General features: G+C 42.0%; 5 protein-coding genes across 5 annotated transcripts; 2 read left to right on the forward strand and 3 right to left on the reverse strand.

The window, feature by feature from the left end:
- Positions 1–3,957: 3,957 nt before the first annotated feature.
- On the reverse strand, positions 3,958–5,930 carry LOC133905785 (transcription factor JAMYB-like). The gene is made up of 3 exons (XM_062347546.1): positions 5,604–5,930; positions 5,375–5,504; positions 3,958–4,900 (listed from the first exon to the last, which is right to left on the reverse strand). The coding sequence occupies exons 1-3, from the start codon at positions 5,827–5,829 to the stop codon at positions 4,354–4,356; spliced, it is 903 nt and encodes a 300-aa protein (XP_062203530.1). The 5' UTR covers positions 5,830–5,930; the 3' UTR covers positions 3,958–4,353.
- A 13,469-nt stretch (positions 5,931–19,399) lies between these two features.
- LOC133906048 (psbP domain-containing protein 1, chloroplastic-like) lies at positions 19,400–20,946 on the forward strand. Its single transcript, XM_062347841.1, has 3 exons — positions 19,400–19,534; positions 20,363–20,575; positions 20,728–20,946. Exons 1-3 carry the CDS (start codon positions 19,400–19,402, stop codon positions 20,944–20,946), a joined length of 567 nt encoding a protein of 188 aa, XP_062203825.1.
- A 132-nt stretch (positions 20,947–21,078) lies between these two features.
- On the reverse strand, positions 21,079–34,944 carry LOC133905782 (uncharacterized). Its single transcript, XM_062347543.1, has 14 exons — positions 34,641–34,944; positions 33,769–33,881; positions 33,577–33,673; positions 33,348–33,472; positions 32,554–33,154; positions 32,172–32,357; positions 31,741–32,034; positions 31,096–31,248; positions 30,612–30,766; positions 30,331–30,436; positions 29,247–30,233; positions 29,066–29,147; positions 21,754–22,110; positions 21,079–21,622 (listed from the first exon to the last, which is right to left on the reverse strand). Exons 1-14 carry the CDS (start codon positions 34,743–34,745, stop codon positions 21,429–21,431), a joined length of 3,555 nt encoding a protein of 1,184 aa, XP_062203527.1. The 5' UTR covers positions 34,746–34,944; the 3' UTR covers positions 21,079–21,428.
- A 5,900-nt stretch (positions 34,945–40,844) lies between these two features.
- LOC133906662 (protein NPG1-like) lies at positions 40,845–45,894 on the forward strand. Its single transcript, XM_062348626.1, has 5 exons — positions 40,845–41,250; positions 43,035–43,290; positions 43,366–44,576; positions 44,906–45,050; positions 45,348–45,894. Exons 1-5 carry the CDS (start codon positions 41,026–41,028, stop codon positions 45,662–45,664), a joined length of 2,154 nt encoding a protein of 717 aa, XP_062204610.1. The 5' UTR covers positions 40,845–41,025; the 3' UTR covers positions 45,665–45,894.
- A 134-nt stretch (positions 45,895–46,028) lies between these two features.
- Positions 46,029–48,391, reverse strand: LOC133906050 (classical arabinogalactan protein 9-like). The gene is made up of 3 exons (XM_062347842.1): positions 48,239–48,391; positions 46,924–46,989; positions 46,029–46,595 (listed from the first exon to the last, which is right to left on the reverse strand). Exons 1-3 carry the CDS (start codon positions 48,389–48,391, stop codon positions 46,029–46,031), a joined length of 786 nt encoding a protein of 261 aa, XP_062203826.1.
- Positions 48,392–71,514: the final 23,123 nt, after the last annotated feature.

Genomic DNA, 71,514 nt, shown 5'->3' on the forward strand with positions numbered 1-71,514 from the left:
GGACTGAAGAAATTTTGCCTTGGATTTTTTCCACTCTAAAGATTGGGCTTGTAGATTTGCTATGCCAAAGATTTGTTTCGCAAAATTGCCATTCAAAATATTGCCTTTTTATTTCCTTGTCATTATATCAATATTTTAAAACTGTATAATGGCAAGAAAATAAAAAAGAGAACGTTTTGAGTAGCAATTCTACTAAGCCAATTTTAGAGGTAAAATTGCGAAGCCTATTCTTTAGAGTGGTAAAATCTAAATTTATGACCAAGACTATGCTGACAACGCTGGTTTTATCTTATGATTTTTCGCATCACGGTGTGTGATGATGGCGGTCTAGTGCTGCATTCAATCATTTCCTCCCTTCCAAAATTCTGTATGTGTACCTTTTAATTAGCATACCTTTTAGAATACTTGGCCATCTATATGACATCCCCGGTCTTGATCTAGCATGCAATACATCACAATCCGGGAAGTATTTTTGCCTTCAGTACCCGTGCACAAAGAGACTCCGGACAGGTGAGCAATCTCCATCCCTGACGTGCCAACATGACCTTAATCCTCCCTTCTTCTTTGAGCGCGAAAGCTTCTCCCATCCAATCCAGTGTAATTTATGCTCGTCATTTTGTTGGCTCCACCAATACCGGCATATTAGAGTGCTAATTTGATCACAAAAAGTATTTGTCAAATGGTTAGAATATTATGGGTAGAGAACTAGCTAGAAGCTGCAATTGGAGGGGGTCCGAAATTGTTGAGTATTTTTACCCCCATTGCAGGATCACGAAAGCAATGAAAAGAAAACCAGGCCGGCCGATAATTTACAGATTGTGAGCCTAAAATTAAAGGCCCACTAAGAGTGTGCAACCTAAATGATGCCACGGATATTGCCTCTGTTGAATTCCATACTATGGGCAACCATTTTTCTTCTTTTTAAGCTCCTTTGGAAGGCAGTAATTTCGTAGGAATCTGTTCAATTTCATAGAAAAAATACAAGATTTAGGAAAAAATTCCGCGTTCGAAAGGAGACCTTCGTTTTTTATTTACCCTGTCTTCTATTGCAGCTATCGATGAAGCGATCAGCTGTGTTTGGCTGATCTTTTTGTCAGGATTTTTTAAGATGATTTTTATCTTTCTAAGATGTTTAGTTGAATTGTTGTCCTCCTGATGAGAAAGTGTTTACCCCAGAATAAGTACAACCGAACCATTTAAATTTGAGCAGCAACATCTTCTTTTGCAAAGCTAGCAACAATCTCTCGGTGACAATTCAATTGGCAGCACACAAATAGGTACCATTATACTAGCCCTCGAAATACAGACCGTGCCGTTTCTAACAACGGAAGGTAATCGCGTGGCACGTTCCAAACACTCTGACAGTCGTTGCACAAGTAGCAATGCAAGGTAGCAGCACTAGTTACTCTGTAAATACAAAATTGTATGGGTTTATACATATGGTTTATCTCAAGTCATCCATCCTTTCTATCTGAGACTCATTTATATTTTTATTCTTCTCATTTACTTCATAAAAAATAATGACATACTTCTATTATACTAATCTCAACACAAATGAACAGTCATTATAAGCTATATGTGCGCATGCATGTGTTAAAATTTCCGTAAGTACTCTAGTCGCAGAGCTTTCACAAGAAGCATATTAAGGCCTGTTTGGTAGAGTATCTTTGATCTAAATTAGCGAGGGGAAATGATTTTCTAGAAAAAAATAATTTTATAGTTAAAAGTGATTATCTAAGATAAACTCTACGAAGGAAATGATTCTGTTGTGAAGTGAATCAGATAAAACTGATTTTTTTAGTTCTCAACTATTTTATTTCAGATAATCACTCCCACAAAAACACTCTAAAAACTATAAATTATTAGAAACGGATCTAGACCGGGCTGGAGGTGCTACAGCACGAGCCTAGCCCAATGAACTAAAGGTAAACATGTGTAATAGTAGGCCCAAAAGACTAGAATTCAGTTAAATTTTTATTGGCTCAGCACTTGCCTATTGGGCCTGCATCTGTCCATGGGCCATCCTGGCTCCGTCACTGTAAACTATAAACTAATATTTTATAAAACTCTCATTAATCCCATTCTAAAAATGATATGAGAGGCCTGCCAAATAGGCCACTGTTCGCAAAGCTTTCACAAGAGGCACAGATCGACCGCCCAGCTCAGATATCCCCGTCAATTAAGCCCTAGTCATGCGATTAGCTAATGATTACCACTTGTAAGTATAGAACTCCCCTAATAATTATAAACGACAGGTATAGAACTGTCTTTGACCGTTGACCACGGACAAGCCTGACGTGGCAGCAGGCGCGGGTGGGCCCCGGTCCAGCCCGTGATGTGCGGCTCGGCTCTGCTGACGTGGCCCCGCGACGGCGACGCCCCGATGGCAAATTGACCGCCCTGCCCCTCCTCCTCTGCTCTGCTGCATGCTGAGACCTGAGGAGCTGCCACGTAAGAAGGGTGGATCCTGGGGCTTTACTGCTCTGTAGCCGATGAAGATCTCCTGAATCATTTTCTCGTAGCCAATGAAAGTCTCTCTGAATAACTTTTTTTATCATAGATGAGAAAGAAGAAGAAAAAAAGGAAAAAGAAAAGACAAAAGAGGGAGTTAGATGAGCCCTTACCTAATCCCCTTCCTCTGTCACTGACGTAAGAGATATAAAACTGTAGGTGTTTTGTGCTCTCTATTATATGTGCATGTGGCTTGAAGATATTACATCGACATTTGATCCGTTAATGTGATGGTTTGATCGATCGTGTCAAACTTATACATGTAGGGTCATTATTGGCAATGCATCGCTGCAAGTAATATTCATGTATAAGTCATGGAAGAGTCTTCCATGTTGGGCTTTGGATATTTTCTTACTAAAGTCAGGGAAAACTTTCGGGGTAGTGCATCATGTCAGAGTTTAGATGAGCTGAGGCGGCTAGCGTTGTATTAATTTGCGCCTTAGTTTCCCATGTTTTTTTTCTTTTTCGTTTATTTGTTTTCGTTTTCTTTTGCGCCTTAGTTTCTCATGTTAATTTGCGCCTTAGTTTCTTTTTCGTTTTCTAATTTAATATGCATATATGTCTTATTTTCCTCCTTTAATGTGAAAACATGCGAAGCTTCTGTGTATTCTTCAAAAAAAGGATTTTAGATGACCCAGAAGAGGGAGGTTGAGGAGAGGACAGGTGCATGACATCTATGCATGTGCCTAATCGATTATATTGCTTGTCAAGGTCAAGCAAGTGCATATGCATGCATCCTCCAAGTTTAGGTTTTTTTTTGCTCAAGCATATTCAAGGAGCCCATAAAAGTGAGCTTTATCCCTTCCAAATTTGTTAGCTATAGCTTGATGACTTAGTTGACGTACATATGATATCAAAGATGAAATCTTATTCTTGCTGCTTCCTTGTTAGTTGCAGCAGTACATGCTCAGTACCTTGTAAAGATTGAGGAAATTATTCTAACCTTTTTAGACCAAATTTAAAAAGCTACTGCTGGGGAATTCCCACGTGGTTTGGAGAATTCTAGTGGAGGTTGGACAGATAATGATCATCTTGGAGAATCTTTAGCTAGATATCTTGGAGCTGCAAGCCACGCATGCATATGTGCAATGCTTGTGTAATGCAAAGGCAAAAGTCATGTGTGCCTTATCTTTCTTCTCGTAGCTTCTGTCCTTTCTTCGAAATTGTGACCAAGCAGGCACATATGAGTGGAGTTAATTCTTCAAGTAGTATATGATACTACTAAATTTTTTTTTTCATTTCTTTTTGAGAATATTGAGCAAGATAAAGTTTGATGGGTTACAGAACTCTCCATATATGCATGCATCTTAAAATTCATAACTAATCCAAATTATATTAATTAGGTCTTCTGAGCAGTTGGAATATTCTTCCATCAATTGAAACTAATGTAAGAGAAAGTGAGAGAGTGATGAGACTTGCTGAGAAGACATTTTGGACACATGAATATATAATTGCCCAAAAGTTTGAATATCAATCATCTATAGATATATCCTTGTACATTGTACAACAATGTTTCAATATAGATAAATGCTTTCCTTTTAAACCTCTAGAGAAGAGTGAACCTTAAGAGGCAAAAAACTAACAGCCCCACACAAATATATATTCTAACTTCAAAAGTTACTATAAGAAAGTATCTAAACACCCCCTTATAGATATATATAAGGGGGTGTGTAGAAACTTTCTTATATATATATAAAAGGGGGTGTGTAGAAACTTTCTTATAGTAACTTTTGAAGTTAGAATATATGTACTAACTAGTAACTATACATGACTTCTCTCTCGTAAGTTATCTATCAACACCATTAATCGTGTACTTTTAACCCTTTGATAACATAAAATTGTTCATTGCATCTTCCAAATGTCCTCCAATGCCCAAAAGTTCTCAGTGATGCCCTCGGAGAAGCCTTGCACCCATCCACTGAGCTCCGTGTCCTGAAACTGGCCACCGTTGGCATGTGCCGACTGATGGTGATCGTCTGACCACATCCACCCTTGATTCGTCTCCTGCGTCCAATCCCCACCGTCCACCGGCATCTCCCCCGCGCGCACCTTTGCGAAGAGGCCCCCGTCGTACGACTGGTCCGACGTCGCGAACGAGTCCGACGACGAGGTCATCACCATGCCGGACAACTGGGCGTGGACGTCGACGTCGGAGGCGATGTAGCCACCGTGGTCACCGGCGGACTGCTGCTGGGCGCGGAGGAGGCGGCGGAGGTGGTCGTCGACGTCGACGAGGCGCGGCGTCCACAGGTACCTCATGGCGTCCTTGAATCGCTGGCTGTTGGCGTCGCAGTTGAGCTGCTTGGCGTGTTTTTGCACCCGGGTCCTCCAGTAGTTCTTGATCTCGTTGTCGGTCCTCCCGGGTAGATGCTGCGCGATCTTCGACCACCTGCGCAAATCAAACATGGATGAGGGGGCAAAACATAATTAGAAGTAAAGAAGCAAAAGCTTGTAGAATCGCTAGCACGTGGAGAGAGAAAGTAGAGGCGTGCAGCTTTAAAACTCGTGAAACTTTCATGCAGAGTGTCGAGTGAAAGTGTAAGGCATGCATCCACTTTGAAAAGACTTGTACGATCAAAATTGTGCCGTGTGTTTGATTTGTCCTAACATATCTAGATAAATGTAATTAACTAAACATTCTTTTTTCATTAAATAATACTTCGACACGTGTTGGGTCACGAGCTAGCGTTCAAGCGTGCGTCCACACGAGTCTAAATAATACTTGGGCACTCGAGGTGCGCGCGTGCCGGCCGCCGCCGCCGCACTGGCCACGACGATCGTGGCCGGCAGCCGGAACAGTGACGTGACACTGACAAGAAGCTGATGGTTGAGTGTTTGATTGGTTGATTGATTGATTGATTACCGGTTGCCCCAGCGGGAGTGGAGGTCGAGGATGAGCAGCTGCTCGTCGGCAGTGAAGTTGCCGCGCTTCACGTCCGGCCGGAGGTAGTTCAGCCACCGCAGCCGGCAGCTCTTGCCCGTCCGCCTCAGCCCTGCGCCACACGCGTACGTTTCAGAACGGCAGATCATGCATGCGTGCTAGTAAGAGAGAGCTGGGCGTGGCCCGCCGGACGGCTGGCGTGCGTGCGTACCGGCGGCGCGGGCGAGGGAGTTCCAGCGGCCCTCCCCGTGGTCGGCGATGTAGTTGACGAGGGTGAGGTCCTCATCGACGGTCCACGGGCCGCGCCGGAGCTCCAGCTGCTCCTCCTCCTGTGCTTCCCCGTCGTGGTGGCTGTGGTCGTCGTCGAGCACTACGGGGACGGGAGAGCATGCCATGGCCACGGCGTTGCTGCTCCTGCTCCTCTGTGGTGTGGCCATTTTGCTGATTAATAACTAGTTGTAAGGAGAGAGAAAGGAGGAGAGGGAGTAGAGAGAGATAGAGTAGCGGATTAATTGAAAAGTTGGGGGAGAGAGAAAGAGAAGTTGGATTAGTTGGAGAGGGATGGCAAGTCCTTTTATAGCCTTGATGTGTGTGAGGAGAGATAGTGATAGAGATAAAGAGGGAGTAAAGCACGTGTGTGTGTTCAAGAGGAGAGAGGGAGGGGAATGGTTGTCATATGGGAGTGGTTACACAGCAAATTAATCATGAGTTCTTTTTACATGAATTTGTTTAGAGAGTTCATTAAAGTCTCCAAGTTAACTTTGTACTAATTAAACAAATTGCTTTGGCAATGAAAAAAGATTAGTCCCATGGCTGGTTGTGCATGTGAGCTCTGCTCAAACTATTTTGGAAAGATCTTCATGACCACATAAACTTTGCACAACCACAAAAAGGAGACCAGTTATGTGTCAACTCTTGCCCATGTGAGCAACCCAACCCAAACCGCTTACATCTCTCTCTCTCTCTCTCTCTCTCTCTCTCTCTCTCTCTCTCTCTCTCTCTCTCTCTCTCTCTCTCTCTCATCCCTTGCCATGTGTCCAAAACGTACATAATGCAGCAATGTGCATCACTTCATCTCATGTCACCATGTTGATGCATGCATGTTCTCTTCATTCTAAGCTTGTTCGAGCACATCGGCGGCACCACGTGAACAACGCGACCGGCCCCTCTCTATCTCTTCTGGTGATACGAATGACGCAGCTCTCCTCCTCCGATCGGTTAGACGGTCGCGTGAAATATATGATGATGCATGCATCGACGTTCGATCAGCTCCCCGGCCGTTCCTTGCAGATGCAAGAGAGAAGTCGATGGCGGCAGTGGCGGACCCAGAACAAAAATAACCGGGTGTCCCGCTTATTAGTCTATAGGTTCGGGTGTTCCATTTGTTAAGCTAGAGGGTGTCCTATAGACCTGATACATACGATGGATCACTGAAAAACGAAAAATCACCCGATGTCCTATGCACCCCTGAACCTTAACCTCGGTCCGCCCCTGGATGGCGGCCGGCCGGCCGGCCGCTTCGTCTTGCCCGGAGCAGGATAGAGGGTCGAATCGACACCACCACAAGGCAAGGAAAGTTAGGTTGTAGACATGCTAAATATACATATATGTAAGTGACAAGTTAGGGTTGTAGGAATGGCGACTCGACGCAGTGATGATTGATGGCGCAAAGGCCAGCTAGACGTGTAGAGAAAGTAACCGCCACATGCACATCAAGAACAGCTTGTTGCAACAACAGAAAGAACTGATTTTGTGTGGTCATGCATATGTATAGGGTGTAGCTAGATTTCTTGCGAATGGGCATGCATATATTTATACCCTCTTGGTTGTGTTTTCTTTTCTAATCTTTTACTTCAGAAAAGATGGTAGCTAGGAGAGCTCAAATGAAATGCAATCGTTTTTTGCGCGCCACACAACTAAGGTGCATATAATTATTTTAACATACAGTTGTATTTTCTATACAATTTTAATATATACCGTACTTATGGTTGAAAATGTAGTTACCTTTGTCACGCAGCCGTAACAGCTCAAATTAATCTACACCGTTATTTAGTATCAGAAACTATACCAAAATATGTGCGATACCATATATATCGTTAACTTCTTCTCTCTCGATTAACAAGATAATCCATAGGTTTGTCTTTCTTCATATTTAAGGAAAACTGTGGTGTGGAGAAAGCCAAAACCCCACAAACAAAAACTACTATATATATACAAGATGTTTATATACAATTTCCATGTCACGTCACATAGAGTACATAATGCTCTCAACTTTTGAGTTATGGGAAGGCACGTGAGATTGCTTCAGCCCACCATCCACTGATCCGATCAAGGTTTGCATGCCCTGTACTTTCTTTGACGTAGCAAAATGTTTTCCATAAGAGACACATACATTAAACAATGTATATACAAGTCGAGTATCAACCAATATGCATGTATATATGTAGCCACCAATATTTAGCTGGCAGCCTGGCACAGGCTATGATTTCCATGAATTGATGACTAGGAGATAGATCTATCTCATACAATTATGGAGTGTGAACTTGCAACCAACAAATAAGCATTATTGTACAAGTCCGTCAGCTCCTACTGTCCTAGGATCAACGAAACTGAATTGTGGTATTATTGTCATTATTTCCTCTTTTGTCGAACTTAATGTCACATATGTTACTAGCTGTGGTACTCCATTTACTTATGGATTACGACATAAAAAGGTTTACTGTGCATAACTTTGATGATTTTTCTTATTATATATTCGCAACTATTAATGCAACTATGATTATATAGAAGTATTTTGGTGATGAATCTCTTAGGACAACTCCAAAAAAATCCATGTCCACTAGCTATAAGGACCTCTGTCATATTTTTGTTTATATGGAGGAGAGTTAATGAGAGGAGAGGGATCTACTAATGTGTACTTAGTCTATAGAGCATTCAAAGACATATACAGACATTTAATATCCTATTACATGTAGACCTATATATTAAATCAAAAGGAAATCAATACCTCAGAATGGGTTATTACAGATGGATTTTAAACCCTATCACAAACGATTATAGTCGTCTCTATAAAAGTGTCTGTGATATCGATATTGTTATAGACGGTTTCAGAACCATCTACCATAGAGTAACATACAGACAGATTTCCTGTAAAATTATCTATGCATAATAAGAATCACAGACTAACAAAACCCGTGTGTGTTTTGTCATATTGTCATAACATCGATCACACATTATTCAGAACACAAAATACAGTTGTTGACATATCATAAAGGTTAAGAATATCAAACATATACGCATCATACATTATTCAGAACACATAAACCTAGCTAGCTAAACACAATCCCTAAGTATACATCATTGGTCGATCGACGCTGTCTTCCAAACAAATGAAATGATTAACATCATTGTGACGCTATCTTCCAGAAAGACGAAAAGTGATCGATAAAATTGGGTCGATCGACACCGTCTTTCAAAAACATGAGATGATAGACACCATATTAGCCTCTTGCATTTCAGCACAATGTCAACACAAGTATCATCTTCAATGAGCAGCTCACAGTCATTTGGATCTAGCCGCACCTTGACTATCTCACGCATGAGTCGGAACCAGACTGCATTCTTGCCAAACCATCAGTCTTGGTTCAGCAAGAAATGTCCATTCAAGCCTGTCTTGCAACTGGTAAAAAAATTTCCATTGTGACGAACAACAATGGACAATTTTCATCCGAAAGCATAGAATGAATAACGCGGTTGACAACATACACATGGTCGACGGAGGGGGCCTTCATAGCAGCGAAGAAGACGAAGTCCACCTGGCCAAAGTCGATGCTAAGCATCTGCACCATCGAAGCCGCCATAGGGACAACCCCATCATGCCACCTCCTAATTATCGTGACATGTGCATTACAAATCTACAACGGAAACCAAGCTCTATCATCAGTTACATAGATCGAAGCAATGAAAACCTAACAAACTCTAACTAAACTGCGATGGGAACTACATGATACTCACCTTGGTGCAGTGAAAAGGATTCACTCCCCGCTGAGATCTCGCTTTTCTAACGCTAATGGCGAGTGAGGATGACACTCCTCAGTGCAGTGAAACACTAGGATATGACAAATGAGGAAGAAGAACACTCCTTGTCACTTTATATTGAGGGGAAATGAGCAGGTCGTGTGTGAGAGAATCCAAAAGAGGCTGGAAGACGAGCAAGTTATGTGTGTGCGAAGCCAAAAGAGCTAGGAGAGACGAGCAGTCAAATTTGAAATAATTCACGGATCTTTAAATACAGATGGTTTTCATAAAATCTATTTGTGTCTATCATACAAACAGACGGATCTTAAAAAAAACCATTAATGACAATATCATAGAAAGTTTTTTTAATGTCATATGTGTCTGTATAATACAAACAGAAGGATTTATGAAATCCGTCTGTGAGTTCAATCACAACAAGACAATTGTCTTAGAATATTTTGTCAGTGGTGGATCCTAAGAAACTGTTTATGACACGTCTCTACTTTCAATGATTCTGTGGTAGTGAATGCTTTAGCTAGTTCATTGGAAGAGTTGTCTATTGTATTATCTATAGATGATATTGATATTTTTTTTATAGCTAGTGGTTGACTATATTGTTAGAGACACTCTTAATATCATTTGTATTCAACAGATAATGTACTTTGATGTATTTAGCTGGCTAAAGTTATAAAAGCTCGACTGCATGTATTCTAAGTATATCCTATTATACTCTCTTTTATTATCATTTTTTTGGACACTACGGCATCTTGGGCCAGTATTTTTAAAAATTATGTGGAAGAAACATTACTAAATTAAGGAACTAACTCCAGAATGACAGAGCAGGGGCAGTGCTCAGTGCTTGAAAGAATACAGGTAAACATATTTTAGTTTACTTTCTTAACTAAGACAAATCTTACAAGAAAATGCTTCGAGTAGGTGATAATATTTTAAGTGGTAGTAGAAAAGGAAATGTGAGCAAAATTCAGAAAACCTCACTACTTTTGTCAAAACTTTCACAAAACCACATTTTGAAGCAACGGTTTCAGAGAACTGTACTTTTAAGCAACACTTTTAAACAACCATATACCTCCATTAATGTGTATAGCATTTCGCAAAACTAATTTTTAAGCATTTCTGTCATTTCACCTTCGTGAGAATGTCAGGTGAGCACTCTTTTTGGATTAATTTGATGTCAATACTTAAAAGTATAGTGTTTTGAAATGGTGTCTGCAAATATATAGTGTAATTTAACATGAAAATGTTGGTCAGCCACGCTTGAAGCCGAGTTTGACGTATATAGCACGCTGGCAATTACTACGTAATTCACTGCTTGTGCTTTCAGTAACTTGCTAGTACCTTTGCTCTTTTATATTACTTGATTTTTTTTACTCTTTACTGTTTTCGAGATGTGACTTTACCATCACTTTTTATAACATTGCATTACGATAAAGTAATAACATGAAGTATTAATAACAAACCTAAAGTTACAATTTTCATATAACAGATCTATGTAGTTTCAAACATATATAAGTTATAGAAAGTTTGCCGGCACGGACTAGGACACGTCAAGTACAATACAACTATTTATTTCGATAGATACCTTTCCTCCTCGTATAATCCATGTCTATAATTTTGTTGTAATACAAAGAGAGCAACTGTAATTTTCTTGGTATACACCAACTTTGTACACAGAACATTTGACCCTCTGGTTTGAAATCAAATGGGCTAAGATTCATTTTGGTGTCCTGCCAATAATTAATTATAACGTCAGGTCCCACTAATACTGTAGCTAATAGTGTCCTAACCAAACCTGTCCTTACATACATATATATATATATATATATATATATATATATATATATATATATATATATATTCTTCTCTAAAATTGATCATGATATTCTTCTTCTTCACGTATATTTTCGTACCGTTTTTTATGTACATATTGAATAGCATTAAAAAAATACCACTGTTGGTACCCAAGCCCAATTATTGACACCAAAACGTCATCTCCTGTCTACTTCGAGCACAACCAAATTGGACTACATTGAGGTAATGTACAACCGGATGTTTTGACCCTATTCCATGAGGCAAAAACTTTTTAAGATAATCTCTAACATGTATTTTAAATTTTTATTTTTATAATATTCTCTAATAATATTATAACATTATCTATTTTTTTTATCTCTAATAGCTACTCTATTTCTTACTTTCTGTTTTACTCCTTTCGAGCGTACATATTAATCTCTGTGAACTGATAGAATGCTCAAATTTAAGAAACCTCTCTCCTGCCCCTCTCATCGGCAAATGGAGCTACAGAGATGATAGCATAGTACTTAAAGGGTCTCGCTAAAGATGGCCTAAGAATTCTCTCTCTTCTTTTTTTTTCTTTTTTGTTTTTGAGAGAGAGGATCGATTCTTTCAGGTGAGGCGTCATCATGCATGACTCTTGAATCATTCTTTCAGGTGAGCCGTCATCATGCATGACTCTTGAATCATTTCCAAATCATAAGTTCGAACCAAACTTTGACAAAAGCAAGCCCTAGCAACAGAGTAGAAAATTGCGACATGTTTACATATAATATGCGTGCATATATGGCGCCCGCACAAGATGAGGCAATCCATCCACCTATCACGGCCACCATTTCTATCACCAATGCATGCATGCTTTGCGCACGCACCTTGACACGGAAAGGTAAGCTGACTATATATTATGACAGTTTTAATTATTAGAGCTAGCCGTTACCTTTAACTATTAAAACATACTTTTTAAAACTTATATAGATCTCGTTATTCATAATTATCTATATTTTATAAGGAGAAATATATTAAGATGAAATTTGTTTTGTGCTTCGAGCTATCTTTTGAATTGGAGCTGCCCTTAGTCATGAGGTGTTGCCCTCTCTCTCTCTAACACACGCATCAGGACGTACGGCAGGTTTGAACTTTGTTGGTTTATTAACTGTGGAGACATAGGAAAGGGAGGGCGGCAGGGAAGAAAGGAGGCATGCTTCCAATTGAAATTGTACTCTACGTATGACTTGTGTTCAACATAAAATATTCACATCTAACACCTTTTTTCTAAACCTTTCGCTTTCTTCTGCCGATCCTCAGTTTGACCGATCGACTCGACCTTAAACGACGACGTACGCGGTGGTACTTGATATACATAGTCGTACATGTTCAAATTGTCAAAAATAGAGCATCGTTTAGGATTCAATTAATATTTCCATGCATGTCATGGGAGATGTCTCCATGCTCGGCGCCGGAAGCCCTAGACGGGTTCTGAAGATGTCGTTGCCCGGACCTGACGTAGCACTCCTTCCTGCGCAATGCTGCGGCCACGCCGGAGATGTAGAAGATCAGAGTATCATCCACAACATATATTTTAATGATTATTTTAATAGTATTTTGAATTTTAAGAGTAATAAAACGTAATGTTTTTTATTTTTAACATTTCATATTTATTTTTTTAAGATGTTGCCCCTTGAAATAGTGATATATTTATTTTTTTAATGTGTTATCTTTTTAACAGGTGATAGTAATCTATTTTTACATTTTTTTCCAAAATTACACCTAGTTTTACAAATTCTTTATTTTTTAAATAAAAAAATACAGACGGAGGTTATCTTCCTGCCGCTGAATTTTTTTAATATTACACTGTTGTACGGATATTACAGAAATAATATAAAAATGAGAAAATTTCAAATATAATACATGTTCGCTCAACGATTTGGCGAAAACATATTTCCGTCCTATAGTACGATGAAAACACTATTTTCACCATACGGTATGGCAAAAATAGGTGACGTGGCGCCGGCGGCAAGTTAGGGGTGCACGGCTGCAGCATCGAGGCAATTTTTACCATACGGTTTAGCGAAAATAAATTTACGCCAAACCGTATCACGAAAATAAATTTTGCCAAACTGTTGAACGGAAAATCCCGTAGCATGAACCGTACCTCTTGTGTGGGCCTGTGAACCCTGTCTCATGCGTCGTAATGGTGAAAGGATTGAATGGCCCAAGAGGGGGGTGAATTGGGCGCTAATTAAAACTTCTACTGCTTTCTAAAATAAATAACAACCTTAGTCTAGATAAAGGAGAATGCAACTACGTGATTTAAACTAGGACAAGGCAACTAAACAAGCAAGATAACTAAGAAACAGAACGGTAAAAAAAAAAGACTTGCAAGAACCAAGATACTCAAAGTAAAATGTAGGAATGTAAATAGTTGGAGAAGAGAACACCATTTTTTTCCCGATGTTTCGAGAAGTTGGCACTTCCCCCTAGTCCTCGTTGGAGCATCCACCAAGGATGTAGCTCCCCCTTGAGTCACCAAGACTCAAGTGCTCCCTCTTGATTGCCCCTTCTCCATCTCTGAATTAGCGGGCATCAAACCAAGTACATCATCTCTTCTCGGGGCTCCCACAAGTCCTCCAAGAGCTCACCGAGAACACCTTCGATCACCAAGACCGTCTAAGTGTTGCCAACCACCAAGAGTAACAAGCTTCAAGCTTCACTTGACAAAGACAAAGCCTAGACAACAGCTAGATGCACACTTGTTACTCTCCAAGCACTAAAGATATCCTTAATCTTCAACTAAGAACTTGAAATTAAACACGAGTGCTCTCTCTTGCTTCTAAATGATACACCAAGTGTATGAGCTGCTACAGGGTCGCAAGAGCAGTTTTTGAGACCAAATGAGTGGGTATTTATAAGCTAAGGATCAAGAATTAGCTGTTGCCTAACAACCCAGAATTTTTTTCTTAACGCCGGAAGGTCCGGTGTGAACAACTCTCTCCATATCGGAATATCCGGTGCTAATACCCCTGACAGAATAGCCGTTAACTGTTTCATTAGCCGTTAAAGCTCCGGCGTTTCATCCGGACTAACGCCGGATCATCCGGCGCATTAAAACGGGCCAGATGATAGTTTGCAATCTCTCTGTATAAAATCATCTGACGATTACTCTTCTCTACGCCGGACCATCCGTCGTGTAGAATCAAGCCGAGACTGCACTGCAAATATTTCTCCGGTGATCTCACCACTCGTACGCCGGACCATCCGACGTGGACTTCAACAATTTTACAACTCAGAATTCTTAGGAAATTGCTCCAGTGAGTACACTCTTCATACAGAGGATCATCCGGTGAGTTGAATTTTCGCTGAATTTATCTAATCCAAACAATCTTGAGTTCTAACTTCTTGGACACTGAACCAAAAGCTTGTATGACCAACCTAGCTTTAGAAATTCACAAGTGTGCATCAACTATGTCTAGACTCACCTAGGTCAAGCTACAACTCTTAACCCCCTTTATAGTACGGTCAAAAGACTAAAAAGAAATAGAACCTATACTACTCTAAGTGTCCTTCATCTCCTTGTGACACTTAGAACTAGAAGATCCTTAATCTTCATATACCGGTCCTTTGATCGTCCATATAAGCGCTTAAAGGGCCAAGAGTATCAAGGCATCATTGTGAACTAAGTTTTTCTTTTTCTTTGATACTGTTCAAAACGCATTCGTTAGTCACAATGATACGGTTGTCATTAATCACCGAAACTCTTACCTCTTACCTAGAGGCCTAGATGCTACAAATGGTCGAAAAATTTTCTTCTATCGACAAAATATTGTATCGCTTTTTTATTTTGCGATTGAACTTATTTCTGAAACGGAATGGAAAGATGTAAAATAAATCGTAGAATCGCTTGTCCGACAATGGGAGGTAGCTGGTAGATATTACATGTTAGGCTACAAGTAGAACCCGATAAAGAGGTTACATAAGCTGATGAACAGTACATGTGACATGGGGTTTTTCATCGTAGCGGGAATAGACCCTAACCATAAAGAGGTACCAACAACAAATATTGACATGTACGGTACGCCTAAAGAATAACCTAACAGCGTATCGCTGCTAAACCAAACATGCCTTAGGAAATATAAATAGGTCGGGGTACAATAGATGCTCTCTACTGAGTGCACCTAGGATATTTTCCCTTTCTTTGGGCATCAGGTCCCGTCGCCTTAGCGCGACGGACCCTCTCTTGCTTCCTTTCCCTCTCTGCTTCACTTGCTTGAGCCGTGGCACGCTCCTTCACGATGTTCCTGATGCGCTCCTCCTCCTGCCGTTTCATCCGTAGTTCCTCCTGATATCGCTCGTACTCTCAGCGTTAGTAAGCTTCCCTCCTCCACCACATCTCCATGCCCACCCACTGCTTCTGGTCCTCATTTTGCTCCATATCGAGCCATTACCTGAAATCGCAGAGAGGTGGAGGAGACTGGACAAAAGAAACAAGAGAGATTAGTAAGAGAGTGCATGAAATCATATGGAAAGATCCACATGAGTGATCTATATCGCTATACCGTTGGGTACTCGTATGGTCCATATCAAGGCTTGTCGTACTCGTAGTTGGCACTCATGAAGAAGCGCAGGCCATAGGTGTAGGATATGTTATGGGACTCGCGAAGCCTACAAGGGTCGTCACAGAATCACATCGGTGGTTCGACTCCCTGGGGGATGAAAATCTCCTAATATTTCTTTGATGGGTTTGATGGAGCTAAGGAAGACATTTCGATTGAGGGAGCTGAGGAATGAGTGGTCTATCCCTGAATGATGGTGGGGTTATTTATAATGGATGAGTGCTGATGCATAGACTGAGTGCACGGGCTTGGCTGAGGGGTGGAGCATATGATGCCCTGTGAAAGCTGAAAAAGTTATAGCATTGATGCATGACAGATATTTTCTTTGTTAGCTCTTGCTTGGTGTGATCATTTCATTCTGTAAAAATTGAAATTCACTGTATACAAAGGTAAAATCCACCATACCAATATAGTAGAATACGATAGCAGAATAAGGTAGTAGCATCATAAGATAGTAGCATGAGAATAACTAAACTACTCCGTAAACTTGTAGTCTGAACTAATAAAATAGAAAGCTGAACAAATGACAATTATTAATCGTAAAAGCAACACAGACTACTCCTGACCCCTACCCCAACCCCTTCCATGCGCCCTGCCTCTGGCACGCTTGCGCCTACGTGCTGATGCTGGAACATCGGTCTCCTCCCCCTCCCGAGGATGCTCGTAGGCAGAAGATGTGTACCAATCTGGCGTGTTGCGCTCATGTATGGACAACTGGGGACCATAGCTGCCTTCTGCCTCATGCTACGTAGTCTGAGTGGGCAGTGATGCACCGTACAACTGTGATGAGTCCAACACTTTCGAGGCTCCTACATAGTCAAAGAATGGGTTTCCGCTAGACTGCAGCGTACCCCAGAAACTTATGTAGTTGTATCGATGCGAATCAAACCTGCATTTATATTGTGCACAAACAACTGAGTATTGACGGAGAATGCATAATAAATCAAACATTATGAAGAAAAAAGAGCCATGGCATACATGACGTGAGAATACACACCGGCGTGGTAAAATCAGGGCCTCCTACATGCAGCCGTGCACCCCTAACCTGCCGCTTGCGTCAGGTTTTCACCGTACGGTTTAGCGACAACTAATTTTCACCAAATCGTACGGTGAAAATTGTCTCGAAACTGCAGTCGTGCACCCCTAACCTATCGCCTGCGCCACGTCAACTATTTTTGCCAAACCGTTGGACGAACAGGTATTATTTTTAAAATTTTCTCATTTTTAGTATTATTTCTGTAATATTCATAAAAAAATATAATATTAGAAAGAAAAAAATATCTTCTGCCGCCCACGCGGCGCGGGCGAACAGCCCCCGTCGAGAAGGGGCTATCCATCCGCCTGAACTGTTGAGCAAAGTCGAGCTCGGCTCAGTGCCACTCCCATGGCAGCAGCATTCGCCGCCGTCGCAGCAGCCACTACCTTCTCCCACGAACGGAGGAGCTCGCCCAGCGCACGGTCTCCCCAGTCCGCCGCCCTGATAAATTTCTGCTAGAGTAAATAAAACCCTGCTTCTCTCCCGTTATTACTTCTGTGCGCTGTCGCTGGATCTATTTGCCACCGCGAGACCCATTTTCGTCTAAATCATCTGCCAACCAAAGCTAATCTGAGGCTAAGGAGAGAAGGATGGAAGAACAGGAAGGACTCCATGAAGCGCAAGTAAAGGATTTGGATAGAGCTTTCCCTGTTGAAACAATGGGGAAAGGCAGAGAACGAAGAGGCGAGGGTGATGGATAAGAATGTTCCAGGCATACTAGGTCTATTTGGCAGAGATTTTGGAGTAGCTGTTAGTAAAATCGGTGAGAACTTTACTAAATAGCAGTTTATAATTTTTAGTCTTCAGAGATTCTTTGAAATAAACTAGATATTAAAAATTGAAAAAAACTAATTTCTTCATATTCACTTCTCTCATATACTCATTTTTTTTTTAGAATTTACTATAGAGAATTAATTTTAACTACATAATCGATTTTTTTAGAATTATTTTCCATAGAAAATTTGGATCAGAGAAACTCTATCAAATATACCATTAGTCTCAAACATGTGTGAGGGTTCAACGGTGTTTCTCTCTCTAGCTTACAGTGAAAAGGCTTGCTATCAATTAGTCTAATATTGTGCGACTCGTTTCAGTTAATCTGATAAGATGATATTACAATTCAACTCTAAGTCTGCTGCACTCTTTCTTTTCCTGTGTTCCAAACACCCAACCCTTTAGAATTCCTGCATTTTTCCATTCCTCTGTGTCGCTACCGCATTCCTTTCCTATTCACGTGTTCTCCCTCATTCCTATGCTTCTGAGAACTTCTACCACGATGCTGCTTTGTACAGTGCATTTGAAGGTGTATGCGTTCCAAGTCTTGCTTGTTGATAGTGATCACATATGACCGGACTTGTCACCTATGTGCTTTGGCTCATCTGGCACACGCATATGCCTTATTTTCCAGCATTCTTGGAGTTGCTGCGTTGGTTGGAGAAATGTGGAATATGTTGTTAGTTCGCTGCAGCAATTCCAATTCGATGGCCACTTTTTCCTAACGAAATTTTCGCATGGACCTGTTCCAGTCGGAATGACCATAACTCACCCTAATTTTGATTGACAATTTCCGCAATTGATAACAACTGACTTGCTTTTTGTGTGGATTGATAGGGATTGTTTTAGCATTTTCTTAGTTAAAATTAGTTGTTATCTACAGGTCATGCAATTAGACAAAATGGAAAAATTGCAATAGATTGATGATACTCATGATACTGTTGTGTTTGTCAAAGGAGCCTACAAGCTTGAAGTACACTGCACAAGAGCAAGGCTCCAAAAGTTGCTAGCTGTACTGTCACCATTTCTGTGTTTCCCTATGTACCCTAGTGTTGAACATTCTGTAAAGTTCTGTTGAAATATTCAAACAGTTGAATTTAGTGAGCTAAAAGTTTTGGTTAGTGTAACTCTGTGTGGAACTTGTTCTGGAATGTTGCTTCAGTTTCATTTTCTCCTATGCTTCAGTCTACACTCTGCAGTGCCGACAAGATAACAACCTCAAAAGGAGTCATGATGTAGGAAGTCAAGCAATTAGAAAACATTGTGATTGCAACAGACTGATAGTACAGAATTTGTCATTATGTCATGCTTGTCAAAGGGGGAAAAAAAAAGAAACTGTAGTTGGCTCACGCGACATGAAAAATGCTCCAAGCTGTAGCATAATAGCATTTAACAACTTCTTGATTATTGCATACTAAATATTCCAAGTAAACAACTGAATTAAGACACATAATAGCATTTAACAACTTCTTTATTATTGCATACTAAATATTCCAAGTAAACAACTGAATCAAGATAGAACCACTGGCTAGAACCTTTGCTCCTGACAAGATAGATGCAATCTAAAGCTCTTCTTGTCCTAGTTTGCATCTGTACCATGTCACAAAATCGAAGAGTTACAACCTGAACAACTTCTTGACACATAAATTATTCACAAACCTTATCGCTGCTGGATTATTACTTGTTTACAAATTATTACATCTTCGCAAACTGCAAGCAACTAAGATTTTTGCAGTTCCCAGGAGGAATGTGCTGTCCACGATGATATCCACTTCAACAGTCCTACTTTTCGGGCCAAAACATATTGCCTTAGCTGAGACAACCGGCGGTGCATTCAGGGAGTGCATCGACGCATTTGATGGTTACACCTTCTTGTACCCGAAAAGCTGGATCCAGGTCCGGGGAGCAGGCGCGGACATATTCTTCAGAGATCCCTTCGTTCTCGATGAGAACATGTCGGTAGAAATATCGTCCCCTTCAACATCAAAATACGGGAGTTGTTAGACGCGAAAAGTTGCCACGCTAATACACTGAGGATCTCGTGTGCAATATCCGATGAGCAGTACTCAAGATACTTCGGTCATGGCATTGTGTCGTCGGATATTTGTTGTCACCCTCACTCAGGAGAGACCCTGTCGGAGCGCAGATGACCGACGGCTTGTCCTTGGTTCTTCAAATCAAGAACAGGTAGCAATATAAATTGGAAAAGAGAACGAGACTACCAGAACTAGGTAAAAATGGAAGATAAAGTAGATTGATTTGATCGATTGGTTGATGTCCTCAATCAGTTGTAACCCTCTCGCAGCAAGTCTTAGCTGTAAAAGATTAGGATTACTAATTTAAACCGAATAAAACTTACAGATATAATTCGGCTATACCTACCTGATCTCCAAACTTTCTATAACAAATATATATTTCCTATATGAACACGTAAAACTATCATATATCTATCCGAATATACTTTAATGTAATTCGGCCTTCTTTAGATTCAAATAACTCTTTCATCCGTTCGGAGACCAATTACATGAACAAAACATGATCATTGATTGTCTGGTCATTAATCATGACTACTGATGGTGCTCACTAGTCCGAAATCACTGTTCACCTGATCTAAAATCGCTGCTCACTTGTCGGAGGTTACTGTTCACTAGAGGATGTCATTATCCATCCGGTCGTGTGTGAATCGCGATTACTGTTCACCTGATCGAAAATACTGTTTATCAGTCAACCAGAACCGAAATTCTTCGCAACGTACCAATTTCAGTGTCAACCGGGAGTGTTGAGGATCTATGCCCCCCAGAGAAGGCTGCCGAGAAGGTTCTGAAGCAGTATCTGACAGAGTTCATGCCGACTAGGCTGGGCGTTCGGCGCGAATCAAATGTCTTGTCAGCGTCGTCGAAGGTCGCTGATGATGGCAGGCTCTACTACGAAGTTGAGGTGAATCAAACAGACAGTGCACATTACGTTCATAATTCACACAAACATGCTGCAATGTAAACTTGATTTACTACTGTGTCAGATCAAATGGTTGAGCCCTGCAAAAATCAGCATGAACATTCATTCAGATGTGTTTGCTTGTTTTTCTGCAGGTGAACATAAAATCCTACGCGAGCAATAACGAGCTTGCAGTGATGCCTCGGGACAGGGTACAAAGGCTGGTGTGGGACAGGCGGTACCTTTCGCTCCTCGGCGTCGAGAACAAGCGGCTCTATGAGCTCCGGTTGCAGACGCCGGAGCAGGTGTTCGTGCAGGAAGAGGACGACCTGAGAAGAGTCATGGACTCCTTCAAGGTCATCAAGACGGCTTAGCAAAACATTGCAATGCTCTTCATTTTTTGTATAGCTGATGACATACCTTTGTTCATCACATCTTGTCTTGGATACTCAGATTATATGTACCATCTGCAATATGTTACGGACCTTAATTGGTTTTCATCCATGTCTAGTGAAAACAGGATAGAACCAATTTAAGTACGAATTCATGTCAAAATATCACAAGTAAAATATTGGGCAAAAGACGTTCAGAGGAAATTTGTGATTTCTTTTGGCTGTCAACGTAAGTTTCCCAAATAAACAGCAAAAGGGCACTCAGATAGCCATGGTATCATAGACGTGAAGTTTGGGAAAAGAGCCTACACTTTACAAGGACTAAATGTATCTATCTGCGACCTCCAGATGTTCCTCAAGTAACAAATCACAACATTTACATCCTTTCTGTAAACAAAAAGTGCTTCTCTTGAATAATCAGGGATGGATCAAAACTTCAGTTCTTTGGTCACGGTGATTCCAAATTAGTTCGCTTTAGCGGCCTTCTTCCCCTTCTGCTTCTGTTTCTGCTTCAGTTGAGTGAGGCCCGGTGCTGTGATCTTGGCGTTTCCAACAATTGCAGCCACCAGTTCAGGGTCTGTGCATGCCTTCATTAGCTCCTTCTCACGGTTGGTGGCATCAGGAATGTGCAGGAACAAGCTCATAGCGGTTTTGGCGGCTGAAAACAACATACTTGGGCATCAGAACCAGAACCGTTGATACACCAGAAAAAAAAAACATGAAAAAGAAAAGGTGAAGCCAATAGACTTCTTCGTCGCCCGACGTCCTGAAATGATAAAAGGAAAATACCTTTTCCTTTCTTTGCAGTGCCCGGGGTAATCTTTACACGATATTTGTACGTTTGCAATGCGTTGTAAGGGGCACATACAGGTACAGCATAGAGCAAAATATCACTTGGTAGAGGATTTCCAGTTAAGTAATCCAAATCAATCAACTTTTCTTTCTCTTCATCGCCAATCTCATGAACTTCATCTTCATCCATGGCACTGTTGCCACCAGCAGGAGCAGTACTGGTACCCGTACCAACTCTACTTCTACTAATGCTGACATCATTTGGATCCACCTCGGATGTACTTTCTGGGCAATCGCGAGAAAGATGTCCAGACTTTTTGCATTTATAACATATTTTTGATGAGTCATCTTCACCTGCAAGAGTAAAAGGCATAAAAGTTTTGAACAGGCAAATATGAAATATGATACTTTGCACTAACATTTTCATTTTACAGTTCAATATAGGAGAGAACAATATAAGCAAACTAAGAGTATACTATCTAAAATAAAAACAAGACAACTATCTGGGCTGGTCTTGAGATTTTAGTGGCCCGGGGGGAAACTAAAAACATGCCCTCCGTTGAATCGAAGCATCAAAAAATTAATTAATATGTGTAATTTTCGGTGTATTAAAAAATTTGTTTACGATAAACACTTAAAGTATATCAAATGAAAAGCTGTTCCACTAGCAGTATTCACTGTCTGTAAGCATTGGGGACGAGAGAGATAGGGACCGCCTTCCCCGCTGCCGACACTCACCTCGAGCCCGGCGTCCACCCACCAGCCTTCGTCGGAGTCTCCCAAGCAGGGCGCCATCATCGTTGCCCCTCTCCGGCGGCTTCTCCCCCCCTTTCTCCCTTCGTGCCCGCCTTCCACCCCGGTGCCTCCTCAGTGGGCAGATTGAAGGTGCAACGCTGGCTCCACGATACCCTACTCTCTGCTTCCTCGGTCAAACGATCACGTTGTTGCCTTTGCTCGCCTCACCGGTCCCCGTCGCCGCGAGGTTGACCTCCGAGCAGAAGGGGAAGACAATCCTCCATTCTGATGGGCTTCGGCCTCCTCCCCGTCATGCTTCTCCCCCCGTTGCATGGCCACCGCCAGAGCAGCACCGCCGGCCAAAGCTCCCCTCAGCTGCGACTCCGGTGCTGCTACCGCTTCCCGTGGTAGTTCTCTTCCTCGATCTGTCGCCGCCCCATCCCAGCCTGTGGATGTTAGGGATGCTGGCTGGACTTTGGTCATGGGTCAGCGTCGTCGCCTGCGAACAGCAGCGGCTCGCCAACCTGTTGCTCCTTCCAAACATAGCCTGCAGACAACGCTTGACTGTCACTGTCTCAACTGCCTGTCCTGGACGCACCGACAGGCGGAATGCCGTCTTCCGTCAAGGTGCTTCCGTTGTCGCAGGTTCCGGCACCATGTCAAGGACTATAAACATCCGCAATCGACCTCCTCCGGTTCAGTAGGGTCCGACTTCGTCAGTACCAGCGTGTCTATTCCTCAGTGGGCTCAACTCCAGTTAGTTCGATAGCCGGCGTTGACACACCATCTGCTTCCACCAGGCGTGGCCACCAGAGCTCTCAGGCGGGCTCCACTCCCTCTGGGTCGGCAGCTCTCGGGGCTACTCCTCCTTGTTCTCTCCCGGGGGCCTTGCTTGTTGCTTCTCCACAAATCTCCTCCAAGGAGATTGTTGTCCTTAGCCTATGTCGCCACCGAAGTGCTACGTTGTGCCTTGGGGTGATGCCTTTTCCGAGGGGAAGAGTCAACTCCGTTGGGCGCTGTTGGCTTACACCGATCGCGCTAGACGGACCAGCTTCATCTCCAATACCATCGGTGTTCCGAGGGAGGAGTTCAACGTCTCAAGTTTCTACCCTAACAACTTCTTGATCGTTTGCCGTTCACAGTCCGCTCGGGACGCCATTCTCACCGCCAGTGGCAAGCACCTGCCGACGGATGTCCGCTGGTTCTTCCAACCTTGAACACAGCTGGCCTACACGTCCAACGGCATGCTGAGCTACCGTGTTGTTGTCTCGCTCAACGGTGTCCCCCCCCCCCCAACACACACACCTGATCTGCTACCACTGCGCAGCGCCTCTTCGGCCACTGTTGTTGGGTCTAACGCCTCGAGGACGACACCGTCTTGGCGGAACGGGCAGACCTCGCTGCTCTCCGCGTTGTTGCATGGTGTGAACGTCCGTAAAGCATCCCCATTGAGATAATCATGGAGCTTACGGAGCCTAACAGCGGTTTCATTACGAGGATCCAGCCATGCAGTGGCTTTTTGGCAACATTCCTTCTTACATCACGGAGACAAAGGTCCTAACTTACGTCTTCATCCGGCTGGTTTCTTTGGCAGAGTTTCAGGTCCCTTCTTCCTCCAGCAGCGACAGTGCAGCGTCATGTGGTGCCGAGGGCGGCGATTTTGACAGCATGGGACAGGACGGTCTTCCCTCGAGGCGGCGACTGACGCTCTTGCCACTCCCGGATTCGACGGTCGGAAGTCGTGGGAGGCCGATCGACGGCCCTACGCACGACATCCGTTGGGTGCCCGGAGTTCTTCCGCCATCCTCGGATTCCGTGCGCATCCTGTTCGATTCGTTCCAGGGCGCGTCTTCCGAGGAGCTGGCCACACCTGCTCCACCAGCGGTGTGCGTCCACCTTTCAGCGGGTCACAGACTGGAACTCCAGACTCTGTTGTGGTGCCCATTCCCTCCCGTGACATTGCCCCACTTAGAGTCCTTGACCCCATGACCATAACATTGTTCCTGCTCTACGATCACCTCGACAGTTCCAACCTCTGGGAGGCCGACATGTTGTGCTAGTGTATTTGAGGTGCCGGTGTCGTTCGAGGGCCGCTAGAAACACTTTGGAGCGTGTCTCCCCCAACCTCTTAACACCCAGTCGGCCCTCTGTCCCTGCCTCTGGATTGGGCCAGGACATTTCTCCTACTTGTCCCTGCCTCTGGATTGGGCCAGGACATTTCTCCTACTAGACTGGATGATATGGGCCAAGGAAGCAGGTCCCGCATGTGCTCTAAGAGGCGCAACTCCACGTGACGAGTGGGCATTCGGCCTAGACCCGGTGCCTGTTGTCGGACACCCAACAATTGTTTCACACGGCGACGCCAGGCGGCCAGCAACTCCACGAAGTCCGGTGGCGCTTGGAGCCTTTGTCCAGAAACTGACGAAGGAAATTCCCGCACCTTTAGCCACTCCCCCTTGTAGCGGTGCTTCTGTTCAAGGCTCGGTTCCTGCTCCCCGGAGGAGCACCCGCTTGGCTACGCGTTCTACCATCTTGACGTTGCGTCCGTCCAAGAGAGAAAAATACTTGCTGATGCGTCGTCTTAGTCTCGTCAAGGATGGCGACATGGTCTCCCCTTCCCTTCACAAGGCTTACATGCGTCTCTTCGAGGAGCCGCTGTCCGACCAGCACATTCAGGCAATTAGTGAGCTATTTCATGGACACGATATGCCGGCCACGATCCCTACTTCCGCAACGGCTTCTTCGGCTTGTTAGATGGATGTTGCAGGCAGTTGTCGCTCCATATGGATAATTTCAATACACTTAGTTGGAATGTCCGCGGGCTAAACTCTAAAGCCAGCAGGGATGTTGTCCGCACCATGATCTCTGATCATAACGTCGCGGCCATATGTCTGCTTGAGACGAAGCTAGACGTTGTTCCCCTTTTTTAGTAAACGAGATTTACGGGCTTGCTGTATCCGGTTACTCTTGCTTGCCGTCCTCTAACACCAGGGGTGGAGTGCTTGTGGTCACTCGACAGCTGTTTTCCTTGTTCGTTATCCTGGTGTCGCGCTTCTCTGTCAATGTTCAGGTTTCGTCACCAAACGAGGGCTCCTTCTTTATGTCCGTCATCTATGGCCCTAACGACGAGAGCCTTAAGGAGTCCTTCCTCACGAAGTTTGCCTCTGTCCGATCTCAGATGCCTGGGCCATGGCTCATCATCGGTGACTTCAACATGATCGCTTTTGTCGCGAACAAGAATAATGCAAATCTCAACAGACGACTGATTAGCCGTTTCCGTCGCTTCTTTTCTAAATAAGAGCTCAAGGACATTCATCTGTTCGGCCGACGCTATACGTGGTCCAATGAGAGAGCTTCCCCAACTCTTGTTAGGCTTGACAGGGCCTTGGTGTCCTCAGAATGGGATGATGCATTTCCTGATTGCCACTTCCAAGCTCTTTCATCCGAATGTTCTGATCGCTGCCCTCTTCTGTTGTCGTTGTCGATCTGTGTTCAGAGGCGCAGACGGTTTCAATTTGAGGCCTTCTAGATTAAATTGCCAGGTTTCCTCGACACGGTTCAAAGAGGTTGGGTGTTGTCTAGTTCTGAGTTGTCTCGTCCACCTCTTGTCAGGCTTGACATTCTGCTTAGGCGCACTGCCAAGGAGCTCCAGCGATGGAGCGCCTTGCACGTCGGCAACATCACGGAACAACTATTGGTTGTGCGGGAGGTGGTCGGTCGCCTCAACTTCGCCCAAGAAGGCAGGATCCTCTCTCCTGCGGAGTTTGAGCTCCGGAAACATCTCAAGTTTCTGTGTCTTGGCCTTGCCTCCCTTGAGCGCTCCATCGCTCGTTGTCGCTCCAGACTGAATTGGATCCGGGACAACGACACAAATTCAAGGCTTTTCCACTCGTTTGCCTCCTTTCGCGCGCGGAAGAATACCATCACCTCCTTAGCAACGCCTACTGGTTCGGTTTCCTCCCACTCAGCTATGGAGGAAGCGTTGTTCAATCACTTCAATTCCATCATTGGCAGCAGCCCTCCCAGAGCTTTATCCATTGACCTCCTTCAACTCGGCATTTTTTCACTCGATATGCAAGCGTTGGATGTGCCATTTAGCGAAGAGGAAATCCTCCAAGCCATCAGGTGTTTACCTCTTAACAAAGCCCCCGAACTGGACGGTTTCACGGCGGAGTTCTACAAAGCCACTTGGTCGATCATCAAGGAAGATGTGACCCTCGCTATTTGTGCTCTCGACCTCGGTGATCAGCGGGGTTTGCATCATCTCAATAACGCCATGATCACGTTGTTGCCAAAGAAGGAAGAGGCCTCCTCGGCGGTAGATTACCGCCCTATCAGCCTCATCCATAGCATTGACAAGATCCGGAAGGCGTTCCTTTGGACTAGTGATCAAGTAAAGACCAGGGGCCGCTGCGCTCTTGCTTAGCTGAAGGTCCTCTGGCTTACGATGGACTGGGGATACAGGACCTCCGATTGGCCGGCATAGCCTTGCGTGTGAGGTGGCTTTGCTGGGAGCGACGCGACCGCTCCAGACCTTGGGCCATCTTACCTTTACATCATAAGAGGGAAGTCACTGCCCTCTTTGAGGTTACCTTTACATCATGAGAGAGAAGTCACTGCCCTCTTTGAGGCTTCCACTAGGTTTGAGGTTGGTAACGGGCTCTCCACGTTCTTCTGGACCGATGCCTGGCTTGGAGGTTGTTCCTTTCATCTATTGGCTCCCGATCTCTACGTTTGTGTCGCCCCTTCAGCTAGGAGCAGATCGGTCGGGAGGCCATGCTGAACCGAAGATGGATTAGGGATATTACCAGCTCCCTTACAGTTCCAACATTACGCCAATATCTTAAGCTCTGGTCGCAGCTCCAATCCTTCAATTTGAGCATCGAGGAAGATCAAGTGATTTGGAAATGGACCCGTTCAGGTGAGTATTTGGCTCGTTCGTCTTATCACTGCATGTTCCACGGTTCCATCTGTTGTGACGATGCCCTGTTGGTTTGGAAAGCATGGGCGTTGTCGAAGGTTAAATTCTTCGATTGGCTCGTGCTCCATGGACGCTTATGGACTGCAGCTAGAAGGAGAAGGCACGGGTTGCAACCAGACGATTCTTGCGCACACTATGCTCAGCAAGCAGAAACCATTGATCATCTTCTCTTGCACTACACTTCAGCGCGAGAATTGTGGTGGCGCATTCTGGGTGCCCATGCTCCAGCTCACGACACCTCCTTCATGAATTGGTGGAGCGACCTTCTAAGGCGCGCAGCTGTACAACACCGCAAAGGACTAGACTCCTTGATCCTCATCAGCTGGCGCACTTGGCTATCGCATAATGACATCGTTTTTAACAAGCGACGCATTTCATCGGACAACTTGGTAGCACTCATTCGGGAGGAGGCCGAACGTTGGTGCCACGCTGAAGCAAAGAACCTCTACATCCTCTTGAAGCGTCTGAGTACCTACAGTGTCGTAATCTAGCGACTGCTTGTGTTAGGCCCTCTGTTGATATGTTCTTTGTATAAGCTTCTAATCGTTTACATTTGGTTCGTGACCTAGCTATGGTCGTTGTAAAAGACTCCCCTTTGTTTCTTCCTTCTTATTACAAAGATGCGTAGCTCTTTTACGTATTCGAGAAAAAAAAGTATATCAAAAAACAATACTCACCTCAAACACTTTCTAGAGATCATCTTAAATAAATTCTTATAACATTTCTTGATGCAAAGTCATTGATGATGATATAAACATCAATCTCATCCAGCAATTTCTTCTCAATACATAAAGTTGTCAAACCATTTAATCTTTCTTGAGAGATTGTAGACTTCAAATAGTTCTTCAATAATTTCACCTTTGAAAAGTTTCTTTCAAGTGACGCCAGTCACACGTACAATAAATAAGATTCGATAATCAATAGAAACATTACAAGAAAAGTAGGGGATGGAAATAGGTGAATTGAGGTCAGCAAATGGTGAACGCCGATCACCAAGTTGCTGAGTCACCGGTTAGGGCCCTTACGGCTTACACTTAATCGCTGATGTCGATGTGTCCGTTATTGAATCCGATCATCATCGAACGAAGCAGGCATGTCTGCACGAGAGGAAGTGATCTCATCGACTTCTCTGCGCACGAGAGGATTGCTAATTTGGGTTGCTGCTAACCTGCCGCAAAAGAACCAAAGCAGCAAAGCTACTTCTTTTGGGCAGACCAAAGGCCAAAGCCCATGCACGATCATGTAACTGTGGCCACCAGTCGATTGGGATTTGGACTAATGTGTTTTGTTGGGTCACAGATAGTATACATGTATGGGAGGAGGCCCCTGTGTTTTGGAATATGGGAGGGGGGCCCCTGGGTTTTGGAATATGGGAGGGGGCCCAGAATGGCCTGGTTTTTTTTGGGGGGGGGGGGGGGGCGCTTGCCCCCTCCAGGGCCGGCCCTGTCAACTAATAGAAGATTGATCAACAAGATATTCTGGCAAAGTTGCTATTGTTCAGAGTAGAAAGAACAATAACGGTAATCTATCTAGGAAAGGAGTTATCACATATCACAAGTAAAACCCTGAAAATAAGAGGAAAATGTCAAGTACCAGCTGATGGTTTTGATTCTTTAGCAGTGGTTCCATCTCCATCTTGTGAAGGCTTCTCCTTTTGCAAAGCTTTACCAGATGACTAACATGACAGGCATGAGGGAAAATGTTAAAACTTGCAGTACAAAAGAGAAAGGACAATATAATTGGAAAGAAGACAAATGATAAATGATGTTATTACCGCAAGCAATGCCATACGAATTTCCCTTTCTTCTTCATCCTGCTCTGCATACTTCTCTTTAATCTTCTTAAGCTTGCCCTTCTGTCCGCGACCTACTTTAGGATTAGCAGCCTTTGTGCTTCCCTTGCCCTTTTCTGGCTGTGAATTATCTGGCTGACTTACTTTAGAACCAGCAGCCTTTGTATTTGCCTTTCCTTTTTCTTGATGTGAAGTACCTTGTGTTTCTACAGCTTCACCATTTGGGGAATCAGTAGCAGCTTCACCAGTAAATTGGCCCTTCTTCAATTTTCTTCTCTCTGCTTTAGATATGTATGGTTTGTCTCTTACTGCTGGTTTTTTCACTTCAAGATCATCATTGTCTTCTGTTAAACTTGAAGGGCTGCTGGTGAGCAAAGAGCTTTTACCTGACACCTTGGCAGGGCCAAGGCCAAGAGTCTTATCTAGCAGATCATCAAGTTGAGACGAAACAGAAGCATTGATTGTTTCTTCCTTAGAAGTGGAATTTCCATTGTCTAAGTTTTCCTCAGCTTGGGTTTCAGAAAGCAGTTCAGGCGAGTTGGCAGTACCAATATTAGTAGACAGATCAGGAAGTTCAAGATCATTATTTTGGTGAATGTATGTAGTTTCCCTGTTTGATTCATCTTCATGAGTTTCCTTGTTTGCAACCTTTTCACTAGAAATTTCTTCATCAGATTCAGGGTTACTTTGCTTCTTGCGAGACTCTGCTTCAATTTCTTGAAGGGCCTCATCTTCACCCCTGACCCTCCTTTCATTTAGATGAGACGCCAGCGAGCTCTCATCCAAACGGAAGAGGATACCAAAGCCCATAACAAGAGGGTGAGGTGGGAGGAAATTTTTCTTGCCACGGATCATAAAACTGCCAACGGTAAGGTACTCGCCAGCGGGAGCTGTCTTGCTAACTTGATGTGGATACACCCACCAAGCACTTGTAACAATTTTTGAATCCCATGCTTTGCTGTGGCAAACCTGCAGCAGAAGCCCAAGATCAAAATGTTTAATTCATATGAGAACCCACGTTTCAAAATAGTTGTCGTAAAATGTTTAGAGATAATCTTGAACTCACAGTGAAGCATCCCGCTTGGTTTAGTGTTAAGGGTGGTATTGGGGTGTCAGGTTTGTGATTTTTTATTATGGTACTGGAAGCTCCATGTAACTCGGCATGCACATACCTATTCATGACGCAAAACAACCAGCAGCTTTTATGAGAAATTCAACAAAATGAACATACGAGAGCACTACAAAACTTTCGAGGCATTACAGGGGAAGTTATGTTTTCAATGATCGATTGCACAATACACCACAGATTGAGAAAAAAAATAACACATATGATACAAGGGTACTCACAGATCTCCTTTAGACATATAACGCTTGACGATCAACTCATTTTGTTGAGCATCTCGGCCACTGATAATCAGGTAGTTCTCACTGCTGATGAACCAATTGAATTTCTCAAACCAGTGAACTTTGCGCATATGAGTGATTGCAGCTACAGTTTTCTCCTACAAATGTCCAGATATGAAGTTACAACTAACAGCAATAAGACAACAAATTAAGTCAATTTCTTGAAACAATGACAATGAATACATAATAGCCACCATCTAAACAAAGCCAAAAAAAAATAATTGTTCCAAGGACAGGTAGCCTTCTATTTATTCGTCTTAGCAAGTATGTATGTATGCTATCAAGAATCAAGAAGAAAACCAAATGAATAGTGTACCGATGTACTCTTTTTTCCAACTACCAAAAGAAACCCAAAAAGTAACTAACAAGAACCAAATGGCAACAACCAATTTTTGTTTGGTAATACAAGTGTACAGTGATAAGGTACCTGAGCAAGCTGAAGACGTGTCTTCTTCTCAGCCGCTTTGAATGCTTTCTCATGAGCTGTCAGAGTCTTCTCTTGTTTGCTTTCCTGTTTCTTCTTCATTTCATACCACCGTCTGGCATTTGCATGTGCAGAAAGCGATATATCAACCTCAACCTAAAAGAGTAAAAGACACAAAAGGAAGTGTCCTGTTGAGTAAACAGCTTGAAGATATTGATAGGGCATTGTAAGTCAAAGACACTAAACTAAAATATACGTATAACTTATAAACAAGACAAAAACGCAACATCAGTTTATGAGACATCATAAAATAGTGACAAGAGGTAATTTAATACAATGGAGGAGTTAACATGGGTGGGTGGCACTCCATCAACTTAAAGTATTTTACATTGCTGTCTGAAAATAAAAGGTAAGAAATTTTGATGCATTTCAAAAGGGGCGGATAAATAAATGCAGTAATCAAATAAATATAGTATGTATAACAAATGAATAAATAGCAGGGGAAAGATAAAGGGTCAATTATCCAAATAAGATGTAGCTCATTCCAGGAACATTATGGCTGAACCAATTCGGCAAGTTCAACAAATAGCATCTTCCCATGCAACAGACAGCATTCATGCATGCTAACTAGGCATTTGTGCAGCATACCGTTTCCACAGGCGCAGTTTTCTCATCCTCATCCATGTCATCAAGATTGTTGCTTAGGAGTAGAGTAATGCAATTTCTTTCAAAATTTAGCTTATCAATAAGACCAGCTACTGGGTTTCCAGCCTTTCTTTCTTCTTTAATCATGCGAGTAAGAGCTTCCCAACTCATTTCATTTGCAAGGGAAACACGGACAGCTAAAATTGCTGCATCTACATCCTCTAAATTGTACTCGATTAGTTCTGCCATTCTCACACAATGGTCCACTTCCTTCCTCAATGTATGTACACGATTCTCCTGCATAGAAGAACAGAGGAATGGACTATCAGGTCTCTTATTATATGCAAAAGACTAAATAAGAAATAATAATAACCTTCCAATGGAAACAAAAACTATGACGAATGCAATTGTAAGTAGAAGTGAGGTGGGGGGACCTGATCCAATTTTATTTTACTCAGCCTTTGAGCTGCCGATTCTTCTTTTGCTTTCTGCTGTTGATTCATCCTTTGACTTTCTATTTTGCTATAGAACTCGTCCAGTGCAGCATCAAATGTCTCAAATTCATCATATTCCCTTGACTTAAATTGATTCAGCAGAATAGGGCAATACTCGTCATATATCTGCATATAGGAACAATAAAATGGTAATTATCTTGACTTAGCAATGATCATATGGTAAAGTGTGGTGCCTAGTGCCTAATCATAAACAAACATAGGTGATATAGGTCAGCAACAGAAATTTCTTGTGCATGAAACAAAAAATGCATTCACTTCCACAACAGTACTAAAAAGAAGCAATGAGCAAAAATCCACAGACCTGATTAGTAGAAGACCCTTTTGGGGGCATGAGGTTCTTCTTTGAAGCCAACTTATTCTGCATGAGAATATAACCCTCAGGAATCCTTTGACCAGATATAATATCTACAAGCCAGTCCTCAAACCTTGTAATAGATTCCACGAGAGCCTGAATAGTGCTGTCATCAATACTGCTCTCTGGATCTTTCCAGACCTTTGTACTTGGAACCAACCCAGCATCCAATATGATATGCTCTGCTAGTGCAGGGCCATAAGCCAATGCCTCGCTAAGAATTGTCTTCAGAGTAGCTTTATTGGATTGAGCACCATTATTAGCTTTTGCATTTGAACCAGACTGCTTAGTTTTTGCAGCAGACTTCTTTTCTTTCCTACTCAGTGGTTTTTCAGATATGTCGGTTACAGACACTCCACCATTAGCGGATTGAGAAGGTTCCTGAGCATCAGTTGATACAGATGTAATTTCTGAAGGTTCTTTATCATCAAAATTATCAGACATTGTCAGCATGTCCTTCAACTTTGCAAAGTCAGTCCTTTCAAAAACACGGCAAGCTTCTACCGGATAGCGATGACGTGACATGATGGCCAATCCTTTGTTGTCATCTCTGTGATTCGTACAATAGAAAATAAAAACAATAAACACAGTATACAAAAGGAAAGTAAAGAGCATCCTTGGATTGCATGTTGTAAGAATAACTGATATTTTCTTGTCCTTAGTCCTTACTGCTGCAACATAGCCTGTAAAGTACCTACTAAGTACAGTGTATTAAACTAGTACTGCACAAATCAGGCAATAACCTGTGAGAACGGAGTAGTGTCATCACTGTGTATTCCGAATCTGTGAGAAGGATGTTTCCTTGTGCATATAGCTCCAGAATTATAAAATGTGCATTACTGCAAAGCCCAAATTGAAAAACGATAATCTGCACAAACGAAACAAGGGCATCATTAAATGGCCCAACCAACAATAATACAAAGTTGCTGACTTGAAATGTTTATCTGAGAGGAAGAGAAACTGGAGCAATACCCTGTCATATCCGAGCATACGGACATCTTCAAGTCTCTTGTTACGAATGTGCTTTCGTAGTTTCAGAGTGAAACCTGAAGGCGTGGTGCTCTTGTCACTGCAGTAATGCATAAATGTGGGGGTCTAGACATTGATGTTCTAGAACAAGGTAACGATATAAACATCAATGGAGGGCAGTGAGTAGCATCTCACCGGACGTATTGGGTGGTGTGGAACCTGACACCGCTCTCCATAAGCAATAAAACCTTCTCGCTTTCCCCTGACTCGGTAATTCCACTGCTGTTCATCAGCTTGAAAAGATACGTCTGTCCAAGTGCAGAAAAGATATTACCGAAATTACTTCTATACTAGTACCATATAGCAAATTTGTACGCAATTACACAACGTGTGAGAATGCTGCTGAACAATGTGATCTGTTTGTCGTGACGAACTGATGATGCACTGGTTTTCAAATGGTTCAAAGAATTCAGGCAGCTAAGCCTCAGTCAAAACCACAAGAATGCCAAGAACCACCTGGTCCTCTCAAAATACTACACAAGCAAGCACAAAGATCTTGTATCCCACCAAACTGCACCTAAAATGTGTATCTAGAGCCTCAGCTCACAGCATAATCTATTCTTTACGTCAAATTTTACCAGCAGGAGGACGCACTGGCTACATCAACTATTGAAAAATAACAAAAAGCAATCTCACAGCACACGGAATCACCATTCCCGCATCAAACTACACACGGAATCACCATTCCCGCATCAATCTAGTAAGCGCTATGCCCTAGGCCACGCTAAACTCAGCAAAAACAAGCTAGCCCCAGTGCCGCCGCCACCGCTCGAGCGTACTACTATACACCAGCTTCCGGTACCAATCCGAGCAGGGCCAAATCCAGTCCAAAATCGCCGCCGCCGCCGCCGATCACCCAAGGAGAACCCCCTTCCCATTCGATCGCGGACTACCAGCCAACCCGCGCCCCCGGCGACTAGGGTTCGCCGTGCCGCAACTCAAGCGACGGCGTTAGCGAGGGAGGGAGGAGGAAGGAAGATAGGGGACGGGACATCACAGGATCCAACCTTGGGCGTGATGTCGTAGACGTTGACCAGGCGCATGCCGATGAGGCGGCGGAGGCACTTGACCTCCGCCGCCACGTCCGCCGTCGTCATCCGCGCCTTCACCATATTGCCCGGCCGCCGCCGCCGCCTTCGCTTCCTTCCTCCCTCCCTCCCGGGGGTTTCCTCCTCGTCGCCGCCGCCTTGCGAGCTCTCCTCCTCCTCGGCTCGAGTCGAGCTCGGCTCTGGTTGCGGCCACCCACCTGCCTGAAGCGGTGGAGGGGAAGAGCGCCGCCGCGGGGACGAGATGACCTGAAGGGGTTAATTAATTAATTTATTTATTCATTTTGTATGACAACTTACCAAAACTATTTCGTTTGCCACTTGAGCCATTTTTCACTGTTATGTGGTTTTTAAAAAAAAATTACATATACCAACGTGAAATGTCATAAAAATACTCATTTTCTCCTCGAGCTTCCTCTCTCTTCCATACAACCGAGCACGTCACCTGTCATGATCCAGCCCCTCTACTCCATCGCATTCCTCGGTGGTCTCGTCGCCAACAGCTCCATCGCGATCTCAAACCGAAGGCACCTAGATCTACCTCCTTCGCCTTCACCCTTAACGCGACACCCAAAACACGAAGCTCGTGAATCATTTAAGATCACGTAGGCGTCTACCGACGTGCTTAGGCAGGTTGGCACCGAAACTCTCATGGCCATGAGCGACGGTGTCACTCCTATGAGTAACTATCAGGTGGTTATCATTTAAAAAGTTATCATCAGATAAAGTAGTAAAAAATTAATTAACCTGACCTGAAAGCCTCTTTCCTCATTGAGCTGGGCTGCAGGTCACGTCCCATGTAACCCACCCTTGCGGCCCGCCTCCCACGGTGGCGAGCTGAACTTCGTGGCAAAATTGTTCTATTTACTAATTGCAATTGCTCTAGAACACAAGAACATTTGTTCTAGCTTCAAAGAAGATTTGTTCTACAAATAGAAGTGACTCGTTCCATGTTCTGAACGTTCCATCTTCTTCAGCCTTCTGCATCGGGCAGCGGGGAGTGGGAAGGATGGATGAATCAAGGGGGTCGGGCGAGAAGGCCAGCACGGAGCTAGGTGTAATAAGGCCAGGTTTGCAGAGCTTTACTTAGCAATTTTTAAAACTAGTTATCTATAGTTTTAGAAATTTTTAGAGCTATGGATTGTTAGAGGGGTTTTTAATATCTTATTTTTATTTTACACAAAAATGAATATTTAAACCACTTTATTTTATTCTATAAACTTAAAATTATGTATGAAGTTCGGAGCTAAAGCTTTGCCAAATATGATCTGACTTTCTTGTTGTGTAAAAAAGCGCACAAATTCCATTTCAAGATTAGTCAATTTGTGAAGAGCACAAGTGTGAATCGCATACACCGAAATTGCAAGGTTAGTCAATTAGTCAAGAGAAAGAAAGCTGGTAAAGTGTTTGTCCTTGTGTAGCTAAGTATGGATTAAATTTTTTTACGAATTTCAGGAATTTTAGAGGGAACGAAATATCTCAGTATGGAATTTTCTATCACTGACATGTGAAACCCATAAATTAGAGAATGAAAAATAATCAAAATTTCATGAATTTTACTCTTTTCGCCACTTAACGAAAAAAATATAAAACGAAATTGAAATCCATCGCTAAGCGACCTAATGAGGAGAGATATTGATATCCCTCAAATAATCTAGAAAGGATTCAGGTAAAGGACATGGCAACTTAAGATAAACAAATAAAGTGTTAGGTTTGGAGCGAACTTGTAAAGATTTTCTCCAGGGAATATATGATTACTTAACCGCTAACGCAAGATCAGTCAATTAAGATGCCAGATGAGACTGTACAGATCTGATCATATAAACGGCGCTGAAAAATAATAATTCAGACATGAGAGTAGTTGTTTGAGTAGCATTAGACTATTATATCACATTGTTTGTACTAAGTCCAAGTCTCCAACAAGCTAAACATCACGGAAATAACTGCAAATATAAAAGCTGGAACAAGGGGACAGGATTAGGAAGTTTTCTCGAGCAGAGAAGAAGCAAGGGAAACTTCCCGTTTGAAAACCAAAGACCAGTTTTGAGGAACATGGCATCTACCTTCACAGTAGTGAGAAGGTTGTGCGCAGCTTCTGAGCTTCCATTGGAGGGTACCGATGGCTAGCGCAAACCTGAAAGATTTCCAAGCCTCATACAAATGCTTACTGCCAAGAGACATGAGCAAGAAAATGAAGATGACTGATTGCAGAGAAGAAGAGGCCACAGTGGGTGAGCATGTCACCTTTAGCAGGTGATCGCTTTCTGGTTGATAGTCATGATTGTCGGAGCCTTTCTCTGAAGATGAAGTTGTCAAAAGAATTCCTTATGAATCACCAGGTCCTGATAGGTTTATTCGGTACTTTCTCAAAAAAATATTGATATATTAGTAAAGAAGACTTCTACAGCTTATCAAGGATTTCTATAATGGGGTTGGATCTGCAGTCTTTAAATATCTCCTTCATCACTCTCATACCTAAGATGAATAACCCTATGAATGTTGAGAATGTTAATGACTACAAGCCGCTGCTTACTGAGCTTTTGGCAAATAGGCTAGAAGCGAAGATCTAGGGTATTATTCAGTATGACTTCATCAAAACGGATCAATTCAAGACTGTCTAGGTTGGACATTTGAGTACATTCATCAGTGTGAAGCAATAAATTATCATTTTGAAGCTGGATTTTGAGAAAGCCTTCGACATAGTAGAACATCAACATCAAGCAATTTACGGATGATGAAAAATGGATTGGTTGGGTCAATTCTATCCTAGGATCTGGTTCCTCCTTATCCTGTTAAATAGTGTTCCAGGGAAGAATTTTCATTGCAAGAGATGTTAGGCAAGGGATTCTCTGTCTCATTTGCTTTTTGTTACTGCTGTTGATCTGCTACAATGCATTATAAATAAAGATATAATTTAAATCTCTCATATACAAATGGCTTCTCAATCGTGCAATATGTTGATGATATTATTCTTATTATGAAAGGTTCTCATAGGGAACTCTTCTGTCTGAAAAAGTCTCCTACAGAGTTTCTCCTAGTCAATAGAGAACTCTTCCCCTGCGCATGTTTGGTTTGGGTCTAACCTTGCCACACTCAAGCTTAGTCACGCTATAGATTTTTAGACAACAATTTGGTTGACTATCACAACTTTAGCAAGTTATACACTTATTTTTAGACTAACTTTGTCACACTTATGACTAAAAATTTGTGAGCCACACTTTTTTAGCAAGCCACACTTAACTAAACTTAGCCGATGAACAGATCCTTAGCCAAAATGTCTTCCCTTAGAGCATCTCCAGGTGACTCCAATCTTGCTCTCTATTATATTTCTATACAGGGAGCCTCTCTAAAAGATTCATTCTCTATTTCTCTACGTGGTTCAACTGATTTCCTAAAACTTCATAAATTTCACTCTTCAAAAGATCAACATGCGAGGCCGCGGTTCCGTTGACTGTGGTCAACTCGGCCTGACCTGAGCCTAACCCACCAACACGAGCGCACGACGGTGCGATGTCGCCGGTGGCAAACGATAGTGCTGCTCGATTGACCGGGTGCACCTGAAGCAACAGCATGTGCGGGCAAGCTCAACCGAGTAGAGCTTGGGCGATGGGCCCAGCCGGAGTCAGGCTGACAGCGAGCGGCGCAAAACGGTAGCGCTCGGCTGCGGGTGAGGGACACACCGACTTTGTGCTGCGAGGAAACCGGCGTGTGCAAAGGAATGAAGGTGATGCTGTGAAGCTCACTGTGTGCTCAAATGATGCGAAGACGAGCTGCAGTGGAGGGTCGATGATGGGGTGGTGGAGAGTCGACCGAACTTGGGGAAGAAAGGTGCAGAAGCTCGAATCTGGGGGGAAACGACAAAATCCGCGTGGGATCTAGCGGGAAGAGCTCCTGGCGACCTCCCTTCGCACGTATCTGGGCTCGGTTGCTCGGATTCGGCTGGCGGCAGGGTGAGTTCGGTGGCGGCTTGTTGCTCTGCTTGTGCTGTGTGGAGAAGGAAAGAGGAAGGAGGAGAGGAAAATGCACCTGCTCGTGAGAACAACCCTCTCCATGGCAGCGGTTGATCGATAGGGATGCTCTCCCGCTCGCGCACGACTGTGACGAGATAGCGAGTGTTTGAAAATAGCGAGTCGGATGGAAAGCTGGTTGAAGTCGTTTTTTTTGTCCTGCTCGATAAATGTGGCGATAGTGAGCAGTTTGACAAGTCCGTTGAAGTTGCTCATAGTCAGGTCTATATGGTTGACTGTGTTGATGTTATGGTCCAAGTGACGTTGTGGTGTCTGTTGTAATTGCATGGAAAGATGACCAAGAAATATTTCGAAGCTTGATATAACCAAGGGAAAACAGATTGATGCTGAGGAGTAATGATATGAAATCTAAATATGCTAGGTGCGTGTAGAGTGGTTGACTATATCCTTTGAGCAAAAAAGGCAATGGAAAAGAGAGGATCTGGATTATATCTTATAACTTTATTCTCTCCTTCTGCTTACTGTACTTGGTTTCCACATGCTGGGTGGAACTTGCTTCTCACTGTTCACAAACGCAACTAGTATATGCCTAAGCACCGAGGCAACTGAAGATTCTGTCTGAAACAAAAACAAACATAGGTGTTCTCTAGTTTAAGACCTGTTCAAATTATAGCATCAGACCAAAGTGAAGATATAATTATGCAGGCATGGCCATCGGTCGAGTGAAGATACAATTATGCAGGCATGGCCATCGGTCGAGTGAAGATACAATTATGCAGGCATGGCCATCGGTCGAGGTCAGTTCAACTGACCCGTCATCGATGCGCTCCCGGTTGACGGAGCCATACTGTACTTAGACAACATGACATCTTCGGTTGATTTTGACAAGTCATATTGTATGAAATCTCGATCTGTGCAACATGCAGTCGCCGGAACAAAATTCGGATATCCTAAAATTTAAGGAGTTCTGTACAAAAGTTTAAGGATGCATCAAAGAGTCAAGGAGTACAAACTTGATGGATATGCCCATTCATGTTTTGTTAGATGATATGATCTATTTTTTTTATAATATGGACATGATAATCTAAATTTTTATTTGATTAGATAAATAGAATTTGGATGAATTTAGCTAAAATTTTATGAGATTCACTTATAATATATTTAGTTTTTTTATCAAAATATAATAACACAAGATCTTATTTTGTTGATTTAATTGCATAAATACGATGGTACAAACGGATAGTAAATTAGATAAATATTCTAGAAAATAATATTATTTAAAACGTGCCAACAAATAATATATTTACTATGATCGATCAAAATATGATACATCAGCAGACATAAAATTTATCAAGAATATGATAATAGTTTTTAATGAATGAATTCATCTAGCATACGAGAATATTATTCCATAGCCAACTCATCCAACTTATCCTCCAAACAAGCACTAAAAACTTGGATGATTATCTTCTATCTTAAAATATACCTTCAATAAAATACACAGTAAGTTTACGAGTATGAGCACAATCTTCGTAATTTTACTCTGGGCCCACCGCCCAGAAAGCTCCAGCCGAATTGCACTTCCCAGCCAAAAAGCTCCTGGAAATCGATGATGATGCTAGGGGACAACAAATGGAGCTCATGTTTACCAACCAAGCAGCATCATGACAAAGAAGAAATGCCAGCTCCAGCTTTGATTATGCCAACAAACAACTGTAGCTGCTCAGATGGTCAGAGTTTGTAAGAGTATTATTGCTTGTGATTACAGTTGTTGGGGAGATTGATTAGGCCTGTTTCAATTATCAGTTCCAACTATTATGCGGTCTAGTTATATACACTATTCTAATTTCTAGAAAAGATCAGATACATGTACGATAAAATTAAAACGATACAAAAAAAGATTAGCATTGAGCTCGGGGGAAAAAATAACCTGCACCGGTGGGAAAAAAAACTGGCTATGTATATGATCCAAAATGTGCAAAAATTGTTCCAAGTGATTTTCACTAATTGAATGACCGTTTAGTGATTCATTTATTAATAGACCATCCAATTCTTCGTTTAACAGCCAAATACAAACATGAAATTTTAAAATAACCAATTGTTTTGAATAATACGGCAAAGTGTAAAAACACTACAAAATGGAAAATACTTTTTTTTAAAGAAAGAGAGGACTTGCCATTTACCAAGCACCTTGAAGTAGCAAAATACCAAAAAAAGAAACGAGCTCCCAAGCCTAGAAAAGCCAATGAGCCCAAAGCCATGGATCTCGCCTTCTCCCTCTCCTAGTCGTACCCACGGCCCCTCCCCCCTACATTGTCCTAGGATGCTCGCCGGAGGGATCGCGCGGCGACGTCGGCGGTGAGGCGGCGGGGGCAGCGATGGCGGCGGCGGCGGAGTGGGACAGCGGGAGCGAGGCGGGCCCCACCGCCGCCGCCACTGGGGACTGGCCGGCGGCGGCCGCGTCCCCGGTGAAAGGGAAGGCGGCGCCGCTGGAGTCGGAGGGCGGCGCCTCGGCGTCGGGGTCGTCCGAGGCCAAGGTCGACGACGGCAACATCCAGGAGGCCGAGTCGTCGCTCCGCGAGGGCCTCTCCCTCAACTACGAGGTTTCTGGAATCTCTCTGCCCCTGCCGCTCATTCTTGGCTTGATCTGGGAGGTGGAATAGAGTTCATTGTGGCGTAGTTTCGGCGAAATGGAATGAGAGAATCGAATCTTTCTGGTCAATGCGAGCCCGTGCGATGTTCTTTGTTGCGTTTAGCGGAGATCGGGATGCGGGAAGGATCTTCGCGCGGAGATCGTAGTGTGAAAATGCGTTCCCTTTATACATCCCCCTGTTCCGATTTCATTTTTCATTTCATTTCGAGGGGGCAGCATGTGGGAGATCAATGAAGTTTCTTGACAGGAATTCGAGGTTGTAGTGGCCATTTCGATGCGAATTTTAGTAAGAACGTTGCGTTGATTGGTCTAGTTGAGCAGCATTTTGAGATAGGGACATAGGGTTAAGGAATTTGTGCCAGGAAAAAGTTGGGACCCTTTCTCAAAGATGTATGGGTTTGGTCTATTATGGAAATGATGATTCTGCGTGTCCAAAAATTTTCAGTGTTCTGTGGAAGGTTCCACAATTGAAGACCAAAGATGATATAGAAGTGGTGTTCAAAATCGCTTAGAATTCAAGTGTGTAATAAGGGGATAAGTGTGAAAATGATCTTGCTTTTAGAGATATCTTATGTGGCCGATGGTGTAACTGTACAAATTATAATTACAGTTCCATCGGTGGGCTGTTGTGTTATTGTGTGAATTTGCTAACTGGCAGAGAGATAACTTAGGTGGCTCATGGTGTAACTTTATGATTATGGTTCAATCATTGGGTTGTGGCTGTGGTGTTATCTTGTGAACTTGGTAGCTGGTGGCGAGATAACATAGGCAACTTATGGTGTAACTGTAAAATTGTGGTGCTATTGAGTGAATTTTGGAGCTGGCGAACCATTCTAGAATTAGCAAGGGATTTGTGCCATTTTATTGGAGTTTATATCAGACAATAAAGAGCATTCTTTTATTGAATTCAGAAGCAAGTCGTATTATCTACAATATGATAATTGAAAGTGATCATCATTCTTTGTTTGGTTTGGTAGTGGCATGTTCTTATTTTAGTGTTTGTTTTGGCAACTGGCAAAAAGATGACCACTACCTTTGGTTTCTTTAATTCTCAAAAATGATAATTCAAAGTTCAAGTGTGCATGCCGGATTCTATTTTATAGGTTGAATTTGAAGCATCAGGTACCATCAGGTACTTGTCCACATGCAAAGAATTCACTTGTAGATTGCTTGTTTGTATCTTTGACAAACATAGGATCTTGACATAGTTTGCAGGACATTGGTGACATAGTTAACGGCAATAGTTCAGAACCTTTAGTTAAATTTAAAGTTCGGCTCCAATTGTTGACACAATTAATGCTTTTCTATGTTGAGGGGTTACCTTATGCTGGCATTTCATCCATATCAAACTAGATTATGTGTTTATTTTTTTTAAATAACAATAGAAGACAATCGAATGATCCGGAGGTTTATATTTTCTTGCTAAAACTTTCTGGCAGCAGATCATTGTATACGGTATTAGCTGAAGTTGTTTGATTGTGACTTGTTAGTACATATTCATGCTGAAACGTTCTTTGTGCTTGACTAGTCAAAATTTTGCATTCAGTTCTCATATTTGTTTTCATAGCTGAAATCCCAAAAAATTTTACGACTAGAATCTGCTTTCCTAAATTTGTATTGATTAAAATTTTGACCAGTAGCTCCTTTTTGGCAGAAGCTTCTATTCTAGATATACTACACATTTTGTATTTATTGTTGCTAACTATGGGTTTTATTTTATGCTTTCAATATTAGGAAGCGAGAGCTCTCCTCGGGAGACTGGAATATCAGAGAGGCAATGTAGAAGCTGCTCTGCGGGTATTTGATGGAATAGACCTTCAAGCTGCTATTCAGCGCTTCCAACCATCACTTTCTGAAAAACCACTCTCAAAGCGGAGTAACAAACTACGATCAGATTCATCAAAGTCAGGATCACAGCATGCTGCTAGCCTTGTTCTTGAAGCCATTTACTTGAAGTCAATGTCTCTTCAAAAGTTGGGGAAAGCAATGGGTATGAATTGTTCATCTGATTATATAACAATTTTTGTTATGATTCTCTTGACTTTCTGATGCCATTTACTTGCAGAGGCTGCTAAACAGTGTAAAAGTGTCCTTGATGCTGTTGAAAGCATCTTCCAATGTGGCATACCTGGTGTCATGGTTGAACAAAAACTGCAGGAAACTGTCAGTAAATCTGTTGAGCTCCTCCCAGAACTTTGGAAGCAAGCTGGTGCCTATCAAGAAGCACTCGCTTCTTACCGCCGTGCTCTTCTAAGTCAATGGAATCTCGATGATAAATGCTGCACGAGGATTCAGAAGAGATATGCTGTTTTTCTGTTGTATGGTGGCGTAGAGGCAAGCCCCCCAAGCTTGGCTTCACAAACTGAAGGTTCATTTGTTCCTAGGAATAATTTTGAAGAGGCAATCCTACTGCTCATGATACTAATGAAGAAGTGGTTCCTTGGGAAGACTCACTGGGATCCCTCTGTGATGGAGCATTTAACCTTTGCATTGTCACTGTGTGGCCAGACATCTGTTCTTGCCAAGCATCTCGAAGAGGTTTTACCCGGAATATACCCTCGAACTGAGAGATGGTATAGTCTAGCATTGTGCTATTTTGCAGCTTCTCATAATGAAGCTGCATTAAACTTGTTAAGGAAATCTTTAAATAAGAATGAGAGTCCCAATGACATAATGGCCCTGCTGTTAGCTGCTAAGATTTGCAGTTCCAATTATATTCTTGCTTCTGAGGGTGTAGAGTATGCAAGGAGAGCAGTCAAAGATGCTGAATCATCAGATGGGCATTTAAAGAGTGTTGCCCTCCATTTTTTGGGGAGTTGCCTGGCTAAGAAGTCTAAGGTTGCTTCATCTGATCACCAAAGATCTCTCTTGCAGACTGAGGCTTTGATGTCACTTAATGAGGCAATTTCGCTTGACCGTCACAATCCAGAATTAATATTTGACATGGGGATTGAGTATGCTGAGCAACGAAACATGCATGCTGCCTTGAAATGTGCTAAGGAGTTCATTGATGCAACTGGTGGATCCATCTCTAAAGGTTGGAGGTTTCTATCTTTGGTTCTTTCTGCACAACAAAGGTATTCAGAAGCAGAAGTTGTGACTGATGCAGCGTTAGATGAGACTGCAAAGTGGGAGCAAGGGCCATTGCTTAGAATAAGGGCAAAATTGAAGGTTGTTCAATCATTGCCCATGGAAGCAGTTGAAGCATACCGTAGCCTTCTTGCTCTTGTTCAGGCACAACGAAAGGCTTACGGATCTGTCAAAAATGGCACAGAGGTTTGTCTTCTCAAATACAAAAAAGGAACATTGTTGCATTTCATACATTGTATTTGAAATGTTTAAGATTTTTGTGCACCATATTTGAACTCCTTATTTGCTAGTGAAAGAGGGTTCTGAGATTCTTTAGATATAAAAAACCTGCCTTTCCCCTAGTTTAAACACTGTGGAGGGATCCAGATTCCCATACTGAACAATGTATCACCAACTGAAGTGGACTGACACTTTTCCCCTCCATCAATGCACCCTGTTGATAGTCTAATTTCATATTCTAGCATTCCATTCACCTATCTATCTTGTTGTCTCATTCTCTGTGGAAATTCTTTCAGGAGGAGGATAAAGTTAGTGAATTTGAAGTTTGGCAAGGTCTTGCCAACTTGTACTCTAGTCTTTCCTATTGGAGAGATGCGGAGATATGTTTACAGAAGGCAAGAGCCCTGAAAACATACTCAGCAACAACCTTTCATGCGGAAGGTGAGGACATTTTGGTCACAGTTCATGTCTCACGAGTCATACCTCTGGCAATTGGGGATGTATGAAATCCATCATGCAGTTCATGTCTGTTCAGTTTTATTTGCATGTGCCATAAATGGATATAAAATAACAATTGATTGTCTTCCCGTTTATTTGTTTATATTTTCTGTCCACTTTATTTTGAACTTTCCTGTTCATGTAGGCCATAGATTTATATTTTATGAAACCGAGAAGTTAAAAATATCCCCAGTTTGTTTTTGTCATATATCCTGACCCCATGATTCCTTGTCTTTCCAGGCAACATGCATGAGGTGCGCGAGCAGACACAGGATGCACTGGCTGCATACTTCAACGCCCTCTCGATGGAGCTAGAGCATGTCCCATCCAAGGTGTCCATCGGTGCCCTCCTGTCTAAACAAGGGCCCAAGTATCTCCCCGCGGCAAGGTGTTTCCTCTCGGATGCCCTAAGGCTCGAGCCCACAAACCGAATAGCTTGGTTCTATCTAGGGAAGGTCCACAAGCATGCTGGCAGGCTAGCTGACGCGGCCGATTGCTTCCAGGCGGCCTTGATGCTCGAGGACTCAGACCCTGTAGAGAGCTTCAGGTCACTCTGATCGGTCATCTGCAGCAACTTGGGGTTTCTTTTTCGTCAGCTAATTTGTTTTTGTTCTTCTTCTTTGACTTTTTCTCCCTTTTTTGGTACATAGCTGGGCAGAAACAGGATGCCAGCTACCTGTAACTTGTATCTGTAGTTGCCGGTGTGTTCGTCACACCGTTGTCGGAGACTGACAGAAGCTGTAATTGGGTACTAAGTGGTACTATACAAGATTCTTGGCCTGATGGCTACATCCAGATATGGCCAAATAGGCCAGTCGTGCCGGCCCGGCACGGGCTCGGCTCGGCACGATCCGGCTACGGCACGGTCCGATAGGCCTGGATACTATAACGGGCCGTGCCGTGCTGGCCCGTGTGCCGCGCTCACGGCACGGCCCGTGAAGCACAGTACCGAGCCGGTTCGGGCACAGTTGTGGCACAACGGGCCGTGCTGGGTCGTTGGGCGGTGGGGCCGAGCGGCGGGGCGGGGGCGACGCGATCGAGCGGCGAGGCGGTAGGCGACGCAGGGGCGGGGTTAGCGGGCGGTCGGGCGGGGTGGGGCCGGCGGCCGAGGCGGGGTGGGGCGGTGAGGTGGCGCAGCGGCGCAAGGGCGGGGCGGGGCAGACGGTGAGGCGAGGTGGGGCCGGTAGGCGGTCGGGCTGGGGCGAGGGCGGGCGGCGTGGGCTGGGGCGGGCTGTCGGGGCGGAGGCGGGCGGCGCGAGGAGGCGGGCGGCGCGGGGCGGGGTCGGTGGCCGGGGCGAGCGGGGCGGTGAGGTGGCGCAGGCGCAGGGGCAGGGCAGGGCCGGCAGGCGGCCGGGCGGGGGCGGGCAGCCAGGGCGGGGGCGGGCAGCGCGGGGCGGCGCAGGGGTAGGCGGTCGGTGCTGGCCGTGCCCGTGCCGGCCCGTCTAAATTTGGCCGTGCCGTGCTGGCCCACCGCGCCGAGGTGTCGGCCTAGGCACGACCCGGCTAGCCGTGCCGTGCCGGCCCAGCCCGTCTACCCTCGTGTCTGGGCCGTGCCTACAGTGCCGTGTCTCGGGCCAGCCCAGTAGGTACGGCCCAGTTGGCCATCTTTGGCCCAGCAGGTACGACCTAGTTGGCCATCTTTAACTACATCAGGCACGGCAATGAAAACAACTATGTATTGATATGACCCGTTATTGCATATTACGTAATGATTATAACGAATCATCTGCTAAGATCAGGTCTATCCGTTTTCCTTCGAGGACGAAAATCTCATCGTGAAGGGATTTTCGTTCCCTTTAGCGTTCCAACGGTTTACCTTCACGGTTCTCGTCATGAAGGGATTTTCAGGATCATTCCCTTTGCGATTCCTCTCGAAGTGAAGCTGTTGGAGATGAGAGAAAATAAAGGGAATGGAAACGAAGAAAAGAACGAAATAAAGGAAATACGATTGAAGATGGTCTAACTTGAAAACTACATTGCCGATATTACAGTATTTTTTATTTTTTTGTCTTCTCCGAGGCGTCTGATTTGAGCTGACATGGCCAATCTTTCCAAATAAGCTTCGGATGTTGGTTTTATGTCAAGATGAACATGAGCAGTGTGTGGTAACATGAGATCATTGCGCGCTCCGAAGAGCTCCAATCTTGTCTGGAGGTCGCGGGTACAGAGCGCAGGGGACCGCCAGGAGCTGACTGAACTACCGAGGGGCCTTGGCCTGATGTAATGTGCAAGAAGCGTCGGAGGAGCTGAAGGAGGCATGCATGCACTGTGTTCTTGCCTGATCCTGTGATCTCCTGAGCTCTTCTTGTACCGTCGCCTTGCCTCTGTGCCTTCTTCGGATACCTCATGCGCTCAGGCAGGGTGTGTGCCTTCTCCAGGATCTTGTAGATCGGATCAGTCTGCTTGATAAGTTGCACATAGTTTGAACTCGCTATCGGGGGGAGCGAAGCTAAGATGTAAATTGGTGAATCTAAGAGTACCTACCGATCTTTATTAGTTTAACTAATAACACTATTTTTTTCAAATTGTACAAATTTTTAGAAGAATAGTGTATTTGGTTGAATTAAAGATGATCAGTGGGTACCTTTGGATTCACCAATTTGCACTCCTAAATGAAGCGATGGCAGATGACATGGGTATTCTTGAAGGGTGACCCAGCCTGACAGAGCTGAAGCTAATGATCAGAGGGATCCTCCTTGAAGCAAGGATCCAAACCTTGAGAAGCATATCGATGAGGCACAATTATCGCTAGATTTGACATCAAAAGTATTTTAAGAGCATTGCACTATTTACATATTTATCAAATATTATCGGTCTGAATGGTAAATCAACGGTGACAATTATTTGGAATGGAGGTGCACGAAGATAATACCAATATATTGTTTCCCATCGCAAGAAAAACTATCTAAAGCTAAAGGAATTTGCCTAAGAAACTTTCACAACTGCCATACGAGATGAGTGCCGTTTAGGATTAAAATTTATCACTATCAACTGATAGCTTGTTCTTCTCCAATCCCAACCGAATCCACTAGATCCTAGCATCCTATTTATGATAGAGTAGTGCTTATCAAATGTCTTGCTCCTCGAAACATATTATCTTTTGTGATATCCACACAACACTTCTCACAAACATTTTTTATAGCAGTGATGTACACATGAGACTTCCGTCCATTCTGAGCTCTATCACCCTTGTTGTAGTACTCCACAAAAGTGTTAAGCAATGTTTCATCCATCTCATCATTCCAAGAAACGTAACCCCTGCCTAATTTCTTAGCCTTCTCCATATCTTGTAGCAAAAAAGAAATATAAGGATGTTAGTAAGCATGACAATCAAGTAATAAGTAACATCATGCAAAGGTAAGAACTTAAATTTTAGACATGTAGGTACATACATACAAAAGGTAAGAATGAAAATTTGAACTAAACATGTTGGCCTCATCTCGCTTCGTAATCAACAAACGTTTGGTTAGCCTAGGTGCTCTAAAATTGCTCCATTCATTCGATGATTGAACATGTGTAATCATATTCATATTTCCTTGAACTTTAGCAAATTCAACAGATATCACCCTAGCAACTTGATGTATAAGTAAATCATCCATATCCATTTGCCTATCAATTAGAAAGTTGTGTAATATGCAGCAAGCATTAATGATCCTAATCTGCACGAAGTTAGTAGGAGTGAGTTTGGCTAGGCTACTAACTATGGTATACCTGATTTTTAAGTCAAAATATGAGTTGTTTCTCAATATAGCCCACCTCATCTTCAACAACCCAAATGTTTTTCTATCACATTTCTAGCCGATGAATGGCGCAAGTTGAATAATTCTCTTACAGTAGATGGGTTATTCCCTTGAGCAGCTCACTCATTCAAGTGGTAGCATGTGGATCGATATGAAGCAATGAACCTCGGACTATTGGTGTATCCAGCATCTACTAGATAGTATTTTCCTATAATTTAAGCAACAAACATCATTAGGTTTCAATTCAAATCGTGTTAGTAACTCTAATTTAGTGTTATGATATGTGAAATTACCATTTGGAACAGGAAATGCATCCTCTTGGGACATTGCATCACGTAACACACGTGAATCTTATGTTGATCCTTCCCACCCCGCTAAAACATAAACAAACTTCATCTGCCGATCACAAACCCCCAAAACATTGGTGGTAATATGTTGATTTCTATTCCTATAGCTCCCTTGGTCAGCCATTGGCACACAAATATTAATGTGTGTACCATCCAGTGCACCAAGACAATCTTCAAACCAATGTTTGAATATTGATTTTGCAATGTTTGGAGCATTTTGACTTGCTTTTTTTTAATAAACTTTCAATTTGAAATATAGATCTTCTGAGTCGATAATACTTGGAGCTTGTGACCCTTAAGTTATTCTAGTATCAGTACGACAGTAGGCTAGTGTTGTGTCAATTTATATCGTATAGTATGGCAGTAGACTAGAATATATAAGTGATAGGTCATAACTATTATACTATCAAAATTGAGCAAGTATTTGTGAATACCATCATTAGTAATGGTTCATAACTTGACCCATCACTAATAACTGGCATAGGAAACTTGTCACTGATGAGTTAATCATTGGTGACGGGCACTACTACAAAAATCCTCATCAGTGTCGGCTTAAAATCGCCATCAGTGGTGAGTTTTGAACCGACACTAATTACTCGGTACTGATAGTCATTGACTATTAGTGTCGGGTATGGAACCGACACTGTCAATGCCAGTTGGAGCTACCAACTGGTACTAATAGTTTATCCCAATTCAACATTTTTAGGCCAGAAAAAGCTTCATTTTTTTTCGTGACCAAAGGCACCTAACCAGAGGCTACTCACCCGACCACGCCCAACATTCGTAAGGTCATGCGATATTCGCTCGCATGTGGCAACCAGGACTCGAACTCACGAACTCACAGCAGGTGCGCACGCGTGACCCCTTAAACCATCTCAGCTATCGTCTGTTCGTGAGTATAGTAGTGAAATAAATCCTTTTGACATCTTCTGACCAAACGTTTGAATGGCTATTTAGACATCTAAATGATCTCAAATAAAAAAGTTATCAACTACAAAGTTGTACATCTCGTCGAGTTCTACAATGTTTATATAATTTTTATCTTCATCCGACCACTGCTGTAATTTTATTATAATTATTTGGGGATTTAAATGACATCAAATTAAAAAAAATCAACTACAAAACTGTAAATCTCATCAAGAGATATAATTTTCAAAGAAAATTTTTTCTCATTCGACTTTGTGTGAAAAAATTATAAATTTTTTAAGATGAGCTGCGATAGTAGCAATCATTAGTAGCAGTTCGTGGCTAGAACTGACACTGATACTTACTATCAGTGATGGTTCATGGCTAGAACCGGCATGGATACTGATTATTAGTGTCAGTTCATAGCTAGAACCGACACTGATGTATTAGTGCTGGTTCATAATTAGAACCGGCACTGATAGTGACTATCAGTATCGATTCTTAGCTTCTGAGTCGTTGTTCGCACGCGGGAACTTAAGAACCGACACTGATACGTCTTCAATAATGATTACTGTTGAACAAGTATTGATGGTGCGCTACATATGTGGTATTCTATAGTAGTGGGGTGAAAACTTCACCTGTCACCAATAACTGGCTTAGGATCACCCGTCACTGATGAATTAATCATTGGTGATGGGTGAAAATTTCACCCATCATCAATGATTGCCCTAGTATGATCCGTAACTGATGAGTCCTTATTGGTGATGGGTCAAGTTTTCACCCGTTACCATTGACTGACCTAGAATAACCCGTCACTGATAAGTCATCATTAGTGATAGGTCACAACTATGACTCGTTACTTTTATCATAAGTGACGGGTTATATTACGATCTGTTACTTATGTAGTGTCTATTTTGTCTGTTTTTTACGTAGTGTTTTTGTTTGAAGGTAGATTGAACTTATGCCCCTGTACATTTTCTTCAATTTTCTTACTACATTTCTTTCACATCGTACTTTTATCTATTTATCCCCCCCCCACCCCCCAAAAAAAACAATTCTCTTTTGTTGTGCCTTTGGAAAATTAAAATAGTCGACCATAGCATATCAAAGGAAAATTTGTTGCACTATGTCTTTACAAAAGGGAAATTGTTATTATGCATGTTTGGTTCCAATCTTTTTTCCTTTTTTTTTTTTTTTTTGCGATGAGATTTCGCTTGCTAATTTGCGAATCAAACTCCACTTCACACACAATCCTTCTTCATGACTACGAAATCAAATGTATAAGGTAAGAAACAATCACTTCATTTCATCCTCGTGAGCCTAACCCTCGTTTGCTCACTCTGTGCCCAACAAGGTCAAGCTGCCATCACAAACACATGCGAGCATCCATGCAATATGCATTGCTGTGATGAACCCCTTGACAGTTAATTAGCTGGACTGGGCATAATAAATCTACAAGTCCTCTGCACCTGCCACCACCAGTTGCATACCATTTGCCAACGAATTTGGCCATTCGAGACCTATTAGATTGCAAAAGTTCACATGTTGTTCTTTAAGATCACTACCATGGATGCTAGTGAGATATCGGGGTAAACCAAACAAACACATCAGAGCTCTGGTCAGGCCCGGCGTGTGACTGTTGAGATAGCTCCACTTCTCTCACCCTTGGATGGCTTTCTCCTTCCAATGGTAGCTGATCTGAATGAGCTCGGAATTGCCCTGGGCTTTGACAATTCCCTGTGAATGACCAGGATGTTTCCTTGATTGGAGATCAATATGTAACAGAAGGCTTGTCTGCTGTGAGATTATTCGGAGGTAGAAAGCAGCTCCCCTCGTTGTAGCTGATTTGATCTTGCAGCTGCCAACAAATCGGTAACTGGAAAAGAGATGATGCCACTAATGATAAGAGGTTCCAGATGGCAAGAGGGATTTGCTCCGCATGTTGCGGATATCCTTCACTCCGTTGGGGAATGATACAGCAGCTGAACTTTGTATTTAATTTTTGCCATATCAGCTGCAAAGAACCAGGCCATTGAGCCAACGAATAACAGTTATCTTGCCGCATGGACAGTATTTTGTCTTAGTCTGATTGTTTTGTTTGATTGAGTGGGTTGTAGGATTGACTATGTATGTAAGTTTCTTTAACCAAAAGGTTAACGAAATTGTGATAACATTATCTCAAACAGATTTTGAAGTTTCTGCTTCGGAACTTCGACGTTTCTCAAAAAATGGAAATTACATAGTTTAGTTGCAACCAGGTTGATCCCAGGATTGAACGTGTGTCATGCACATGGCTACGCTAGCCATCCAAGTAATGCTTGGTTCCACACAATCGATAGATACGCAAGGTGTCAGTGGATTTAAAGTTTTGTATTTGAGATATGTTGGAATTAAAGTCAATAATGAGACCGGCCTTTTTTTATAGACACAAAAAGGCCTCAGACAACGGACTCCCTCCCGCCCATTCCATTCAATATCGTTGCGCATATGTTGGCGTTATTGATATCAATGGCTAAGAATGATGCACAAATTTTAGGAGTTATTCCATATCTGATGGAAGATGGACTATCAATTCTGTAATATACAAATGACACCATAATCTTCTTAGGCTATAATTTGGAGCAAGCAAAAAATATGAAACTCCTTTTATGTATTTTCGAACAACTATCCGGACTGAAAATTAACCTTCATAAAAACGAACTATTATGCTATGGCAATGTTAAACAATATAAAGATCAATATGCACGGTTATTTGGGTGTGATATTGGTATTTCACCTTTCAAATATCTAGGTATACCTATGATCCATCGTAAATTTTAGAATAGTGATTGGAAAATGGTGAAAGAGCACTTTGAGAAAAAAAACTAAGTAGCTGGAAGGGTAAGTTTATATCTGCATGGGGCAAATTAGTGCTCATTAATTCTGTATTAAGCAACCTTCCTATTTTCATGATATCTTTCTTCGAAATACCCAAAGGTATCCTAAAGATACTCGATTATATACGTTCAAAGTTCTTCTGGCAAGGGAGAAATCATAAAAAGAAATATAGATTTGCTAGATGGTCCTCTGCCAGTCCTGTGATCAAGGTGGATTAGGCATCACTAATCTCAAGATAAATAACATCTGCCTCCTTAGTAAGTGGTCGTTTACATTACTAAACGATGATAGGGTTTGACAACATCTATTAAAGAATAAATATCTTGGTTAGAAAGCTCTCACCCAAGGAGAAGGAAATCCATGAGATTTTTATTTCTGGTCTGGGTTGATAAAAGTCAAGAGAATTTCTTAAAATTAGGCTCATTCCAAATACAGAATGGAACACAACAAGATTCTAGAATGACACGTGGTTGGGCACAAAATCACTTAGTGAGCAATTTTCCTCTCTGTATAATATAGTAAGGAGAAAGTGCGAATGTAATGAGATCAATACATCTAAATATTTCATTTCATAGACCTATTGTTGGCGACAGATTAATCGGCTGGCATAGGTTAGTGTAAAAAATAATACATGTTCATTTAACAAATGTAGCAGATACATTTCGATGGGGTCTGCATGTGAATGGTCAATTTTCAGTACAGTCCATGTATAGTAGATTGATTCATCAACTATTTTCCTTTCCGTCACGTTGGCTTTGGAAGCTTAAACTCCCTTTTAAAATTAAGATTTTCTTGTGGTATCTACCAACAGGAGTAATTTTGATAAAAAAAATAATTTGGCTAAAAAAACTGAAAATGGAACCTCAAATGCTGCTTTTGCAACCACAATGAGAGCCTCCAACATTTGTTTTCCTAGTGTTACTTTGCTAAGTCAATTTAGCGGATTATTCAGATTGTCTTAGGCATTAACATGCTAAGAAACATGAATCATATTATGGATGGTTGGTTATGTAACATAGATACTAATAAAAAGAAACTAATCTTGGTTGGGGTAGCCGCTCTATTTGAACGATTTTACTATATCGCAATGATATAGTTTTTAATAAAACAACAAAACATCTTTTTTTTAGCACTCTTCAGGGAACATATTGGTTCATATTTTGGAGATTACTATAAAAGGAGGATCAACGGGAAGAGATCAAAATAGCTTGCTAGAATTTGGAGGTGACGGCTATAGAGCTTTTTGTCAAGAATAGCCGATGGTTTATTTATAGGTTATATACCGAATAATGTCATATAACCACTCCAAAGTTACTATCTCATTTTGTTTCCCTATCAGCAATAGGTTGTGATGATGTAATAATACAACACAGGTTGTGTGCATCACCGGATGCAAAAGTCCGGAACGTTATCTTTTTCTTAAAATAAATAAATAAATAAATCTAAATAAATATAGAGAGAGAGAGGGAGGGAGAGAGTATAATCTGGACTGGCCGAAGGAACCATTGGGCCAACGAGATGGCCTGCAGTTATGTATTCGGAAACTTGCATTGTATTGTAAGGGCCATTTCGGAGAAAATGACACCTTAGTCCAAAATAGTGAAAATTCCTTTAGAAGCAAGTTCAAAAGTTTTTAAAAAAAGAATAAAATAATGTCAGGTGTAGATAAAGGCATTTTCCATAACCACGCAAAATTTAAAGAACAAAACTGATCCCGTTTGTGTGATATGAAAAAGACAAATACAAGGCATAACTGTGCCGTTTCACTGTTCACCTCATAAGTTGAGAGTTAAAAAGTTGTTCCTTCTCTTTTAAGGAAAATAATTGTTGTTTTGGGCAAAAGGTTCGACAAATTGTGATATTTTTTTCTCAAGAGATATTCCAAGTTTCTTATTAGGAAATGTTCGTAATGGGAAAAAAAGGACTCCGGTTTTCATTATGCATGCTTGGTTTTGTATGTTAATTCGTGGATCTAGCTCGACTTCACACGTAATCCTTTATGGCTGCAGAACAAAGAAAGAAGAACCACTTCATTTCATTTTTGTGATCTTCATTCACTTTTTGTGAACCCCTTGGACAGTTGGATACTTAGATTGAATTCCAGAAAACTTTTCAAATGTAGTCGTTTTACTAAAACTGTGTTCTAAAATAGACTCGTTTCATCCTTGTACTAAATAAACATTTTAAATCATTCTATACTTAATATATAAATAAAGTTACCACATCTCATTTATCTTCTAACTAAACACTACCTGCATCTTTCCAGCACGGCTGCACCTGCCACCATCAGTTTCGAACTATTTCCCAACAAATTCAGCCCTTCGAAACCTGTTCAATATCATACGTGTTGTTCAGTAGGATCCCTCACATGGATACTGGAGTGAACCAAGCAGAGGATGAGCTCTGATCGAAAGCAATGTGTCGCTACAGACGGAGCTCTATCCCTGTCTTGTTTGAATGGATTCTCGTCTCCGACGGTTTGCTGATGCTAGTGAGCCCCGTAATCGAAGAAGGTAAATAGGTAATGATAGATTCTTCAGAATAACCATCCACGTTTGCTAGATTAGAGATGTAGTTCTGTACCGTCTGCAGTGAGAGGTCACACATGACGAGTGTAACCAATTATTGTACATGGTGCATTCTGTGGGCTTGGTGAATGATTTTGATTTTAGCAGAGAAATAAAATACTCATTAGTCATGGGAATATAACTAGGCATTGTAGTTTTACATGTTCCGATCGCTAAGGTAATACACTAGTTCGGATATTTTTGTTAGAAATAGCCACTTATATTTTCTAAGACTTTATTCAGTATATATATATGATAATATGCAAATAACCTCTTATAGCTTATAGTTTGTGGATATTAGAAAGATCAATCATACTGAGTTTAGAGAGATATAACACATGCTGAGCTTTACTATACGACTTTGTGAAGGAATTAGCTAACTAAAGTTTAAAAGGAATATACTAAAGAGCAATCACCTCATCATGTATATGTGCATGTGTGTACAAAGCATCAACATCAATATACTTGGTGAGCTCATACTTCACTGAATCCAAGTAATACTGATAGTACATGTACTATTTGAGTAAAAAGGAGTAGTTGCAGGAGAAGAAATACCAAAATCCTCAAGTAACCATCATAACTAACTGAACTCTGCTGTCAATAATGTCATGTTTCGCAACTCAACCTCTTCATTAGAACGAGAAACTACAGTCTGTGTTTTAGCTTTTAAGCAATGATAGAATCACCAAGGAAAATATAGTAAACAGAAACACACTAGCGATCAGAAGGATCACTAGCCAAGTAGCATCAGAATAAGCACGAGGCTACAAAGAGTTGTAGTGTGGAAAGAAGAGACAACGAGAGATAATCCCACAAAGATAGCGCAAAACATATAGGAGATGACTATAGTAAAACTGAGTGGGAGTAGAAACGAATTGATTGAGGATGTGTATTCATGAGAAATATCAGGACGAGTGACACCAAAGTAAACAAGACTTCCAACTTAGATGATGGTAGCGAGTGGGAACCACAAGAGGTTCACTATTAGTGGACCAAAGCAGAATATTAAGTTTTGTAGGAGTCTCAATAGTGCGCTTATCAATGAGAGGAGTATGATGAAGAAGATCATAAATATACTTTTTTTACATAGAATCATAAATATACTTCTCTTATAATAGAAAAAAGCTCTCAGAAGTTGTGAGGACCCGTCCAAACAATATTCGAACTAATCATCAGGCGGATCATTAACGTAACCACAACCTCGACGATTAATCAAAATACCGCTCCAGCAGTCCCGGCACGTGTTTTGTGCCCAAGGATCGGAACACATGCCTTCCAACATATACATCACAACATAGCTTAATAAAGAGCAAGTAATAAACATTATATTACAAAAGTTAAGCATGCAACTGATTTCAACAGTTTTACAACAAAAGCGAGCTAGGAGGAGACAAAACCCCTCAACTCCTAACCAACAAAAGATCTACGCAGCGGAAGAAAATAAACTATACAACAAAAAGATATAGAGCCACATGCCCTTAGGCTCCATACCAAGAACACCGAGTTCGGAGTAGAATGTGCTACTCCTGCCCGCCACCCTGATCGGCAGGCACAAAGTAGGCAAACACCGCCTCTTCCTCGCCAACCTGTGAACCTGCATCAACTTAAGGGCAGCACCCTGAGTACGAAGGTACTCGCAAGTCTTACACAGTATGGGTATATATATTCCCGACTCCAAGGATCATGCATTAAACTGGTAGCAAGAATTAACATGGTTAAGTTAATTAAGCGGTAAGCAACCTGGACGTATGTGTGAGCAACTAGCTTAACCAACATATATGAAACTACCCTGCCATAACCGACAACTGAGCATATATAAAAGTAACAATAAGTATATCAATGTGAACAAGTGCCAACTCGAACCACCAACCACCATACCCAGACCAAAATCACATGCCCACCCATCAACCTCATTCCATCATCCACAAACCACAACGAGAACTCTACGACCGGTGCAGATGAAACAATAGCATGCTCATGACCGAGAGCGCGGCATTTCGAAATGTTTATACACCCTGTAGGGGGATACTCCTGGACCCACACGATACGAGGACCATTCGGCTTGTGCCACCGGCCAAAGTGCACACAAGGGGGTACTCGTGACAACCTTTCCCAACCAACCCCAACCGTGTGGGGCATGCAACGCTCGGCGCGGCGGTACTAGAACTACTCCCTGAGCAAACTAGTACCGCTTACAAGCCCGCCCGCTCACACCGTCGTTGTTCACGCCCACAAAGCCACAGCTGCGAAGGTATTCGGCTCGCCTTACCATTAGATCGGCATGTGGTGAGTAAGGTAAGTGCTAAAGCCAACAACCCCGACGATCGGTGCTTAACCGGTGCGAACGGTCTACGGTGCCCGGTTTTCCTCTACCGTCCTACCCGGGAGAACTCCACATCCGGGCAGGCTAAACACCCTCCTAGCACCGCTCACACCTCGCCTCATACTCACCACTCACCAACCATACCACCACCATCAACATGTAATTGTAAACAGTAGTAGATCCTATCCTCGCGAACAACGGAGAACACCGTCGTTCGACTTCTACCGAAATACCTAAGCATTGCTAAGCATAGCGAAGACCTTTAGACATCGACATCACCTCTAGGCTTCAAGGAACATACATGAACTCATGACCAAGGTAGAAGAATGCAACGGCATAGGTTCTACCCAAAGGTACCCAACACATGCATACATACATAAGCATAGATAACACTTTAGAATTTCAAGTTAACATGGTGCAATATGATAGATGCTTGCCTTGATGCACTGGTTCACAAAGGTGCGGCGCGTCGGGATCGACCTCGGCCTCCGGGATCGACGAATCGACGTTCTTTAAAAAGGATCAACGCGTGCAATGCAATGAGTATGAATGAAGTGCAAATACATGTCACAATATACATATAATAGATGAAAACATTTTTCCTAGATAGAACAAGTCATAAGGAAACTAGAAAAATTGGATTCATCAATTTTGGACTTATGATGAATTAACGGTGAATTAATGAAGCTTTAACCTAATTAATTAATCTCAGAAATTTAATTCATTATTTCATGGCTGGAGATATTTTTAATAGGTAGAATAGGTTATTATGAAACCAACAAAATTTGTTTCATAATTTTTGGAGCTACAGAGAATTTATTATGAATTTTACAAGTTTCAGCAAGCAGTAAATGTGCTGTCTGGGCGTACAGCGGTTAGACCGAGGGTCACTGGCGGTCAGACCGCCAAGACTCACGGTTAGACCACCGGAAACGCGGTCAGACCGCCCCAGTACAGAGAGTTTTGGCCCCTGGCGGTCTGACCGGCCTGGGGTGGCGGTCAGACCGCTGGGAGTCGCCGGGGACACTTGGGGAGCTCACCGGCGACGATTTCGGCGACATTTGGAGTGGGGACTTGGACCTAGAGCATCACATTGACTCCCTCTACCGCATAGGACAACATGCATACGCCGAAATCTACAAAAACTCGGCTATTGCTTCTAATTCATCAAGAACTCATGAACTTCACAATCCTAGCTCAAAATGCGAAATCCAACCATCCAAAAGGCGGATTCTTGCCATGGGAGTTTAGGGGACTCACCCAAATTCCTTTACCAAGGTTGTGGACCGTTGATTGAAGGAGGAAACGGAGGGAAAAGCTCGGGAGACGAAGAAATCCGGTGTTCTTCACATTTCAACCCTAATACCAAAAGACACCAAATCCGGCTCAAATCCTTCGGAAATGAGCAAACAAATTGGAGGAATGGAATGCTTGTGAGCTTGTGATCGCAATGGTACCATATACTCACCTCAAATCCCTCTCTTGAGCTCGGATTTTGGAAGAAAAGAGAGAGGGAGTGAGAGGGAGAGTGAGAGGGAGGGGAGCACGAGTGGAGCGTGGGGGAGAGTGAGGAGGGAGCAGGTGGGCTGCTGCCCACATGAGAGAGAGGGTGGGTGAGGAGTGGGTCCACATGTGGGGCCCACAGGTAAGTGAAAAGGGTTCATTTTTGCTGCGAAATCAATCATTTTCTCTCCCAAATTTCTTTCTCTCATCCAAATGATTTCAAACGAATTGCATTAGTGTCACAAAATGAATTACACAAAATTAAACATAATGCTTAAGAAGCATAATTATGCTTAATTATGTGATTATGGAATTTGGGACGTGACAGAAGTAGACGAGATCTTAATCCCAATAAACTAGCAAAGAGGAACAAGATTGAACATAAGAAACTGCTTGTTGAGATGCGCCTTCACAAAAGCAATATACTCAAAATCATCTCATGTAATGATTACGTCATCAACATACAAGAGAAAAGGAGTACGATCACGAGAGGAAGTGTAAACAAAGAGCGCAGGATCATTAGCACTAGCAAAAGAAAAAACTAGTGGCAATAATCACAGAAGAAAAATACTCAAAACAAGCTCAATGGGCTTGTTTAAGGCCATAGAGAGTGACAGAGATGACAAACCATACACTCAGGAACCAAATACCCTGACGGTGGGTGCATGTAGACCTCCTCACGTAACTCACGATTAAGAAAGTCATTCTTGATATCAAGTTGGGAGATAGACCACTGACGCACAGAGTATGTATTGTGGTCATGTGGGCCACCGGAGCAAAAGTCTCATCATAATCGTGACCATATTCCTGCTGAAAACCCCACAGGCAATAAGACAAGTCTTGTAACGCTCAAGAGAACCATTAGAGTGGATCTTAACCTTGTAGATCCACTTACACGTGATAGGACGAATATGTGGGCGAAGAAAAACAAGATTTCACGTGCCGATGCGCTCAAGAGCAACAAGCTCCTTTGTCATTGCATGACCGGGCTCGAGCGGGGCGTAGGTGCGCACGATCAATTCGGGTTCGGATGGCTTAAGTCCAGTGCAGAACAGATCTGGTATGGGACCGTTGGCACAAGGCGAGCGGCATCGAAAGACCGGCGGCGTGGGGTGGGCGGGAGACCAAACGGGCGAAGGCAGGCAGCCAGAACCTATATGTTACAATAAGATGAATATTAACATGTCAGAATTAGAGAGGGAGGCAGCTGGATCAGCACAAGTTATAACGTCCAAGGAAAAATCATAACTCTAATACCATGTTAGAAATAGCAACTTGTATTCCCTAAAGGTCCTGAGCCAATATATATACACACATGTACATGTAACAATATGAAAAAACCCCTTATAATCTAGGATATTACATACATATATATAGGAAAAATAGTATGTACTCCTGAAAGTATATACTTCCTGCTATGATATATCACATAAATGAACTAGATATGCTCCTTTATCAGTATCAGTATACTTATATACTCATTCTAAGATACTCCAATATAAACTACTTGAAAAAATTAAAAAAATCATCAATTTTAATAGATTTTGATAATACCTTTATATTTATACATAAAATATAATATACTAAAAAAATATGCAAACCACCTAAAAAAAATTAAATACTCACATTCTTCATGTACATACCATTTATTATATGAGATATTTCCTATATTATAAGATACATATTTTGAAGTACATACTCCCGAGAGTACCAAATATATTTCCTCTATATATATATATATATATAATGCAGAGATCATTGCTTGATAAAATTGTAGATATTATTCCCACTTTACCAGAAAGTATACTTGCGACACGCAACCCAATCTGAATTATGCCAGCAACCAACAACACATACTCATTATATCGAATTCGACATGTGATCATTCAGTGATCCAAATGCAGGTTCCTGAATACCTAATTGATGAAATTGTTCTTTCCCGCGTTAGCATGCCTAGATTTAAACATTTGCAGTTTGACCAAGGCGAAAAGAATATATGTATAGCATAGAAACCCAAAAGCATAGTTGCACTTTAGAAAAAGCGAAGAACCAGACAAGATTGGATTAGATGACATCTGATAATCATGGACACGCATGACCTTGTGCCTGACAGGTCATCAGCCGCCCTGGTCCTTCTCAGTTTTGTCTCCACGTCAGTCTTATCAAAATAATCCACGTATGACACAAATACTGTTAGGTCAGGATGGGATTCATCTGAATTTTGGAGATGGTGTCCTTCGGGGAAATACACGGTAAGGCCTGCATATCACCTCATGTTCTAATGGCCCATCCGTTTCAGAGATGCACGAATTCTTTGGAAAGCATGGGTGTCAGCGAAAGTTAAATTCTTTGCCTGGCTCGGCCTTCGTGGCCGCCTATAGACCGCGGTTAGAAGGAAGCGCCGTGGAATACAACCGAATGACTCATGCACGTACTGCTTGTAATTACCGGAGATGATGGACCACCTGTTTTTGCATTATACGTTGGCGCGCAAAGTCTGGTGGCGTGTCCTGAGGATTCACGTTCCAGCGGAGGAACTCATTTTCCTCGATTGGTGGGTTTATCTCCGAGAGTGCATGGCTGAGGAACTCTGCAAAGGTCTGGCCTCTATCATTCTACTAACTTGCTGGCGCATCTGGTTCTCACGTAACGACATCTTCTTCAACGGCTATCGCATGTCATCTGACTCCTTAATGGCCCTAATCTAGGAGGACGCCGAGCGTTGGTGCGCCACCGGGGTGAAGAAAATGTCCATCCTCTTAGTAAAGTTACTCCGAGACTCGGTTCTGTAGTTAATGAAGATGCTCTGTCCTAGGGTTGTTTTCTCATTTTTACTAGCGTTTTAGCGAGTTTTGTTTGGTGTTGTAACTAGACCTCTCGGAGGTTATCGTTTAAGACTCTAAGTCTTTTTCTTCTTAATACAAAGATATATAGCTCTTCTACGTATTCGAGAAAAACAGGAATTCATTTGAATTTTGTCACTCTGAAGTCTTGGAACTTCATGTATGAGTGATCTGAATGGTCGGGTTTGGTTTCTCGGCACTTCTTATCAGACTTCTTCTATGTGTTTCTTTTATTTAATAATCGCAGAAGTCTGTTCAAAACACTGATTGTCTCACAGTAAGTGAGAAGAAATCATAGTAAATGGCAATTACTTATGATGACATTGCTTCAATATTTGGATGTGCCAATCAGCAAAAAAGTCTTAAACGTAGGGGATATGTATCCTAGGAGGATATTACTTTACTCACTTTTAGAAAAGAATTGCTCTAAGGTCTGAGCTTTCTTTCATGTCAAGTACTGATATCATTCAGATTTCTGATTGTCTAATGTTCGCAGTAGTTGACAAAAGCTAACAAGAAATTAGGCTTTTTAGGTGTTGAGATGAAAAAGCCATCGAAGTGTTTCTCGCGTGAAAGTATCACATCATCGCTAACCCACCATATTTGCTCCTGTTCACTGTCCCGATTTCTCGACAATTGGATGGAGAGGCAGCACAGTGATTGTACCACTGTCCACTGGGAGAGGAGCTTCAATAATGCACAGAGAGAAAATCTGCAAACAAGATTGTTTCCGAAGTGTCAATGTGATTGTTTCTGAATTGTCTATCCGTTCAGCATTATTGTCGTAGGTTTCTGAAGACTGAAAGAAAAAGGAAATGCAAGGCATCGTCTGAACCTACGGTTAAGATCATGTCATTACTATATATGGAAATATGAACGGCAACGATAGACTGTACTACTCATTGCAACCAATCGACTCAAGTGGAGTTGCACAAACGGTACAATAATTTGACAAATAACAGCGAAGAACTTTGCACCAAGTCATGGTTGTCAACCAGTTCAGCAAGTTTGGTTGAACCTACTCACAGAATCCGTGAGTGTACTGTGGAAATTGCAGCATCCTTTTTCTTGTGTACTATACTGCTTGATATGATGGGTACCTAAGTCCTTTGGAAGAACTGTAAATTTCACGTCATATGCTATTATTCCCCATAAGGTTTTTTTCTCTCTGCAATCATATGATTATTAGACAGATTCGTGCCTCTAATGCCTGACAGTATGGGCATTGGATTGGTTAAACAATAGATTTCACGTCATATCCTTGGGATTGGTTAAACATATCCTAAGGATGGCATAACTTTGGAAAGATGCTTCAAGTTTTGAAAGACAATAATTCATTTTTTTCAAGCACTTCTGAACTACAGACACACTTCTTCAGCCTGTAGTAGTGTTACATTACATCTCTGGACAATCACAAAACATTAGATACCTCAATCTTGTGCTCTCCCCTTCGCCATCACACAAAAATATCCTTCAAAGTTGAATGTGTTTCTATTATGATTTATCCATGTAAAATAAAACTGGATGATGCAATAGTTTAACTTGTCGGGTAACTGAAATGGATGTGTGGCACAGTCCACAATCAGTTCAAGCTTCACTGGTTGAACCTCAAGTCCTCAAACAATAAATAAAACGGTGAAATGACACTTAAGTCCTCTGTAATCTGTCACATTTGATTGGGTTATTATTGTTCATAGGATTGGAAGGGAGGCATAGGTGATCTCATGAGGTTCTTTGATTGGGTTATTATTGTAGAAATTTAACTTCCCAGGAAGTTAACATATCTAATATTGATCGCGAGAACTGCTACGCTGTTGATTCGATAGACAATCGCTGCATATTGTGCTACCATGCGGCCAGTTAATGAACTTCACTAGCATTATACAACAAGATATGTTGCAATCCAACTGCCTTAGTTAGGTAAATAAATGTATATGCATGCTTGGCATCACATCAATCCGCATTCCATCCTTGGCTTCAACTTGCTCTTTTGTTTACTTTTCACCTTTTCGGGACACATTGCATGTTAGATATGAAGTTGTGTTATCTTAGAAAAAAGACATGAAGTTGGGCCATCTTTCCATAATAAATTTGGTTATTACGCTTTTTTTTTTGGGAAATGTGAAGTTTTATTAACTCTCATCTGTTTATTAAACTTGGATGTTATGCTTAGAAGATTTTTTTCTTCTTCAATAGACGATGAGGATGAAAGAAAGGTGTTGGTGACTGCTGACAGTCAGGCCACTAGCAAACTTAGATCAATTACTGCCACTTATTTTTTTTGTCAAATTTTGATCGCGAACTAGGAAACTCTCCATGTAAGATGCTGGAAACTATAAACAGTTTCTAAATTAACTCTCAAATGAGTATCTGATTCTCATTGTGAAGCTTTCACTGTTCGTTACTTCGCTTGGGCACCTTGCCTAGCAGGAGAACTCCACAGTTCACAGATTTACAGCAAATTAACCGGTCCTAATTAGAACTATCCCACCAATTTTGCAGTACCAAGTAAGGAAACAAGCAAAATAATTATTATACTGATTTCATTCCGTTACATGATAGATGATGACACTGACCATGTCATGTCATACTTGTGAAGATGGGGGTGAATAGCTTTATTGGTCTGAAACTCTGATAAGATCATTAAGAATAGCTGCAGGAACGAAAGTGACGACTAGATGGAAGTGAATAGACGTCTCAACAGATTTCTTGCGAAATTGATGATATTCTCCTATTTGATTACCCAACACACCTCTAAAAGAGAACTATAATAAAACGCAACACAAATACGCAGCAAAAAAACTACACGTACCCAAAAAGTCTGGAGACTCCGGAGATGGGACCGGAAAGTCTGGAGTTTCCGAGAAAAAACAAAAACCAAACTTGAATATTCAACAAAAGGTGGGTCTTATAGTTGAAATCGAATACTAGTTTTCACAACAACCAATCCATAACTTATCCCCACACAAAAGTTTAATCTTAAGAAAAGATCACTCAATATTCAAAAAATGAACACCGAGTGAAGAAGATCTCCAAGATGATGGTCTAAAGGCAAAGAAATTCAAGACTCTATCACATATGCATGTATATATGAATTTTATGCCTTTATCATCAAGAAGAACAACCTCCCAATATGTTAAATTTTCAGCTCAAAACGAAAAACGAAAATCAACACCGAAAAGAAAAAACTTGCACACAAAGGCAAGAGAAATAAGAGAGAGAAACTAGAAGGAGGAGAATTCAAACATATGTAATAAAATAAACTTCATTACTCAAAGAGATCAGCCCTATTTTAGATAGATTATAAAGATTTTTCTCTCAAAACTCTTACATATTACATAGGCTAAGCATTCATCCCCCTCTCCTCTAAAACTCTAGCACAATACTCTCATATGGGTGGCACAAAGGGATCAAATGGCCGGTTTCTCCTCTCCTATAGCCATACCCCTCTATTTATAGGCCTAGGAAACTTAACGTCTAAGTTTCTATCTTTTTCCAAAAATAGCCCTATCTTGTAGTACACTCCTATCTATCACCGAGGGTATTTTAGTCTATTTTCTTCTCTATTCATCGGACGGCCGTGTCGCCTTTATGACTTAGTTTCGTCTCGATGCAAGCTTCACAATGGTTTCACATACTCTTTCAATCATCTCACGATTTTTATGCCAAACCGCGAAACCCTAGCACGCTTCTCAAAGCGTGGCTAGCTGACACTTGCTTCCACCTGAAACAAGCACTCCGATGATGACGCATGTCCTTTGTCTTGCGATCTTGACCGCCAACAAGTCTCTCACGCTCCTGATCCCTCGGGCCGCACTATCCTTTGCACCGATATCCTCTTCGCTTGACTTTATCAACACGTCATCTTCATCATTTATTTCATGCTTTGCTTGACTCCATGTGTACAGCTAGGATCACCCTTGACTCCGTCGGACCCTCCTTGATCATCCGGCACCCAACACCTACCTAGCCCCGATCACATGTCGTTGACCGTCAAGTTGCATCCGTCACCTGCATACCATAAAATAAGCAAATACATTTCTCTACACTCCAAAACATCTCCAGATTTGTACAAAATCAAAGCCTTCAACTCAGAGCATATCCTGCAGAAAACGTGAACACCAGATATTCCGGTGTGTTCTGCTCCTTTACACCGGACCATTCGGTGAGTGTACCACTATCTATTCTAAGAAAATTTTGCTCTTTATAAGAAAAAGTCCGGTGGAAGCTTCTGGTGATCTCATATCCATTACCGGATAACCTGGTGTGTGACAATCCATCGAGCCACCCTTCTGCAACATCTCTGTTACACAAGGTCCGGCGTATTCTCCAGTGTTCACAAACTCAACACCGGACCATCCAGCGTACATATTCAAACTTAACGGCAAAAATCTCATCTCTACAGAAAATACTCTGGCGCTCTCTAAGTTGATCGTCAGACCATCCGATGTTTGCTTCTATTTCTGCTTCAGCATTGAAAACTCCGGTGCTTACTTCACCATAACACCAGACTATCTAATATGGTCAAAAAATCACAAACCGGATATTACGGCGAGGTATAATTTTCTGGACTCTGAAGCAATCTGCTTCAATTCAAACTTTAATTAGCCATAAACAAGATCACGCACCAACGAGCTCATGCCAACCAAAATTATTTTAAATCTAATATTATTAATGACTCATCACATACAAACTAAGACATATTTCAATTTAGTTTCTCAATAGCCTTATCCAAGAGAAACATAATCTTTGTCTGGTAGACGTAGCAACTGAGAAGTTTCTTTTGCCACGACAAGAACCGGTACTGTACGGTTCATCAGCTTATCTGTCATTCATGCTCAAGATAATAGATATTCTTGCATGTTGCCATGTTCATGTTCACTAAAAGCTCAGCATTACCTCAGCCCGTAGTCTTATCTGACCAAAAGGGCGAAAAGAGCGGCCTGTAAAATACTAACAATCTTTTGGTTTGTGGAATCATGAGTGGGATCCTAGATGCTTTTTCATGTCCTTGAAATTACTAGAAAATTGAAATATTATGTACCTGATGTCGCTCTATCAACTCCTTAGTTTCTCGGACGAATTTCTTATACGGTAATGTGACGACAAAGCACACTTCAATAATCGTCAAGCAATCTGAGCTTTACAACTTCAAATAAACAAACACATGATCACGTCATTATCATGCAGGGTTCCATTGAAGGTTGTCTAAGCCTCTAATCAACAAACACATAATCATGCATGATTACATCGATTGTTCACTATAATATTGTCAAGAAATTACTCTGGATTTTTTTCAAGAAAGAACTTACTTTGGCAAGCTTTCTGCCCATGTGAAAGGTCTGCACACTGTACATCTTCATGACATAGTGCAACACATGTGGCTATTGATAAGGGAAGCTAAAATGGAAACAAAATGGACTTATATCTGAACCATGAAACTAGGTTTCTATCAGAAGAATCAGAAATCTAGACCTTCAGATAAACATAACATTGTGATAAGAAGCATCTTTTCAACATGGAGTGAATGCCAGTACATAGTGATAAACAATTGCCAAACGAATAGAGTAGGTTACACAAGAATGGAAACGTTTATCCATCTAGGCCCTGACATTTCCAGCAGGTAAGCATCCCATTTTCAGGGCAATGACATTGATAGAAGCCTAAAACCAATACAGCTTAATGAAAATGGTGGTAGAGTGCGAAGTAGAAACAACATGTTTTTTAATTATTTTTTAAATAATAATAATAATACTAGGGAATTAGGATAACATTTGGAGAATAGCAAGGGCAACAAGAGTGGTTTTGTCTCTTGGTTATGACCCATTCCTGTGCATTGTAAGTACATGGTTTCTTCGATGAAAAAAAGTCCTTCATTACATCACCATGGCAACATCTAACTTAGCACGAGTCAAATGTAATACCTAGTGATACTACAGTTGTATTCAGTGGTGAAGAGTAAAAAAAAAAAGTAATACCTAATGTACTTGCCATACTACTCCGTAGTACTGTAACTCATTGCAAGTAGTGTTTTTCTAAATAAACAATTAAAAACAGATCGCGGATAGTACGAATGTGAAGAGTTGCCTCTGTAAAGAAAAATGAGGATGTAAAGATTTGGCCAAAGGAATGCTATTCAAACTAATTAGCAATCAGATAGAAAACAGTTTTATTTGTTAATTCGGTTCATTTTCATGTTAGTACATGCAACAGTTCCCTTACTTTAGACACAGCCTTTTCTAAAGTACCATTAAAACAACAGCTTAACTAAAAGCATTGTAATAAAATAAAATAAAACCCATCAAAAGCACCATTGCACGTGCGCGGGATGTAGCCAAATAACGATGTTAAAGTGTTCTCTCTTTCTTTTCTTTTTTCTTAAAAAGAATCTTTTGGACTAGTAAACCATGGATTCAAACTGGTTGTTATTAACTTTTGTAAAGAAAGATGTAGGTTTATTGCTTCTGCTTTTATAAATATCTAGTTTGAGTGGATGTATACATCTTAGTAATATAGAGATAAGAGTTAATAAAGTTTTATTAAAAAAATATCTAGTTTGAACCGTCTACTACAAATAGTTGTTTTGCTTATGTGTTGTCCAAACGGGTTCAATTCGTTAAGTAAAAAAAATAACCATCCAAGAAAGATTCGACACCTACTTACCATCACCTTCCCAGAAAAACCTTGAAATAAAGACTCAACATAATACAGCAAAAATAAAAATTGCATCATCTCCATCTCTTTTCTCTTCCCTACCTCTTCCCCTCACTTAGGTAGACTGTACTGTAGGCAGTTGGATGATCTAGTAAACAAGGTGTAAATAATTGGACTAGGGGTGAAACATGGATAGCTGATATCCGATATTTGTATTTATCAAAACACGAATATAGATATTCGTATCTGTATTTATTTCTAAAACGGATACTAAAATGGATGTATCTGAATTTATTTTTGAGATTTGAATTCAAATATGGATATCCGAATTGCTTTGAATTCGGATATGAAAATGGATAATATCCATATCCACCAACTAGGAAACTAAATTTCGCTAATGTTTTAGAAATTTCAAAGGTGAATGAAATTTATATATTCCGGTCCAATCAAATTGAAATAAATTTCAGTCACATTTGACCAAAAATTTAACTTTTTGACATGAATTTCTAAAATTTTGGTAATTCCAAATGTGAACGATTTTTTTTGCGCACCAAAATAAAAATTCTTGTCGTTAAAGCTGTATAGTATTTGCATACAACCCGATCGAGTAGATATTCAAATGTGGATTCGGATTCAAACTATCCGATTCGTAGTTGCATTCGAGGATATTCGTATTCGTATTAATTAAAATATGGATAGCAATGTAAAAAGTGGACTATTCGATCCGTATCTGATCTGTTTCCATCCCTAATTGGAACTTTTTGTACTTCAATTTTTATTTTGAAGATATTATACCATTAATAACCTATTAACCACTTTTAGCTGCTGGGAAAACCAACATGATTACATAAACTCAACGACAGTTTTCTTGAGTAGTTAGCTCACACTGAAAATGCAGATCAAAGAACCACAGTTGTAGCTCTTGTCACCACACTAACTAGTCATGACCCAAAAACAATCTATATGGTACCTCCACTGTCTGCATGAAACAGTCACAAGCAAGACAAGGTAACTTCTTCTAAGCAAGATAAGTTTTTTCTTAATGAAATACGTGCATGTCACCTTCTCGGAAAAAAAAAAACGCAAGACAAGGTACTCATGCTTCCGTATTATCTTGAGGATAAGACCTCTTCAAGACAACAGTAAGAACAAAATTCCATTTAATTTGGGAAAACAGATCTGACATGCTTAAACAAACATTCTTCTGAGTTCTGATAACTCCAGAGCAAAGCAACAGTAAGATCCTACCTTTGTTAAAAATTTCTGCCAAGACAATCATGCATGCATGCTTGGACAAAGGTAAGGTCAACTCCTGTAGGCTCTAGGAAGTTGTTGCGGGGACGTGTGTTTTCATTTGTGTTGTCTTTGTATGGTCATGGTATAGTTGTTTTGCGTTCTCCCTCTATCTCTATCTCGTGGCATGTTTTGTAAAGCTTTTTGTTCCGCAACTCTCTTGCCGTGCTCTTAAAAAAAGCGTACCCCAGCTGAAGCCTGAAGCAAACTTCAGTTTATAGGGTTCAACTCTTATGAACCACCTTGACCAGTTCAGGCCGATCCTGGCTTATGAACCTCCCTCGTGAGTCAGTTCGCTCATAGAAGGATATGTGGGACTAGTTTGTCATCCACTTCTAGGGAACCTATGCCCGACTCGGGGTCGAGGATGACCTGTACCAAGTCAGACAGTGACAAGGTGAGTCATTGAGAGACTTCATATGGCACTTCACTGAGTGCTGAAACACCATTCCAAGAATCACAGGTGAATCTGTGGTCATAGCATTCAAAAGAGAGGTCAGAGACCAAAAGATGGTCAAGAAGCTGACCACCAAGCAAATCTCAAACACTATTGAGCTCTTCGAGCTCGTAGACAAGTGTGCCCAAACTGCCAAGGCCTGAGAGTGTCAGATTGATGCCAGGTCACGGCCGACCTCTAACCAGCCCGCCTCCTCCAAAGGGGTCGACCGAAAAGAGAAAAAAAAATAACAAACGCAAGGAGGGACCATCCGACGTCATGGCGGTCGAGCAGGCTGGCCGACCGCGCAAGTGCTTTGAGAAAAGTGAGGGGCTGAAGGATCATGGCTATTGCCCGATCCACTGCACAGATGCCTACGACCTAACCGAGTGTAAGGTTGTGAAGGGCATCATTGACAAGGAGCTTGAAGAGCGTAAATCTAGGCACGACGAGGATGGTGAGGATGGGGCTAACCTTGATCAGTCGGTACTAGTGTACCAACAGGCCGATTACATGGTCCACCACATCTTCGGGGGGTGCCATGACATATTCCTTGAATAGAGAATACAAGTCAGTGGTCCGAGAAGTGTGGGCGACCACGCCAGTCCCAAGCCTGTGTTTGAAGTGGTTGGAGGTGCCCCTTACCTTAAGTCAGGCCGACCACCCCATGAGTGTCAAGCGACATGGTTGCTACCCTATTGTTGTCGAACCCACCATTCAGAACATCCGATTGGGTCAAGTGCTAATAGATGAAGGGAGCTCCATCAACCTCCTCTTCGCCAACACGTTGGACGTCCTGTAAATCCTAAGGAGCGCGTTGAAACCGTCTCCCCTTTCTTTGGGATTACCCCGGGCTCTTCAGCTAAGCCCTTGGGGTAGGTCGAGCTACCCGTCACTTTCGGCTCACCAAGTAACTTT

This window comes from Phragmites australis, chromosome 23 (assembly GCF_958298935.1).
Source record: "Phragmites australis chromosome 23, lpPhrAust1.1, whole genome shotgun sequence".
In the NCBI taxonomy this organism is placed as follows: Eukaryota; Viridiplantae; Streptophyta; class Magnoliopsida; order Poales; family Poaceae; genus Phragmites; species Phragmites australis.

Coding starts and splice junctions, on each gene's coding strand:
- LOC133906048 (XM_062347841.1), top strand. CDS start 19,400: ATGATATCCACTTCAACAGTCCTACTTTTCGGGCCAAAACATATTGCC. Junction 19,535..20,362: donor ACCCGAAAAGCTGGATCCAG/GTCCGGGGAGCA, acceptor ACTGTTTATCAG/TCAACCAGAACCGAAATTCT. Junction 20,576..20,727: donor GGCTCTACTACGAAGTTGAG/GTGAATCAAACA, acceptor GTTTTTCTGCAG/GTGAACATAAAATCCTACGC.
- LOC133906050 (XM_062347842.1), bottom strand. CDS start 48,391: ATGGAGAAGGCTAAGAAATTAGGCAGGGGTTACGTTTCTTGGAATGAT. Junction 46,990..48,238: donor ACATCACTGCTATAAAAAAT/GTTTGTGAGAAG, acceptor CATCTCCAACAG/CTTCACTTCGAGAGGAATCG. Junction 46,596..46,923: donor TCATGACGAGAACCGTGAAG/GTAAACCGTTGG, acceptor GGTCGTGCCTAG/GCCGACACCTCGGCGCGGTG.
- LOC133905785 (XM_062347546.1), bottom strand. CDS start 5,829: ATGGCCACACCACAGAGGAGCAGGAGCAGCAACGCCGTGGCCATGGCA. Junction 5,505..5,603: donor CTCCCTCGCCCGCGCCGCCG/GTACGCACGCAC, acceptor CGTGTGGCGCAG/GGCTGAGGCGGACGGGCAAG. Junction 4,901..5,374: donor CACTCCCGCTGGGGCAACCG/GTAATCAATCAA, acceptor TGATTTGCGCAG/GTGGTCGAAGATCGCGCAGC.
- LOC133906662 (XM_062348626.1), top strand. CDS start 41,026: ATGGCGGCGGCGGCGGAGTGGGACAGCGGGAGCGAGGCGGGCCCCACC. Junction 43,291..43,365: donor AAAGTTGGGGAAAGCAATGG/GTATGAATTGTT, acceptor ATTTACTTGCAG/AGGCTGCTAAACAGTGTAAA. Junction 45,051..45,347: donor AACAACCTTTCATGCGGAAG/GTGAGGACATTT, acceptor TTGTCTTTCCAG/GCAACATGCATGAGGTGCGC.
- LOC133905782 (XM_062347543.1), bottom strand. CDS start 34,745: ATGGTGAAGGCGCGGATGACGACGGCGGACGTGGCGGCGGAGGTCAAG. Junction 32,035..32,171: donor GTAAAATAAAATTGGATCAG/GTCCCCCCACCT, acceptor TCTTCTATGCAG/GAGAATCGTGTACATACATT. Junction 30,234..30,330: donor ACCAAGCGGGATGCTTCACT/GTGAGTTCAAGA, acceptor CTTCTGCTGCAG/GTTTGCCACAGCAAAGCATG.